The sequence below is a fragment of the Macrosteles quadrilineatus genome, unplaced genomic scaffold (assembly GCF_028750875.1).
Source record: "Macrosteles quadrilineatus isolate MER2022 unplaced genomic scaffold, UCM_ALF_1.0 Scaffold_4__1_contigs__length_99947679, whole genome shotgun sequence".
NCBI classification, from domain to species: Eukaryota; Metazoa; Arthropoda; class Insecta; order Hemiptera; family Cicadellidae; genus Macrosteles; species Macrosteles quadrilineatus.
This window is the reverse complement of record NW_026542597.1, coordinates 76,486,918-76,559,006: the sequence shown is the minus strand read 5'-3', so window position 1 is coordinate 76,559,006 and position 72,089 is coordinate 76,486,918. Positions and strand designations below refer to the sequence as shown.

The following is a 72,089-nucleotide window of genomic DNA, read 5'->3' as shown; positions in this document are numbered from 1 at the left end:
AAGTAAGATCGATCTGGCTTTGTTCTGTTTCCCTACACAAAACGAAATAAATTAAATTCATAACAGAAACAACAAAACAATGTTAAGTCGTTAAAGTTAAGACAAAATGACTCCGTTGGTAATGTTCTGAATAGATATACCGTTTTCATTTCAACAAAAAAGTTACGTAAGTTAAGATATTTTATTTTTATTTTGAAGAATTTTTAAACATGATTTAAAGTCCTAGTAAAGGGTTTGATAAATGTTTCTTAACGAAGTGGAAAGGCAAACCAAGCTGGTTAAAGCGGGAAATTAAATTAATTACTGAGAGATGTAAGACTTTAAGCCCAGAGCTTAGCGAAGTCAGAATTTTGATACGATAAAATGTCTACTGCAAAAGATTGTGTTACACAGTTTGTTGAAGTTAAATGATATTATTATCTTGCAAGTATAATATTATAACACTTACTTGGCTTTTTTAAATCGTTATATTGTAAAGATAGCTAGGTAAACTTGTATGTTTTTTAAGGTCAACTATTTATTAGATTTTCCTTAAATGTTAAAGAAAACTCAACAATGCAAGTGAAACCAACCCGTAAAGGTTTAGCAATTCACAATAAAATTTATATTTTTTTCCATCATCTACTCAAAATAACTTGTGAAAACAGCTGTTTTTGCTCTCACGTATGGTTGAAAAGAGGTTAAGACTTGCCTTCACCATCCTACTAATATTATAAATGAGAAAGTTTGGATGTATGGATGTATGGATGTATGTTTGTGACAAGTGAACGCGAAAAATACTGGTCGGATTGTGCTGAAATTTGGCATGATGATAGCTCACATTCCCGATTAACATATAGGCATATTCTTATTTCAAAAATCCTTTCGGGCTCCGCCCCAGTGGCTCTGGAGTTTCCCATGTTAACCTTATGAGAAATGAAATTATTGAATCTTAACAGCTGTTTCGATTAAACAAGTTGGTTCTGTTCTGTGATGTTCAATAGCATTAAAGTTACAAAAATTACCAACAGGGTGCAGCACTATTATTTCTTTTACATTTATGACAACAGCTAATTTGCAACCAAAAGGTGAGTGAGCGTAGCGAACGAACTTCAACCTGGAGGCGAGTTAGCGTAGCGAACGAGCTAACCTGAAGGCAAGTGAGCGCAGCGAACGAGCTCCAACCTAAAGGTGAGTGAGCGTAGCGAACGAGCTCCAACCTAAAGGTGAATGAGCGTAGCGAACAAACTTCAACCAGGACGTGATTGAGCCATGCGAACGAGATAATCTTGAAAATTAAGAAGTTTAACGGGGCAAAGCCCGCGGGTTACAGCTAGTCTATCTATATATATACACGCTAAGCCGATTTTTGTAAACAGAACTCCTCCCTCATTTTTGGATCGATTTTGAAGATTAAAGTGTCAAAAGAATGGCCCTGATCTGTAGTTTTGCAAAGTGTTATTATTTTTTTGAAATCTTTATTAGTTCGGGCTGGATCTTCCATCAAATTTGGGTTTTCTCCCATGAGATTAACATGGGGGAATCTAAATATTTAATTGGAAACTTTGTCTCCAGTAATTTAAGAGAACGACTGGGCCTAGAAACTTGGTAGAGGTGTCCAAAGATAGGTCTTGGTCTGTAGATGAGTTATCAAACGAAAAAGGAAATAAATTCCCTTAGGGCTCTGCCCCAGAAGCCTTTAAAAGATCCCTCCACAGATTTGTTTACATTTTGGCCATGTGGATAATAATTTTTAATGAAACAGCTGTTAATTTTAAATTGTATTTTAAACAACACACATTTATGAGAGTTACTGAATTGTCCAAAGGAAGTATTTGCAATGTCATTTTCTTGAACTCTTAGAGAGCCTTTGAATGCTATCAAAGAGGGTTGTGCATGTTTACTACCGCTACTCAGCAACAAAGACAATTAATTTTATCTTTAAAAAATATATTCTTAAAGTGCACTGAGCAGCAGCCTAAAAAAATACTATATTACAAAATGCTCAAACTCGCATTGTGACATTTATGAATCGGCTTAAATTTCTCCAACAGTTATTCATCTGCAGAAGAAGGTTCAGTGTGCTCTTATCGTGTCTAATAACATCCAAACACTAAAACCTTGCCTAAAATGGTACCTTATTTGACAAATTACTTGCAGTGGCCTATATTACGGACCGTGGCCCACTGGGTTGGTAACATTACTGAAAGTAACATATTTTGGCTGTAAGAGTAAATACTATTTAAGCAGCTTCTGTCATGACAGAAAGGTCATATTCCTTAAACTAGATCACATTATCCTTTATAAGATACGTTGATTAATAATGCATGTAAACGTCTATATTTACGTAACAGCCAATTTACAGTATGTTTTTCTCTTTGGAAATGCCACATTGCTTTTTCATTTGTATTATTTATTGCCAATGAAGCCACACGACCATATAAACGAGGAGGCTCTAACCGTCGATTTCGACGGGTTTCACCTAGTAACTTAAATTTATATTCTCTTACCTGAATTTAATAAAAATACAATAATGACTAGAATAAAATAAAATTCTTCTCAAAAATCATTTTAAGACGACAAAGTAATGTAACCAGCCACTTTTGTATGTGTTAAAATTCTTGATATAATTTTTAAGCCGCAATCTTTTATGTTTACCACTTTACTTAGTGAATTCAGAATAACATAAGTTTTTTTTTTCAATGTCTTTTACCAGGAAGATAAAAGCGTATTGTTGTGTTGAACAACAATAGTACTGAAGGTTTCGCCATACATAAAGTTTTAGAGCTACAGTCACAAAACTTATTGTTTTATTCAACCATGTAAAGAAATTGTAATTTAACTAATTACTTGCTGTCTGAGCCCTTTGTTGCCGGAAGCACCTCAAACCTCGGCCGGAAATGAAACCCTTGTATTGCCCACAGAAACCGCCCTTATTACATAGTTAAACGCTCCATAGTTTTATATGCAGACAGAAATTCAAAATCTAGCCAAAAAATATATAGCTTAGTCACACCAGTAGCCAACATTAAACTATCTTTGGTATGTTTAACGTGCAGCATAATCCATGTAGATCTGAATATGTGCTTAGCTAAAGAGGTGCCTATTGCATTAAGATTTTAAGAGACCTCTTGATGATTTTTAATGCTAAATACAAGTTTTCTGGACCATTTTCATAAAAGCCATATCTTTGTGGCTTAAGTTACAAAAATTAAAATTTCCATCATTTTCAAATTTAAAATTCGATCAACTGTTTTTCCTAATATTAGTCTCTACTAATTTAAAACACATACCAAGTTGCATTATGGACGTTTACAAACGTCCAATGATATGAATGTGTAGAAAATACAAAATGGTGGACAATTGGTTAACAACGAATTTTTCGAAAAGATTAATTCTTGGTTTTCTTTTTTTACCCGTAATTTCCCGGAGTTTGGATGTTTACTTACGGGACACACTTTATATAACCTTTACGTAAAACGTTTACGTTATCATCCCTTGTACAACGGTTATCTGTTTTGTTCATCTATCAATGGAGTTCCTTAATGATAATTATTTTTAGGAAAGGTTTTACTGAACTGTATAAAATATATTTTAAACTCTAAATTGCAACACAAAGCATTTTAAAACGAGTACAATATGAGGACTTATTGTCTTCTCGATTTTGGATTGAGTTGAATATCACATCATATTACTGTTTAACACAAAACTATTAATAAAATTGTTCTTATATCGAACACAAAGGACAGTTAAATTTGTAGCTGCTACTTTATACATTTACTTCATAAACTGTAATTAAATATACAGGGTGTCCCGGAACTCTCTACCAATATTTTAGGGCATTGCTCCTGGGTAAGAAACATAACTAAATATCATATTTAAACTGTCCGGAAGTCCTTAGTTACTCACACAGCTGCCATTTTGTTTTTTTCAGTTATTAATTTTTTTCTAAAGAATGGTTAAACATACGAAATGAAAACTTTGCACAAACATTTATGACAACTAAACAAAGCTACCAAAAAATTATCACGATTATTCAAATTCATAAAACAAAATGGCGGCCATTTAAAATATTCTTTCTTAAATAACTCAAAAACCATTGATTTTACAAAAATTTTAAATGGCCACCATTTTGTTTTATGAACTTGAAAAATCGTCATAAATTTTTTGTAGCTTTGTCTAGTTGTCATAAATGTTTGTGCAAAGTTTCCATTTCGTATGTTTAACCATTCTTTAGAAAACAATTAATAACTGAAAAAAACAAAATGGCAGCTGTGTGAGTAACTAAGGACTTCCGGACAATTTAAATCTGATATTTAGGTACGTTTCTTACCCAGGATCAATGCCCAAAAATATTGTTAGAGAGTTCCGGGACACCCTGTATAACACGAAGGGTTGAACGAGGTTGTATGAAGTGTAAAAAATCAGTACAGGCTTTACTTTTGTTCACTCGAAGGGAAACTTATTTCACAACAAAGAAGGCCACAAATTCACCCCTTTATTGTTTTGCCGATGAACTAGGTTAACGACTTTTGCATCGTGTGGCGAATAAATCTACTTGTGAAATGTTAACTGAAACTAGATGACAAAAATTGCGTAAGGTAACTATAAACGTGTGCATGAACTCAATTCAATGCAATGCTGCATTTTAATACTTTAGAATGGTTTAAAAACTTTATAATGTTGGGGTGAAGACGTGTTTATAAACTTAACCTGTAATCTGGTAGCATCTCGACTGTTAAAATCTCGAACTTAATTCCGTGTTAAATCAGAATCGTATCTCTTGAATTCTAGGAACTAATCTACTTGAATTGTATTCCTAAAATTCGACGTTTAAGCTTTCTATTGATGACAATTCTTTTTGAATAATCAATCAAGAAGAATTCCCGTGAAGAACAGAACTCGTAAAATAAGATTTGTTCAGACAACTCCACCGGGACAGGGAATGTTGGATTTTCACAGTTGGCTGCACTGGGTGATGACTTTTCTGTCGACTCCGATATAAATTATATTACACATTTCATTGATGAAATATGGTACAATAATAATGAAAACATTGGTATTTTTACACACCAGCCAAACAAATTGTTCAACTAAAGTGTGACTTGTTTTTTTATTAGCAGGTGTAGTTTGATTGTTAACTGCATTGTAATTTCACCTTCTCATGAATTATAAACCTTTATTGTCGATTTAAATAGAATAGGTCTTTGTTTTTGAGGAAAACTTGTTATGATCATTTACAAACATTTCTTGTATGGATGATTACTTTTTTCGTACACATATTTTTACTTATACCAAAGGTTTTCTCAGAACGAAATATTTGTATTTCAACAGTTTTACTTATATTGATAAAATAAAAGTAGAATGTCAAAATTTCACGAGTACAAAGGTTTCCATCAAACAATATATTCAAAGTTGCAGTCCGAACTTTCATATTTTCTCTTGTGAGTTATTGCGGCAATTTATAAAGATGTAACTCGTCCCTGGGAATGTCCGTACATTTGTACATTTTTAACCGCCTTCACACTTGCTCAATTGGCGTTTCCTAAAGTTTTCAAGATATACATTTAAAAGTATTATTTGGTTGTAATATATAACTATATTTGGAGTGTATTTTCCAATTGATATCTTGGGGGTAGGTATCATTAACAGTCATTGGTGATTTAAAACAATTTCACATTTAATTCCTCCAAAAGTTCTTTAAATTCTGTTAGACAATCCTAAATAGCCAGCATTTAGGATACAAAATGTTAACAGTTTAAATTTAACAGTTTCTACAAATATGTATATGGTATAGAAAAGTGAGCGTTAGCTTTAATTTCTCGATGGCTTGAGTTTATGAAAATTAGTTAAGTCCAGTTTCCAACAAATTATAAATTATTTAAGGTGGATTTTTAATATTCCCATACATCAATATCCGTCAACTAACTTGATACTTAATTATTATTGCAGTTATTCCAAACTAGACTTGCAATAGAAATTAAAAGCTTAAAACAATTATATTCCAAAGATCTTGCGTTCAAACCTCCAACGTTTATGCACCAAAGGACTATCTTTCAATTTGTAAATGATTTATTTAAAGCGTTTGTAAAGACAGGTAAATTTGAGTTAACAAGCTGTGTGCCCGTTCTACGTACAGGGATCTTGTAGTCAGTTGATACCTTCTTATAAATAAAAGGTAGATTCAGAACAGTAGTTGCATATTAAGTGTGAATTTATCCAGATATGCAGGCAAAACTATTATAGAAATACACAATGCCGGATATAAATACAAAATCGTATTAGACTATATTTTATTTCCAACGATTGAACTAAAAAAACAGCTTTATACAGTAGATCTATGAGGCCCTAAGGTAGGCCTGTAATTAAAAGCCACTTTCCACACTGAAGGAAGTTCAAATACTACCTCAACCTCACCATTGCACACTTACCGGTTGTCATTTACAAAGGTTAAATTAGATATTTGTATTTAGCTCCTTTATATTTACTAGTACAAATGTACTATTACTCTCGAGGTTAAGAGTTAACTAAATATATGATTTCAGGAGACTCAAATTACGGAACACAAATCATATCAAAGTAGATTACAAAGTTAAATTTGATTGTCCTCTAATCTTCTTTCGAAAGTAGCTTTAATAAAGCCTTGGCCACATGACATTATGACGGGTATTGTATTCAATATGTAAAATATTAAATTGACGTCGTCCTTTGCTGATAATGAATGGAGGAATAATCGGTCGTACATTAATTGCGCCCAAGATTTCTTAGAGGGTCCCAAAAAAGGTTCCTTAGTTGCGCCCAAGTCCAAGTTGTAGGGGTGAGTTGCTGGCAAAAGGAATGTCCCTGTTTACATGTCATCCTAACCTATCCTAACATAACATAACCTAATCTAACCTAACTCAACCTCTAACCTAACCTACTCAATTATACAGTCAAAGAGGGCCGCGACTTGGTGGATATTAATGAACGTATTGGGTGGCTCCTGGAGTAGTTGGCGCAATTCAGGAATACCCGACTACCTGACTCAGGTCAGTGGGCGCAATTGATGCCCACCCGAATAATCATCCCCACTCTGAGGTCCCATACTAATCAATGTCAGTGGAAAATGTTTTCCCTAAATCGTCAGTGTTAATCTTGCCAATAGTCTGCCCAGCCATGTAGGTCATCAAGCGTATGTAATAAAACATTTTTACAGAATAACCGAAAAAATATTATCTCTATCTTTGATTAGTATGGTAATGAAACACGTTATCAAATATGTTCCATCCATAAGTAGGAATATTTGAAAATTATTATAGCCTACATGAAACATTAAGAGGGTCATTGACTTTTATGAGAAATCATTTATATGGCAAACATCAAAATTAATCAGTCTTATAGAGGTATATAATTCTTCAATATTTTAAGTGTATATTTTTTCTGCGTCATTGGCAATCTTTTTTCTTAATGCAGACGTGTTTATTTGTATTGATAAATTCATTTCTCTTTAAATATTGGTAGTGTAATTACAATAGATCCAGTTTTTTAATTTTGCAAAATGTTTTATTAGAAACATTTGTTTATTTTTAATAATCTAACAGCATTGCTTTGCGATCTTTTCAAAAAATAATTTAATTATAATTATTTAAAGCTTCTTAATGGTTTTTTTTTAATCTTACGTGGGTGTAATGTGTAAAATTTGATTTAATGGTCTTGATAATGAAGCATAATTTTTTTATGTGATCTCTCGCAATGATTTATATATTCTACCGTATTTCAGTTTAATTTAAAACATGCAATTGATTGGTGTGTGATAATATCAATTTTGTATACAAAACAAACGAAACATATTTGTTTAAACATAAAGCAACACTTAAAAAATTAACTTAAAAAACTGTGTAATGAGGAGAAATTATACAACATATATTTACAAACCCGCGTTCAACCTAGGGAGAAAATTATATGAACCAATAAAAAGTTGTCCTTGAAAAAGGTTAATGACAATCAGTAAAGAATCTACTTTCATAACCTGCCACGATACCTGAGAAGGGGCTCATAACTGTCTCCACGTCAAGTCTGCCATGTTGATAACATTGTAATAAGTTTATCTCAGGTTTCATAACATATTGTGACGTAAGTGAGTGTATGTTGATATTATACTGTATACACAGACTGATTTGATTAATGATTTTTTTTATTACAAAATAACAGATGTTAATACTTTAATACTTTACAATGAAATGGCGACCATGCAAAGTAGGTATTTTAAGCCAAGTATGAATGGAGATGAGTGTAGGATGAGTGGCGCGATCTTGTACTCTTGTTAGTGACTAAGGCCGACTTATTCCTTAGACACAGCTGTTAATTAATAGACAGCTAATGGCAACTGAGGGACCTACAGTTTATAGTGGAATCCGAACCAAATTTTTGCCTAGGTACATACCAAGGCAAAAACGATGAATTGGTCTAATTTTCAGGATAGTACTGCGGATAGTCGTAGTACGTTACGTGCGGACGTTAATCCACACCAGGGAGTATCGCATCCAAAGTGCATGCCTATAAATATCCACAATTCGTAAAGATGGCCGTGTTGTGTTGTAGGTTTGTTATGTTTAGGATACGATTTTACAACAATCACAACTAATTATGGTGTTATGAATGTTCTTTGTCGTATGCTGTGTAAATGCTAGCTGGTTAAAATCCATGCAACTGACTGGATAGATGAATCGTTATAGTGCTTGGTAATCAAAAGGCTGCCGGTTCGATCCAGAGAAAAGTCAGTAGATGTTTTATAGTTCAAAACTAAATTCAGCAGCGACTGACCGATTGGGCTTTAAACGAAAGGCCCTAGTTAAAAACACAGCTGACCTTATTTAGTAACAAAAGATCACAGTAACAGATCATCTCACTCCCTTCTAACTTGCATTCATATTCAGATTTAAATACACAGCTAGGTTTGCACCGCGCTGCTCTAAAAATGGTAATGCTTTCTCAATGTTGTTCATATGTGTGAAATTTTAAATGTATTTTCGTCACTAATAGTATTGAATATATTTTCCAATGACTTGGTAGAATTAAGTGGAATTAGTTCGAAATGCAGCTTTTAGTACTTAGATAGGTTTTTCAGTTTCAACGGCAGTGGTATTAGGGAGATTGGAAAAGTAACGAAATCGAAATTTGCTAAAACGTTCGTGAATGCTGTGGATTGAACCCGTCACGTGTATAGCTACCCTAAAGCACCCAAATGTCTTGCTTATTGTGGAAACAGACTGATCCTCTGAATAGAGTCTCATCAGTATGTCCTCATGAGAATTATCCCACGTTTTTTTTTAGTTCAATTGTTCTATAAAGTGCCTTAATGTTTAAATCTTTTGCTCCCTCAAAGAACGTAGTTCATATAAAAGTTATCCTTTGTGCTCCTTGTGGGGATTCATCAAAAGAGTAATAATGTCCTGCGGCTGTGCTTTTGATGGTCGAGTGGACGTAATACAAAAATCATTCTCATATGGCCTCGTGAAAGAATTGTAAGTACAACGAAAACAAAATTTATGAAGTTGCCATATGTTGGTGGATTAGTTATAACTCCAAATATTAAAGATATTTAACATAAGTTTGTGAAATGAATGTAATCAGGTCAGCAATTAATTGTAGTATATGATAGCATGTCTATAGTCCGTTACTATAAAGAGAAAGTTGAAGTTACTATACCCCACAATATTTTTTCTTAATGTATATAATATGCTTTCAGGTAGCTGATTGACGTTTTGGCGAACCTCAGCAGTTGAGCTATTGTTTTATAGGTGGGATCAAGTAGAAGGAGATAGACTTATTTCCCTAAAACCGCCTAAATTTTGTGAATGGAGTATAGTAGCCTAATTCAATACGCTTTGGAAATTAATTTGTAGAACAACATCTAGTTTCAAATAATTGTGTAATGTTTAAATGGTATTCATCGATGTAAATACGATGATGATTTAAGCAAGCAAATGGTTGCTTTTTAAAGAACCCCTGAGGGAGATGACACGTTCATTGATATTATTTAAGATCGGGTAGACCTTAATATTTGACGGATTTTTTAAGATTTGAGTTTTTTTACTGGAATAGGCACCCGTCTTTTAAACCCTCGATTCAATAATATAGTACGCAAAAATTACCCCCACCACAGCAAACCTGCAGACTAAGCGAATTTCCATTTACTGGGCTTGCTTACTACTTAAATATTCCATTAAAATTGTCAGATTTAATTCCTATTTAAATAACATTAATTTTAATGAGTACTTAGTTTGCTGCTACAGGGAAGGTATTGAGGTGTTTTTTATTGAAATGTTGATAGCTTAGAATGAAATAAATAAACAAAATTGCCAAATTTGATTAAAACATACCCATGAACAAGCAAAGTACAACGGGGTTTTTTATTCCCCATAATAATAACATGCGAATTTTTTATTTACAATTTTTTGAATTATCTCCGTAACCGTTGGGCATACAACAACGCTTCAATATACAAAATTATTTCTTTTTGATCTACAAAATGGTTTGAAAAATAAATTGTAAAATGTTGTGTTTTAGTGTGAAAAAAGGGAAACCCTAATTTTATCCTATAACAACCCCCCATAAACCCCCGTTCCTATAGTCCGATCATGCTGGTTCGTGAATTCGTTCGAATAAACTTAGGTTTACACGTTTGCAGCAAATTTCATCAAAATCTGATAATTCTTGCTCGAGTTATCGTGCTAATGGACACATATATATAATTAATTTGTACTGAGGTTGTTTTTTTTTCTGGGAACTTCAAAAGTAAATCGGTCCCGAGTCTAGGTCTTACCATGAGACCTACGTTAATAGCTTATTCCCTATATTTGAAATTCGCTGATAGTATTCTAATATCAAACACCAAATTATGCCTTTGTAATTACACATTATGGAATGTGACGGATCCCCCCAATCATCATTATGTTCATTTGACACTATTCAGCTCAACGTTGACAAATGCAGCACAGTTCGGTTGATCCTTCAACTCCTGTGTTTCCCGTAATCCTTTGCCTGTGTAACTGGTTGTTTTGTGTTAAAAAAATCCAACACCATGCTAGAATTGTTTCGTGATTAACATTTAAGTTATACTTCTTCAGAATAAAACACTAGTTTTGTGATTTATGGTATGTGTAAAGTGATTTGCTACTGATAATACAAGTGTTAATTGGGATAATACTTCGATCAAAATAAAGTTAACTACAGAAGCAGTTACTTCACTAAGGGAATCAAAGGAAGGCATACCCAATTTAAATTATCAGCCTTTATGAATGGGATCCAGGAAAATAAGATGTAATATGTCCCTTAAGAAAAACATAATATTGTGGGGATCATTTAACAAAGATTTATAAATCAATTCATTCTTTTATCACATTTATTAATCTCAATAATTTGAAACCCCTCCCTTGAGAATGAATCAGGTTATAAGGTATACCGGGAAGGTTTAGCATGTTTATACCTAAAATATTCAATGTTACAACGTAAACAAACTGCTTCTTCTGATACGTTACAATTTACTACAAATGAGCAGGCAGCGCGGAACATTGAATCTGGTTTAGACATCTTATTTCTCTTTAGCTTGAGGGTGTGATGGACGAGAATTTTTTAGACGATTGACAATTCACTCACTAACCTCAGGAAGAGACGGATTTATTAAGTTATTCAGCACGTTTATTTCTTAAAGAAAGCTGAATATGTTCTTATCGAACCATAAAATAATTTTCACATCATAAAAATTAAAACCATTTTTTTACTATTTACTATGGGTAAAAACTTTTTCGGCAGCAAAGAAAAAATATACTGGAGAGTTTTGAGATTAGCAATCTGCCATTCAATATATTTTTGTAATTGTATAACATTTACTTATAAAAGCCCTTAATTTTATTTCCCCAGAAGTACAGTTGTAATAAAACAAAACTCGAATATACACTGTACTCTGAACAAGGAACTCTAAATTCAGAAATATTTTTGTTTTGCCAGCAAGTCTTCGCACTCAAGCTTATGAAAAAACTTTTGTTTCTGTCAACCTTGATTGATCTGTGTTTGAGACTTTTTCCGTCAAAACTTTCGTTTCTATTGTGTCACCCATTCTGTCTTTTAAGTTTGACCAATACGAAATTATAAAAAAATGTTATCTAACTAACTGCCGACAAAAATCATGTATAAGAATTTAAAAAGGTAATTTCTCATAAGGTGGACAATTTTAATATTATATCCAAAACTAGAAACTACTTTAGTTTTATTTACCGATAGCGAAATAAGCTTAAGCACTGCTTTTGTAATAAAAGAATGTCACCATAACTTATGATTTCCTTGGAAAAGGTAAAACAATTTGCGAAACAATTCCTTTTTCCTAAAAAATATTTACTTTTACATTAAACATTTTATAATTTTAAATTTAAATTTATTAACTTTCGTCTGAACTGTTTGCAACCGGAAGACTGCTAAACCGGAAATTAAACCTTGTTTAGTCCACCAACACCGCTCTTATTACTCCATGAAACGTCTAGTATATGTCCCTGTATACAGTATTGGTCTCACTCACTAAGGGAAATTTAAAAGTCAAACGTTACTTGGTTACATCATAAACCTTTTAGTAACTTAAATTGGTAAAAAAAAAACAATTTTGTTGTAACTTGGTTAATTTTTCTCCGTGTTAAGTTTGTTTTCATATTTTCCAGTTCTTGTTCACTTCTTTGTTCGACTGGTTAAGTTTGTGTGGTTAAGTTTCTTTAACGTGGCTGATTGTCCATCTATGTACATTGTACAACTCTCATTAGCATAGATCGTTGTAACCTACTTAGTTCAAACCAAACGCTTGTTTCTAAAAGGCAAGACTCTGTATTTTCAGTAATGTTATTAATCCAAAGTAAAATTTTGTTTAATATTATTGTCAATAGTTTTTATGTCGGTTAATTTGTCAATAACAGTTTTGTGTCTATTAGTTGACTTTTTTGCTACAAAGTCGTAGACAAAATGGTCGAATCTCACGAGTACAAAGCTTTCCGTCAAACAATTTGTACAAAATTATTGTCCGAGTTTCCATATTTCTCTTTTGAGTTATTGTCGCAATTTGGGAAGGAAGAAACTCGTTCTTGGAATGTCCGTACATTTGTACATCTCCAACCAACTTTACATTTGCTCAATTGGTGTTTCCTTCAACGCTCAAGGAATATATTTTCAAATATAGTACAATTCTATTCAAATTTTGTTTTGTGTTCCAATAATATGAACTAAATTCAAAACTTTTGCATAAAATTAATTTTCGTCATTAATATAATTTGTGTGAAAATAAGTTTGTGCAATGAAAAAAACTCTTAACACGAGTTGAAAATTAAAACTCACGTTAAGAATATACTAGCTGACCCGTGCGAAGCATTCGCGCTGAATCCTTCTCAAATTCCACTTATTGAGGTACACAACATACATTTAATTCTGTGTGGTAAGTGCATCATTAAGCATGGGTCCTTACTTAAGGAGTCTACATTTTAGATAGTTAACCTTTTCAAAATGTAATGTTAAGTTATTTACGTTTTTACATGTTTACAGGACCTATTTGAACACTATTGAAATAGTAATTTGGCCATAAACGATATTTTGATTTTACACAGACGTAGTTTTCACTGAAAAAGTGCACCCTTGACAAAGTCACAAAAACTGAATGTGTAAAAAACAGGTTCTGGTACTTGCAATACTTCATTCATTAGCGTCTGTCCATGTGCCTTATTTAAAGTCATTGCAAAGGTAACTTTTATGGGAAATTCCTTCATAGTCAGTTTGAAAGAATTGCGGACTATTGCGTAGTATGGCAGTTTGACCGGAATCAGCCAACTTTGCTTTGATAGTGTATGTGCTCAAGTGAGCTACAACCAATCTTGGATTATGCTTAGGTTTCTCAACAACATGATAATTGAGTTCTTTTTAGAATGGGTTTATGAGGTAACTAATTCCTAACGAAATTAATTAGGTAACGAAACTATAACGGCTTAATGGGTTCAAAACAACTCCAATGGATACAACAGAACGTTCTACGTCCCTTGGTAAAGAACAAGAACCTAATTAAAACTGATATTTTTTTAAACCGTTTCCTGTTGGTAACAAATTCGACAACACGTAACCATTCATTGAAACCTGTAGTAAAGAAAAGATAAGAGGTGTTATTGAATCCTTCAAATTTTGAAGATGGAATTCTTGAATATTCATAGCATGGTTGGGAGGTATGTCAAAATGAAGGCCATGTCGTGCATAAAGAAATATAAAAGCTAAAGAATCCATGCGGTACTTACCTTTGAGTTGTTCTTGTTTAGACTTCTATAAAGTGAATACACAGGTTTCATTTCCGGGGTTATTTATTCGTATAAAGCACAGACCACGCACAGACTAAGTTTTTTTTTAACATTCTGATTTGAGAAATAAATATTCGTTTGTTTTGATTAATTTAATTCGAATATGTTTCAGCTGATCCAATAATTCATTCGTAAATTTCATCAAAATCGGACAAAAATTACTCAAGTTTTCGCGTTCACGGACGTATATATACATATATAAATTTGAACGAATGGTGTTTTTGGCCTCTGGGGATATCAAAATGAAAAAGTAAATCGGTCCCGGGCCTAGGTCTTACCGTGCCACCTACAGTAATAGCCACTTCCCTACAGGGAAATTCGCTAAAAATAGTTAATCAAAATCACCGTACTCAAAAATAACCATCAAGAAACACACCCAAAAGATCATCAAATATTTCAACAGATAAATAAACGTTTTCTTTAAATGGACGACCAACTTATTCCTTTGCAAACGTCAGCAACACGGTGATATTGGAGAAAATGTCTCATTTTTATTCAACTGTCATCCGAACGTTGGGTGGGCACGACTATCTAGGTGTAAACAGGATGACTTTGCAAACTTACAAATGAGTGGTTCGTAGCAACCAAGCGAAGTACTTTAGTTTTATTTGACCCAAAGTCAATGAATACTTAGCTAAAGTAACTTTATCTTAGCATATTTCATAGCTACCAACTATTTCCTCGAGAGATTCTAAAAGTTCAAAACTTTTACGTCTGTATATAGGTAGCATAATGGTAAATCGATTTCAGCTAGGTTTTTGGACATCATAATAAGAGTAGTACAGTTTTACTTTGACCGTAAAACACTATAGACAAGAACATTGTATTGAATCTATACCTATAAAAGAGGAAGTATGAATGTAGGGCCTATATATGTATGTATGTACCCTATGGACTCCGAAACCGCTCGACAGATTGTAATGAAGTTTGGTATAAACTATTTGCCTAAGAAGTATGGAATTTTATTTCCATTCATTGCGAGTAATTGAAAGTCCTGCTACATTTTTCATCCTTATGAATCTGAAGACAATTTTAAAGTACCTATTGGTGTGTATGTACCGGTAGTATATCTAGACTTGAGTGTGTTACTACTTTAATTACATTTCATCGACTTAGCTATAAATTTATAAACTTCTGCTCACTATCCGGTGTTATAAGCAAAGAGAAAAGCTAACACAATATCATAGTAACTTAAATCATAAACAAGACAAGAGTATGCTGTCGACATCTACGCAAAAGTAATCTAACATTACAGTAAATTGCATTGCATTTCAACGAGCGTCACATTTTGCAATATAATTTTAAAACTAAAATCTGTATCCAAAGTCAATATTATTACATTTCATACTTTCCAAACCGAGTTACCATAGATTAAACATACTCGGTGTTACTCCGACCGCGGATGTTTAACCAACTGCAATCAAAACATTTACTCTATGGCATACACTAAAACGAACCAAACGAACTCAAAACATATGAGTTAAACAACAATATTAAACCACATCAAAATCTGAAAATTTACAAATTATATTCAACCTTAAAAATTCAACCTTCGTAATGCATTCGAACTACAACGAGATGAGACTTAATGGACAACTCTGCGACGGCGTTATCAAGACTTCAGATGGAGGAAGATTTTTAGTCCACAGAGTGGTGTTGGGCGCCTTCAGTCCGTACTTCAGGGCCTACTTCACCAACAGTCTGGGCCAAGAGGGTCGGGAGATAGGAGAAATGACTATAGACGACGAACCAAAGGACATCGTCGCCGCCATTGTGGAGTGCGCCTACACCGGGACATGCGCGGTGAACGTACACAACGCGCAAGCGCTCATGGTGGCCGCGGACAGGTTCTCGTGCGAATCTCTAGTCAAACATTGCGCAGAATTCATCGGGAAACAAATCAGCTTTGATAACTTTGCCAGCATGCTCAGATTTGCCAGGAACTACTTGTTTCGGGATCTTGAGGTGAGGGAATTAAACTAGGATTTAAAATAAGTCATCTTGTTGAGTGACTCAGATGAAGACACTAAAAAGATAAGACGTTATTATTTTAGAGTTCTTTTTCTTAATTCGTTTTGTAAGAGGTTAGTGTCAGTTTGGAGAAGGATTTTACTTACCATGTTACTTTCACAATCATCCAGTGTGATAGCATTTTGTCAAAAAGTAATATGCTTAATCCTAACTTTAGTATTGACTTAGTAAAGTAAAATATAAAAATCATCTATAACACACTTTATCTAGGATTATGGTAACCTACTTCTACTTGTTACCCTGAAAGTTTACGGAGCTCTTTTGTGTGCAGCGTAGATTATTCTATGAGTGCAGGAAATTATGGTCCTGGTAATGCTAATATTTACCAACTACCTGAACACCCAAATAGGAATATATACATTGAGGGATATTTATAAATACCCCCGGCACAGCACACCTACAGACTAAGCTATACATGAATATGAACGGATGGTGGTTTTAGCCTATGAGGACATCATAACTCCTTAGACTTCACTTAAAAAAGTAAAGCGGTCCTGGGTCTAGGTGTAAAAGAGACCTTCGGTAAAAGCTTATTTCTTCATGGGAAATTCATAGGTATTTTTAACATTGAAAACCATTCATGGTGAAATAATGCGATTTAACTTTTTTTACAGGTGAAGGTGTGGCAGTTTGGATGGGATCAGATGGAGGAGCTCATGAATTCTTCTGAGTTTCTCACCCTGACTGCTGACGAGCTTAGTGAGCTTCTCAGTGCAGACGAGCTCAACGTAAAACAGGAGGAGGTAAAAGTTTTGTTTTGTCAACTGAAAACCACACGTGGCAAAGTTACAATTAGATAGTTTTTTTTTTTTTTTTTTACTTAAAACTGAAATATTGGCCTGAAGATATCTAATATCAAGTTTGAGTTTTGAAGAGATTCTTAACACACACACAACACTTCAAAACTTTTTTCAATCAATCTTATAAGGCACCAAAACAAATACCGGTATTTTCAACCAAAAATTTGAAAACTTTGCAAAATGATACTTTCTCTAGAAGACATTATCACTTCTTTTACTCTTGAACACATTATTAAATTTCTGAAAAGAATTCATTGCTCTTATAGACTGGTTTTTAAAAACATTGATTGGGCATACTCTACAACATAAATACAATTTTGATTTAACTCTTCATTTTAGTAGATTACTTTGTTCTCAGGTAGTTTTTGAAGCAATCGATCGCTGGATTCGAAACGACCCAGAGTCAAGACGTCATAACCTTGCTCAACTCCTGAGATCCATCCGCTTTGCCCTTTTGTCTGGGGAATTCTACAATCAGCGAATCAAAAACTACCCTTACAACACCGAGGTAATGAGAAAGTACCATTGAAACTTTCACCAATTACTTGCTTTTCTGTAACAGAGTGAAAGTATCAATTAGTTGCTCTCATCTTTTACTACTTCTGAAAGCAACAGGAGATCCTGCAGAATCTTAAACATGAAATGGATTTACGCATGTAACCAAAAAATACCACAGTAAACTTGCAGACCAAGTAATAATAGTTGATTTATTGAGGACTAGCTGTTGTACCCGTGCTTTGCAACGGGAAGAAAACACATAATAGAAACATTTTAATCTTTACATCTGTTGCGTATAATAGTTACACATCCACCAAGGCTTTTAGAAACAAAATTCAACTTTCATGGCCTTAATAGAAACGTTTAAGTTATAATATATTTAATTTCATTAGATCAGCTGTCTTAAATTGTAAAATATGCAATTTGACAGTTTTTGTTTATTTTGAAATGTCAAAGCAAATGTAAACATTGTGAGTATTCTCATTGCAGCCATGGTGACCAATCAATATTTACTTTTAAAATCCTCACCTCAGAACTTTTAAAGCCAAAGGGGCAAAGCCCACAGGCAGTATTGAAGTGTGAATAGTCCTATAATGGTCCTTGGTATGGTAACTATATTTTTGTAAAATTTAAGCCAGGTTGTTTCAGTAGTTGTCGCACCTATTAGTAATACACATACAGACAGACACCATTAGATTTTTATATAATAGTATAGATTTAAGCCAGGTTGTTTCAGTAGTTGTCGCACCTATTAGTAATACACATACAGACAGACACCATTAGATTTTTATATAATAGTATAGATTCGTTCGAAAAGGTTCTAAACAAAAGAAAATTGAAACGGTGGGTATTATGATGAGCCGGCCTTATTCATGTGCAAGAGGTGCAGCATAGGGCTCCGCACCTCGTCTTGAATGAAAATTTAAAAAAAAATTTAAATCCTTTATCTATACGTCAATTTTGTCAGTTATGAAGTAAAAAGGGGGAAGTATCATAATATTATACATTGGGTTTTTATTATTTAGTTGTTGGATACCTATTACTTTTTTGGTAGTAGGTGGCCCCATTTTGAATGTTTACACCACCCAAGGCCATAGCTCTGCCAGTAATACATCATAGGTTCAGAGATTCCAGTACATTCTTAGGTTTGCTGCTATGAGGGTTGTAATAAACTTATTTTTCTCATTATATGGATAACATAAGATGTAAGACTTTATAGTATTTTATCACTGAAAAATAGGCATAGAATAAAATGTTTTCACAAAACAATAATTTATTCAATGAAAACATGTAGGCGTACAGAAATATTTTTGTTTTAATATCATTTTTCAAAACACCCGATTCACAGGAGAGTCTAGACTTGCTGCTGACGATTGACACTCTGTTCGACAGTGAAAACGACTCGTTTTACTTCTACTGCCATCACAGGCCGAGGATACCAAACGAGGTTGTCTTCACCATTGGCGGTTGGTCGGACGGATATCCTACAGATGCTATTGAAACGTATGACAAAAGGTTGGTAATTTGGCCCATGGAATGACTATTATGATTTCTACTATTACTACTATAAGTCTGCTAGTATTTTTACTATTTTTTTTATTTCAGTAGAGCCCTACAAATTTGTCAACCAGTGGATAGTTAGTTAGTTTAGAAAAGCTGATGACTCTGGAAAGTGAAAGTGTTGTTTATTAAAGATCAGTAATATTCCTCTCCTGCAAAAAGATATATCTGTACTAAAAATATTCCTTACACCGTGTTGATGATAAAAGGAATCGTCAACAATTTGTAATCAGGAAGACAAATTTTTGTATTGATTTTCAGGTGGTCAGTTAATTGCACTAACCTTAAACTATTGCACAGCAGGGCAAAAAAATTTTCCATTGATTGTCCTTTCCCACTCAGATGGTCAAAGCTACTGGTGGTTATGGAAATACTTTCAAGCTCGAAAGGACACACCCTTTTGTCAAAAAACCTTGACCGTTTTACTACAAAATGATGTTTGTTTTGACGATTGTGGTGATACCTAAGTAAGAAATGTTAGCACTAAAATTATTCTCAGCTGGTAGGAAGAAGCTGTCATGATGGCTGCTGAGCTGATCTCAAGAGAAAGCACATTTTAGCAGCGGAGACAGCAGTTGAAAAATTTAACAAATTAGGAAACAGGGTAAACTGAACGCTATAATTCAGTCCAATATTTTTCAGATCAGACAGTTGGTACTTGTCGCACATGAAGGACCAGAAGATCAGGGCGTACCACGGTGTGGTCGTGTTGGACAAACTGATCTACATCATCGGGGGGTTCAACGGTTCCGAGTACTTCAGCACGATGCACTGCTACGACCCGGTCACATACAAGTGGACTGAGAAGGCATGCATGCACGATGTACGCTGTTACATAAGCGTGGCTACTCTTGGTAAGCTGTGGACGAGTTTATAAGGGTGCGCTCTACCTCAGCTCGGGCTTCAGGAGCTATGTTGCGCCATTGAACAGTGCCGTGAGAAGTGCTTGCAAACGTTTAAGTTCTGTCAAATTACTCAGTTGACTTATACATTTTTTTTCATCTGAAGAAGGTTCCTTACTCCTTGGATTCCAATTTATGACTCTATCGTTTCAATTTTCTTCTGAAAATTCATTTGTATGTGTATTATGCTTTAGAAAAAGCTTATTTTATAAGTATTTACCATTCACTTCCCACTTAAAATTCTACTATTATCAAAAAATTCAAACGATACAAGCCTACAAAAATAAGTAATGAATAAATTAACATAAATATATTTTCAATCGACTAAGAACTGAGACGACAATGACGGAGATCCTAAATTCTTACATTAGCAAGCGGCGCTAAAACTGGATGATGATTTTTTTAAATATTAGACCGGTGCCAATGAGGATAGGGACACAGCTGGGTGTATTTGAACACAAATATGAGCAAATTTTGTTTACATGATTGACAAAGACGCATTTTGTAACCTTGAAACTGACAAAGGACAGAGGTTTTAGCCAGGACCATTTATTGCCCAATGATCAAAGACAGGGGTTTAGTTGTCATATACACAGAATAATATGCGCCGATAACAGGCAAAAGCTATTTACTTTTATATAGACGGCGTGTGTGGTTAGTTCACAAATTAAGTGTTGATGTCGCTTATTTTTACAGTACAAATAAATATTTAAAAGTGGTTGTACTGGTTGTGACTAAGATTCATCTAAATCTTTTTATACTAAGTGGTAGAAAATAAGCTACGCAAAGCTACGACTCTTATGACAACTTATAATTATAAATTAGTGGTTATAATGGTTATAAAAAAACATTGTAGACATTTTTCCTAGGCTTACCATAGTCGCATGTACAGGTGGTGAGATCTACGCCATCGGAGGGTACAACGGCCGCACTAGGCTAAACACTGCGGAGAAATACAACCCATTGATCAATCAGTGGACCATGATAGCACCCCTGAACAAGATCAGATCCGATGCCAGCGCCGCTTCTCTGTTCGGGAAGGTGAGGAACATTCCTTCTGGTGACTTTTAGTCTACTAGGATTCAACATCACTTATGTTGTTTATAAATTAATTGATTTAAGTGTGTTGTCGATAACAAAGACGCAATTGTCATTTGACTCTGTTTATTGCATTTGTATGTCTAACTCCAGTGGCATCCTTTGAAACTTTAAGTCAATCCTGTCAGTACTCAGGCAAAGATTAGTGTCGAGTCACTTTACATCACTGTATTAGCTATCCACGATGGGAAGGCATCGAGAAATATTTTAACCTGAATGTAAATGAAGGTGTTTGAAATCGGCAAGATGCATTGATAAACTTTATTACTGACTAAAACTGAGTTCTTTAGTCTGGACCACTTTCTTTTTTCACCAAGGACAGCTGATTTCAAACTCACACCATTTTAAAATCCATTGTCTGTTCTCGGGGATCGAACCAGCTAACCTTCTGATTACTACTCAGCTATATTCACAGCCACCTGCATATTACTCATGCAATTATAGAGTTTAATTTATAGCCTCAGAAACAAGTCACAGCTTGTTTATTTTATTCTGTTTGATACGTATAGATAATATTGCTATTACTATACCACTTCAGTTTTCTAGTTTTACAATTCAACTGAGTTATTTTGAAAAGTGTTCTGTCTTTTTTTACTAACTTCTGATGGCTTTGACTTTCTCGGATCCATAAAAAATTCCATCTCGAAGGGTCCAAAATGAAGGAAGTATATTGTACTGTAAAGATCTCAAACGCAATGCAATTAAAAAATTTCAAATGTCTCTTCTTAAACACATTTAAAGTTCTATATTGAATAAAGTAACTATGTTGCCAAGATTACCTACGTTAGTTTCCTTGGTCCCAGATTTACGTGGCTGGAGGGTTTGATGGAGGCGAGGTGATGCGCTCAGCGGAAGTCTACACTCCGGAAAGCGACAGCTGGCTCTTCGTAGACTACATGACAGTGCCTCGGTCAGGTGTTAATCTCATCTCTCACGGAAGCTATATCTACGCTCTCGGGGGATACGATGGAGTTAACAGACTTTACTCATGTGTGTTCAGATACAATCATTGTTTAATGATTTAAGTTTTATCTTCATATTAAGTTTTATTAAATAATATTTTACACTAGCAAAACCTTTGACTATTGATGGGAGTATACTTCAGCTATCAGAGTGTACAATAAAGTTAAACGTATTGCATTATATAATTATCCAGAACTCTGTTCTCTCAAAGATTAAATAATAGTTCTTGAACAATTTAAAGAAGGAATACATAAACAAGGTATTCCTTTAAAACAATAATTTAAAGACGTTGAATTTCTTAGCGATATTTTATTACAGAATACCCAATCTAGTTTAAATTCAAGAACAATCATCAGTGGCCATCAAATCAAAGAAATTATATTTTAATTATTTTCAACTGATAAAAAAAGATAGTTATAAATACTGCTCTAAAAAGAATTAAACTCCCCAAAAACCTCTTGAGCTAAGTATCCATGAACCTCAATAAGATTAACAATTATTATAGAGAAAGTATAAAATATATTTTCTTAAGATAAAGTACTTTTAAAAGCTTACGATTGAATAAAAATCGATAATTTTAATTTTATTGCACCTGACAGGTGAACGTTACAACCCGGTCTACAACAGATGGGACCAGATAGCAGACATGCAGAATCCGAGAAGTAACCTGTCCAGTGTCATAGTGGACAATTCAATTCTTGTCATCGGTGGCTTTGATGGTAATTATAATTAGAATTTTAAAATATACTTATGATTTTTGTTGATTTGATGGGAATTGTTTACACGAATAGTTTTAAAAAAGATTTTTTTTTTCAGATGAGTTTCTAAAGCGCTGTAATTGTTCTAATTGGTTTGAAATTTGCTTACAAAAATTTTGTTATTTGGTCAATCGCCCTAAATATCCTTTAAAATTCTGAAAGGCAGTTTATGCACTGATAACTGTGAACACCCAAAACACCCTAAGCCAAAAAGGACGATGAGATGGTTGAGGATGGCGGCATTATAAGTACAAATAGATGAGATGGGGAAGAGCAGAAATCTTGGGGCAGAATCTCATTTCAGTTGAGCTATTCATCTATATCTATAAAAGAGGAACTATGTATGTATATATATATACATATATGTATATATATATATATGCATATATATATATATGTGTGTGTGTGTGTATATACGTTATGGACTCCGAAACCGCTCGACAGATTGTAATGAAACTTTCAGGCATTATTAAGCATTTTTCAAGGATGGTTCGAGTGAAGTTTGGTGCAGATCCGTCAAAAGGGCTCTGCCCCAGAGGGTTTTAAGTGGGCCAATGTCAGAATTTTTTATCTACAATGTTTACAAATAAATATAATTTAAAAGCGAACGATTTCCAACCTGAAGGTGAGTGAGCGTAGCGAATGAACTTCAACCAGGACGTGATTGAGCCATGCGAATACTTATGAAGTTAAGCGGGGCAAAGCCCGCGGGTACAGCTAGTAGTTTATGGATGGTGATTGTCTTTTCCTAAAATGTAGACTGGAATCTTGAGAACAACACTTCACAAATACCAATGATATGAAAGAAATTAATTTTGTGAAAATTTTTTATAGGAAGGAAAATCCAACTGGGTGGGAAAGGTAATTAAGACATATAATGAGCAAGAATCTACTTAACAGAGATACATTGCCTCATATTCAGGAGTAGAGGTAAAAATGCCAACTATCTAAAGCAACAGCACTCCTGGATACAAGCAAACTATCGACCATAGTACCATAGTTGTTGTTGTTGGTAATGTTGTTGTGGCAACCAAAAATTGTACGTTTTACTCTCAATGTCTTTGCATGGATTTTTGTTGGGTTCTTCAAAATTAACTAACATATTAGGAGCAGAAATCTTGCAATTACCAAACAACAAATGAGACTCGTGACAAAAATGCTCATACCCAAATAATTCTAAAATAAAAAGGGTTAATAAATCGTTAGGCCAGGCGCAAACAGGCGATTTTGAGTCACGCAACAGTTGCCCGACTAAAATGTTCAACATTGTTTTAAATTGGAGTGCGCACACGAAGAAAACAGTCTGGTGACAGTCGCGCAACTGTTGCAACCGATGTTCCCGGACCCAATTTGCCAGCGACTGCTCTGCGACTGAATTGTTGCGGGACTATCGCTCCAGGTTTGGTATCCATTGAAACGAGTGTAGTTGCGCACACATGCAACTAAATAGTCGCTGTGTCGCTCAGTCTCACCCCAGTAGTTCAACTACTCGTGGCCAGAACTGTCACTAGTGTTTGCTCACTTGTTGTGTGTGTGAAGTTTTTAGAAAATTACAAGTATGAGTTTGCGTGATGAGGATGTCGATCAATTAATTGATGAAGTTGAGAAGAGGTTGATACGAAGTGTCTCACAAGTCTTCTTGAATATTTGAAAAACTTCTCTGGGTGTTCTCTTAAGTCATTGTACAAAATGGAACTGTCCTTTCACAAGTCGCTCACTATATATGGGATGAACCCAGTATCTTCTCTTTTTCTTTCGCGCGCGAAACTTCAGCAACAAAGCACATACTATGGCTGTATCATTGAAATCCATTCGGAACGATGTAACGAATGTGTTTCCAACACGTCTCAAGACTAGATTCACGACTAAAAAGTTGCCTGTGTGCGCACTCCAGCTCAACTGTCGCTAGACTTCAGAGTCTCCGAGTGAGTCGCGCAACAGTCCCCCGATTAGTCGGGCAACTGTTGCGCGACTCAAAATCGCCTGTGTGCGCCTGGCCTTAATAAGCAAAACTTGTCCCAGCTCGTACCAAATAAGTTCTGTTCTAGGTACCTCCACAGTGGCTTGTACGGAGTTTTACAACCAGGAGGAAGACAAGTGGTTTGAAAGCGCGTCTATGAACATCAACAAATCGGCGCTAGCAGCGTGCGTGGTCCGAGGTCTGCCCAACGCAAAGAGCTACACATTCCTGGGTATCGGAGTCGACCCTGCAGTGGAGTCAGCCGGTGGTGAGTGGATTGTGTAAGCACCCACCATTGTTTCTGTTATATTTTCACATTCTAGTTAGAATTATAAGGAAGAAATACAAACGTATACAAAATTGGTTGCGTTTTAGCACAGATTCCAAATGAAGGATGTAGTTAAGTCCTGCAAACTTGCACCCAATGATACAACCTGGTTTTCTTTGCGAATCGGAAAAAGATTTGATTAAGATTATGTTAGATTACCTTAGACTAATCTTTGACACACCAGGTGTGTATTTTGAGACGAAGATGAGTGTTTGAATGATTTGATAGCTTTGTTACCAAGATCAGCTGTTTATTCAGCCAGGAGTCCAATGGCCACTTTGGTCGGTTTCGCAGAAGCCTACACTGGTGTTAATTAAGACTTTAATCTGATAACAAACTAGACCTAAGCTGCTGTATAAGAATTTTGTCTGACTCCTAGTGGGCACATCCCTTCAGAGGTAAAATAGTATATTTCGTACCTAGGGCCCAAAATGAGGTTTTGCCGGCTAGATTAGTTTTTAAGTTCGAGACAAAGTCGAGAACTTAAAACGATCGAGAGCTGCAAAACCATTTCCGTCCGTGGTACGAATGCTATTTTTCACCACACTATACCCTATTACCACTATTCACCACAATAATAATGCACACTGATAGCATTGACTTTATATCTCTACACTCTACACATTGACTTTATATCTGTGTAGAGATATAAAGTCAATGCTGATAGTCAACACAACCTTAACTTTAAGGTTATGTGAAGAAATAATTTGAGGAATCAGCAAAAAAAATTATAAATAGTTGCTAGGCAGCGGTGACAATAAAACAAATGTATTGCAAAGCTATGGATACTGATTATGTATTTAATATGCAATCATGTTTTAAGAAAGTAAGCGGGCAGCTGATTTTGCGCCCTAGGGATGTAAAAACCTGCTCGGTCTCCAAATAACGATGACAGCTGGCATGGCCAGCAAAACGTAACTTTCAGCCACCAATTAATGTATATAAACCGCTAAAAACATCATAGTGTGGTGAAAAAACATATATGGTATTACACCGTTCGGGGTTTTTCCAATCACACTGTATATATCCAAAAAGGTATACATTCATGAAATTGTAGGTACTTGTAGTATTCGTAAATTTATTTTGTTCTCTTCTTTAATAAACTTAATTTATACCTAACTCATTTATAAAAAATTATAAATGCACTAATCTCTAATTTTACCTCCAACATTTAACAGACAATGAATTGTAATAATCCGTGTTTTATTTGTTCCAGGATCAAAATGTGACTAAGGAGCTGCTTTTCCCAAAAAAAGACTAAAAATTCCTCCCAATATACATCATTGTTTGTGATATATTTAATTTAAATTCCATAGCAAATAAGTACTTCTGTAAGTGCTGTAGACAAAAACATCATTTTCCCCAAATGTTATAGTAGTTCAAAATTATTCTTATTAGTAGACATCAGTAGAAATTATGTATACTGTTAATATAATTAATATAAGAAATTTAAAATCTGTAAAAAATAGAATTTCTACACTTGTATACTAGTAATATTTTAATGAAATATATGCAATTGTTTACCATTTTTGTTTTCCTTCTAACTAGATTTTCATTTGAAATACAGTTGGAATTATGTAGCCTACAAAAAATGTGAAATGTGTTGGGTCCAAAACATGATATTAATGGTTTTGTGTATGTTTATAATTTTTTTTTTTTTTCAAGCAGAAAAGAATGGCTCATACAAATGTTTGACTAACCAACGCCAAGCACAGCATTAACTCTCTATGATTTTGCAACTTTGAATCTTCATTATTCTGAAATTCAATATACTAACTGGGACACCTAGCGGTTTTTGTAATATCTACTAAAAGATCTTCAATTTGGTCCACAAATAGTAAATAAAATGAAAAGATGATTAAATCTTTACCCTATCCCATTAATATAATTTTTATTGGAAATACAGGCGACTTTAAGAATGTAAAATGCATAACAGAATTATAAAAATTGTTTTTTATTATCTGTTATAAAAAATCTATATAAAGGATATAAAACATTTTGTAGCTTACACAAATATTAATGACACTAAAAATAAACTATCTTAGTGATTTTCAACAATAAATAATAGACTTTTTAACTTAACAGCAAACAAAATAAGAGAAAAAGTACTCTTGCAAACCTAATTCATGCAAATTTACAAAAAATCTGCGAGAAGCACTTACAGTGTGAAACTATTTACTGGAACTTGAAATAAATTGTAATACTACAAAAAAATAGGTTTACAATATTCTCAAAGATAATCATTAAAGGCAAGTTGTATCTACACTGTTGCATTGTTAGTTAATTTATTGACCAACGCACTTCTACAATTTATCCACGCAGTCTCTATCACATCAATATTAATAATATACACAAAGTATCAACGTTTATGATTTCACGTTTATTTTTAAGATAAATCTATGTTTGGCTACGGCCACACGGGCGTTTTTTCACGCAAGAACGCAGCGTGAAAAAACGTGAGAAATATGGGCAGCATTAAATGTAATGAGGTATGCCACACGGAGTGTGTTTTCACGCAGATTTGGCGCGTCTTCAAAATCGACCGCTGCGGGCCCGCAGAAGAATGGACTGTGGTGCATTTTTGAAGCTTGTTTTCACGCTCTGTCCCTGGCCACACGGGCGGGAGCAACACGCAGCTTTGATCAAGTCGTCCTGGCAAGTTAAAATAAATATAAATGTATCTAATTTTGTCCAGGATAGCGTAAAATATTTTTGGGTTTAGTCAATTACACAGTAGACCTACACGTTTTATCTTAAACATAGGTCGACCTTACTGGACCACTTAATAATTTGTTACTAAAAGGAAAGGCATTTAGTTGGACTAAAAAATGTAAAGAGGCATTTATGTAGTAGAATATTCAAAGATCTGATGAAAGTCTTGTCATAAAAATATTTATATTATTTTTTTTTTATAAATGTCAAAATCAAATAATTGTAGTGTTGTTTTCGTATCGAAATTAATATAGGGTGAACGGTACAGTTGTTGGCAGGGGTACAGTAGTTGTCACCTTTTTACTATATTCCTTATAATAAGAGAACTACTTACTCTATGGAGGAAACAGATAATTCTCGCCATTGCCAAAAGGGTGCAGCACGAGTTCTCTTAGTGGATGACAGCAAGCATCTTCCCCCCACGTGCTGGGAATAATTCTCGAGAAGGTAGGTAGTAGTTTACAGTTCCTTTTATGCATTTGTTTAGAAACATGATGTTTAAAATTCCTTTAAACAACGGCAAAAATCAAAGACATTTTACATTCCACTGATTTTTTTTAACATTAAACTTTATTGGTTCATTTTAGGTTATGTTTTGTAACATAACCTTAAAAACTTTGATCTTAAGGGGGGGTGCCAATAACTAAACCAAATAAGTAATGATGTTATAGTAGTTGGCACTCGTGTGCCAATAACTGTACCTCTCTGAAAACCATGTGTTTTAGTTGTTGGCATGGTTAATATTTTAATTTAAATATATTATAAAATAATGAATAATTTTAAAATAATGATTAATGCTGCATATGTTACTTTTTCAGCTGTCAAAATTGTAATTTTGAAATACCCGTTTAATTTGTTATGTATGTTTTATAGCTATTTAGAATTATTATGTCCAACATTCTAAATCTTTCTAAGAAACCTTCTTTATAAAATATATAGTTACACAAATTTTATGTAATTTAGACCAATTATTTCACAATTTAAGACCCAGAAAAGTCTTTAGTGAGTAATTTTATTTCAGGTTTGTGGCCAACACCTCCAAAATGGCCCACTTCCAGGGGGTGCCAATAACTGTAACATAAAACTTCACTGTTTCAATTGTTGGCATAAAGATGCCAACGACTGAAACATGCTTTGGTAAGGTGATTTCAATTGTTGGCATATTAAATATTTTTGATTTTGGGAATTAAAAAGTCCCATTTAGGTCCACTATAAATTTTAGATAGCCGAGTGATTGGTTTGGTTTTCTTTTGTTTAAGAAAAAATAGTTTGGGACCAATCAAAATGCCAGCGAAAAAATATAACGAGGCAGATCTAGATGCTGCAGTTAGCGAAGTAAGAAGAGGAGCCTTATCAAAAAAAGCAGCCTCGATTAAATATAAAGTACCTCGATCCACTATTCAGTTTCGTTTGAGTAACAAATTTGTAAAGAAAGAAAAAGGACCTGATACAATTTTAAGTAAAGAAGAAGAAGGGGTTTTAGTTAAGTGGATAAATGAATGCTGCAGGAAAGGATTCCCTAGAAGAAAAGAGGACATTTTGATTAGTGTTAAGGAATTCTTGGATATTAACAAAAGAAAAACAATATTCAATAACAACTACCCTGGCAGAGGATGGTATCGAGCTTTTTTAAGACGTCATCCAGAAATAGTACCAAGAAAGCCTGAAGCTGTGACTAACGCCAGTTCTTGTGTTAGTGAATCAAACATAAGAAATTGGTTCGCCGAAATAGAAAGTGTTCTAAAAGAAGAGGGTTGTTTTGAAGTACTGAAGGATCCTGAACGTGTATTCAATGGGGACGAAACAAATTTTGTGTTGTGTCCAAAAAATTCAACAGTTCTAGCTCCTAAGGGTACAGAAAACGTTTATGAAATAGAACAAGGTAAATCCAAGTCCGCTGTGACTGTTATGTTTACTTTTTCTGCATCAGGGAAGGTAGTGCCTCCAATGATCATATATCCATACAAGAGGATTCCTACAGATATTGTTCGATCTGTCCCAAATCACTGGGGGATCGGCCATAGTGATAGTGGCTGGATGAAGGCCGAGGTATTCTTCGAATACATAGGAAATGTATTCAACCACTATTTGATTAAGGAAAAGGTAAAGTTACCTGTAATTTTATTTGTGGATGGACATAAAACCCATCTCACTTATCAATTGAGCCAGCTCTGTACAGAACTGAAAATTGTAGTGGTTGCCCTATATCCAAATGCGACGAGGATTCTTCAACCAGCTGATGTTGCTGCTTTTAGGCCTATCAAATATCATTGGAAGCAGGGTGTCATGGAGTGGCGCAGAACTCACCCGAATGATGCCATAACCAAATTAAATGTTGCTCCAATCTTGAAAGATGTCATACCCACTGTGAAACCCAAGACACTTGAAAATGGATTTAAAGCCTGTGGCCTGTGTCCATGGGATGTAAACAAGATCGATTTTTCTAAATGCTTGGGTAAAGATTCTGCTGTCCTGGGAACTACTGACTGTGACGATGATCTTGATTCTCCAACTATGACCAAGAGCTCATTTGAACTAATAATAGGAGACCAGATGTTGACTGAGTTCAAGAACATCGAGCGTGTAGTCCAAAATGAGCAGAAACCTAATGAGTTTTACCTTCTTTACAGACTATGGGAGGAATTTGAGAGAGGTAGGCCTAAAGCACATTCCATGAAGAATAGGCCTAAGTGTACTGAAAAGTCTACCCAGACAGAAGATATTTCTGAAATATCTATGCCTGCAGATTATAATATACAGTTGGAACATAACTATTCAACTCCAACAAAGGAGTTATTGGATCGGCCAAGCAAAAGTGTTGTTACGCCAGTAGCTCAAGGTGAGTCTACTCCTTTAACCCAAAGTAGTGCAAACACTTCAGTACTATCTGACGTTTTGACATGGCCAGAAACCCCTAAACGTAAAGGAACTAAAGTAATTGAAAGGGTGCCCTTTGTAGTAACTTCCAAGAAATGGAAGGAGCTTTTTACAGAGAAGGAAAAAAAGAAGAAACAAGAAGATTTAGCCAAAGCTGAGCGAAAGAGAAAAAGAGAAGAAGCAAGGAAGAAAACAGAAGAAAACAAAATGTCAAAAAAATTGAAGAAAGAAAATCAAATGGTTAAAACGAGCAAACAAAAAAATGCTATTGCCATAAAGAAACCTAGGCCTAATGTTGGTTTCAGTGTTGGAAGTGAAAAAACAGATGAGTCTAATAGTGCAAAAAAAGAAAGGCAAAAAGTGTTAACTATGAAGGACATTAAATTGTTAAAGAATAAAAATTATAAATCGGAAATGTTAAAGAAGTTTGAAGAACAATGCAGTTCTGAACATGATGACAAAAAACAAGCCAGTCCTGCACTTGTTGATAAAGTTACCCCTACATCCAGCTTGGGAAAGAAAAGTGTTAAAACACATGTTTCTGGACTCTGTTACTCTTGCGGGCGTGGTTTTAAAGCTAATGACGAAGCTGCAGAGTGTGATTTGTGTGACAAGGTTTACCATGTGACATGTGTTGTCAGTGAAAGTGGTCTAATTGACAAAAATGACCCTGTGTTTATCTGTCAGCCTTGTTTGAAATTTGGTGATGACATTTTAAACGATTTAGGCTCGAATTTTTAATTTTTTTAGGTGGGATTTAGCCTACACTGAAACTGAACTTTCTTGTTTTATATACAAGCGGTTTATATACAAACGAACAAGAACAGTATTTTATTCCTGTTTGACAAACGAACAAGAACAGTATTTTATTCCTGTTTTTTCGATACTTTTTTTGATATTTTATGACATACAAATACATTTTTATGACTATTTGTTATGTATTTTCATTCACTTCTTACTTATTTCCTTTCAGGTAATTTTAGAAATTAGTCATAATGCTAGAAATACACAAATAACTAGGAATATACATAAAAATATTCAGTGCCAACTACTGTGCCCCTAGGGTGCCAATGACTATGAAATGTGTGCCAACAACTGTGCCCTATGTACATTTTTTTTAAATTTGTTATAAAAAATAGATGTAACACAAGAAAAGAAAATACAATAATTCCTATAGAATTTTAAACCTTCAAACAATGTATTCAACAACTTAAATCACCAAAATTCTGATTCCACTGTAAACGGTTAAACTTTAAACAGAAAATTTGTCTTAAGGTGCCAACAACTGTACCATTCACCCTATTATATTCATTTTTTTATTCTAGGCCTAAATGTAAATAATTAAATAAAAGGTTAACAAAATAAAATAATTTTAGTATTGTTTTCGTATTGAAATCAATAAACCATTCATATTTCTTGTTCAGTAGTCAGAAACAAGGTTACTATTCCGGCCATGAGGAAGATATATAACATAATTACGTGAATTCGTCAATCAACTGCGGGTTACCACTGCATTTTGCCGCTCCTGGACTTCAACCGGCGTAAGAATAAGCTACATTTTACTGCGTGAAAAAAACGCACGTGTGGCATACAACAGCGGGAATTCAAGCAGCGTGAAAATAAGCTACATTTTACTGCGTGAAAAACGCCCATGTGGCCGTAGCCTTAGGCAAAACGTATTATTTTAACAAATACTAAGGACTCTATATTAAAGCTATTTCGATGGCTCTTATTGATACCATAACAAATTAAAAAATATATCAAAACAAGGTTCCATAACTAGTTATAAACGTCCTTGAATCGGACAGCACCAACTAGTTTATAAAAACATTTATACAAAATTTCAAACTCTTATATAAAACCATTATTATAAATAAACATAAACAAGAGAATAAAATTATAGTGTTGAGCCTTATACTATGGACGGACTATTAACAGGTACCTGGTACCGGTACATATACTAAATGCAAAATATTTTCTTTTGTGGAATATTTGTACAGTTAACTTTTTCGTAAAGGAGTATAAGAAGGATGTTTTTTACATCAACAGTTTTCTCCCGTGTTCATCCATGCTGCAATAATGGCTGATTTTAAACTCTCAATTTAATAATTTGTGTAGTAGGCTACATAATTTTGCCAAATGGTTGAAACCACATGCATAACATAAGCCTTAGTTTTTATTTTTTATTTTTATTTATTTATTTTTTTAGCAGCTATTCAGCTGCTACTTTCATACTTTTTTCAGAATCGGATGGCCTTGTTACTATTTAACGATTACTAATATTGACTTCAATGGTCTAGTGGTAGAGCACAGGGCCTAGGCCTGAGGTCCTAGGTTCAAATCCTGCCAATCACCAATGAATTTTATCCATATGATAATGCCGCAACCCACTAGAACTAGCCTGAAGTAACGTGTAAAACAATTCCGAGCTAGAACTAGCGTCCTAGAATGTGACGGTGGGACATAAAAAAAAATGTAAAAAGTACAATTCAACGTTGACTTTTAGTTAGATAGCATCATTAATTCATAGCCCAATGACAAATTACATCTGGGTGCAAAATAAAATTTGCTCGGGTTTGAACCTACAACCTCTAGATTTGAGGGCAAGCACTATTACCACTCAACTTCGTAGACAAGTTGAGAGGACGTCATTTAACACATCGGTGATGGGTTTTGATATCCATCTGGCTTATTAGTCAGCTAGAAAACTTGGGTTAACCTTAGTTAAAGTGGTTGATTATTCTTTAAAACTTGGGTATTCTCAACCGGAAGCACTCAAAGCTAGTCTGCAGGCAATTTCTACCATATTCTGTGGCGAGGAGTCTTGGAAACAGATGTAAACTTCTCGGGGCTGAGGCATGAAAAACAACCGCCTGAAAACCAATCACCAAATTAGATACGGTAGAATAGGTTTTTGCCCTCATTAGAACACAAAAGACTTAAGTAAAAATGTTGCGCTTAGAGTTGGTTAGATAGTAAAAACATCATTTATTGTTTTTGTAAGCCAAACCCGTGGTTGACAGAGGAGGGGAGTTGAAATTAATCAGCTGTTGAGAGAAATAAAAATAAATATCTTTATCAATCCTAGTTGTTCTGCCCGTGCCTCGCCACGGGGAGAGAACGCAGACAAGATATGGCGGTTCTTCACTACCTTGTCCAATGCAAACTGCTGGATTATCAGGCGTGAATAAGACAAAAACCATTCAAAGTGTTTATGAAACGATTTTATTTTTTTTTAAGTGTTTAGTCACATGATAATCAGATGGGAAGTTAGTTGTGCATAAGGACTTTTAGGAGACAGACAAACATCTATGAATATATTAATTATGTATGTAAGCCGATTCTTTGCGTCAAAATTTTGGGTGACTGGGACGTCATAGAATGACGGGAGAGGGCTCAAATTATAGGTCTCAATCCCTTGACGGCGGGAAAAATAGTGAAATTCCCTAAATTTTAACACGAAATTAGATATAACGTTAAATGTTCTCCATAAGAATAGCATTAGAAGCTATTTACTGCTGATTTTTGTTTACTTCAATACAGCTGATCGTGATTTATCATTAGCCAGTAGGCAATATTAGATTTGGATTACTCATTTGCCAGTCAAATCTGCAATGTAATGTATACTATATAAAATCAGGGATAACGTTACCTATAATAATTAAGACTTCTTAGTTACTCTTAGAAAGTTGAAAACAATTTATTGTTTTACTGCAATTTGCAAACTTGTGTATTTTTAAGTAAATTAGTAAAGCGTATGATAAGTAGTAGAATCATAGGAGATGGCTCAAATCAAAGGAATTAAACTTAGAATGGCTGAATAATAATGACGTTTTCGTCTAATTTGAAGGTTATTTTTGTGTTGAGGGAATGTTTAACGTGAAATAACCACATTGACTAAATATTAAACGATTCAAAATTAAATTGAAAACTCCTACTTTGTTTTGATTTCAAAACATATGTTAAGGATTTATTGTACACTTTTTATGTAAATTTAACTAACATTTATATTTTAGTGTATAGTAGTGTTTAATCAATATTGTATCAAGTGGAATAACCTCAACGGCCACTGTAAGAGAACAATTTGTGAATAAAGATGAAATAGGTTCGTAGATGTATTTGTTCATTAAGTAAGTACTGTACTATGACAAGTTCCAATGAGCGGAAAAATAATTTTGTTTGGAGGAGATTTTAACCTTTTTTGCTTCAAGCAAAAAATGTTAAAATAATATAGCCTAAGCCTAGAATGCACGGTAGTAGGGAGCATCCATATCTAACAGTAAAACCTAGAGTTAGTTAGTTTCCGTTTCTTAAAACTAACCAAAAATATGCATGTCGAAGATGCTGATGAAAAGTAATTTCGTGATTGGTTTCGATAACTGGGTAAAATGGAACCTAACAAACCCCCAACCAGTCGGTAAATAACCAGTCGGTTAGGTTGGACCCTAACCGGTCGCAAAATAGTTAGTAATCAGGCATTGGTTAGGTCCTTTTTTGATAGAATATGTAAAGTCAACCGCACATTTAGGAGGAATACCACCACATAAACTTACTCTAGGCTAATAGTAGTTTTTTAGATGTTGATCAGAAACAAATGTAGGGTTAAGTTTGGTCAATGGGATGCCTCTACTTTATACTAATTTTTGTTAAACCTTTACAAAAGGAGCATAAACTTAGAAATAATAACTGGGTCGGGGTGTTAATTTAGCGGTTGAAAAAAATTTCAACAAAGCAAGACAAACAACAAACTGATTTTTTACGCAAAAGATATGTTGTACTGGGATATCTATGCATAAACATAGATAATTTGATTCTGAGTTTGTTTAAAATATTACGACAATTTGTTTAACATTTGAGCTTTTTGGGGGCCACTAGTTCCATTTTAAATATTACAGACGACAAAATTACAGCGATGTTGAAAAAAAATTATGCTTACCCTACAATCCAATAAGTGAGTGGTTTTGACTTCTTTCCAGAGTCAGTTTTGGCGGGAGGACACTCAAACAGCATTGCATGTTCTTTGTTAGCAATCAATGTTTTATTGATCAAGCACTCCGATACTTCTTGAACTTTCAGCTTCTGTAAAAAAAGGGGGTTGTTAATGAACCAATAATCATTCAATAAATCAACAAAACTTGAATGGAGGTTCTGAGATACAATAAAATAAAATAAGTCATTGAGGTTTAGAGAAAAATGTGTTATTAGGTTATTTTGATGGAAACATTTTGTTATAGAGGTTAATTTAGCATTGGTTATGTCGTTTTCAAGGGGTTTAAAAAAATGTACTTATGAAAGCTGGGCCGTGTAAACAAGGTAGTAAAAATTTTGATGTTTTATAGGTTCTTTCATCAACCTCTTCAAATTTAAGACGACAAGCCAGAAATTTTGTTCATGAAACTAACTTAACATGAACTAATTGATTAAATGACATTCAATAGCCATTTTTAGACAATGCAATAAATTAACCCCAATTGTTAATTTTCCAAAAAGTTAAGACATTCACCTTAAACCGCACAGTATTCTGTAGCAGCTCGTGTATAAGGGGAGCCAGGGTGCGGAAGTTGTGAAGAATGTGCCTCAGTTGCCCAGACGCTGTGAGCGTAGGGTTGCTGAGAATCACCCCCTCAGCACAGTCCAGATGTACGTAGCAGAACAATGGGTTCTGATCTCCAGCGGTCAATCTGTACAGCACAGAAAGGGAGAATTATAAACAAAGCAGTGGTAACAAAAACAGAGTTTGGGCCGTTTCCTTGAGAAAAAATGTTAATGGCATTCAAACTTGTACACAAAAATTACAGTAAACCCGTACGGCATGTTTGACCCACATTTTAAGACAAAGATAATTGAATTATGCATGTCGAATGAATGGAGATGACAGCTTTGTTTCTGAATAAAAGATTGGTTCTTTGGCCAGGGTCATTTATTCAAAGCCTAGTAAAATTATCACAGACAGCTGGGTCCATTTTCATTTTCGAACAATAAATAGCTAATTTTTTTAGGATTTAACATTAAACCTTCTGTCTACTAGGCGAGCACTATCACCATTCAACTATCCAACTACCTATAGTCCTCTTAAAACTCTCTTTGGACATTGTCATTTGCCAAACGCACTCCCAAAGACTTATTCAGTGCTAAAAAACACACTTCGAGCAATGCTATATTAATGAATATGCCAGATATTAAGAAAACACAGGTTTCTATAGCCTACTGTCTTCAAAACTCACATGCAAATTGGAGGTGTTGAAAGAAAATCAGCTAATAAGGTATTTAAAAAACTGTACGAATTCCTCTAATATAAATTTAAGAGAGTTGAAAGCTTAAGAGCAGTTTCAGATTAAAGTTTTGATAAAAGAACAGGAAAAATAATTACTACCCTCACATAATGTCAGTAATAATTTGATGAGGCAAGGATAAACATGATAACATTTTGAATATCATCCCTCGGTTTTGTTGTTGTTTTTTATTCTTGAAAACAATCCTGCATGATGGTTTTCCAAACTATACCTCACTTTTCTAATTGAAAAAATATCAAGTATAACATTGATTTACCTCATGGGTAAGGAGTATTCAACATCAGACAGTAGATTCCTTCCAATTTCCGAGAGATCAAACAATCTACTCCCGGCTCCACTCTGGAAAACAATTCTTTTTAGTAAAAATAATAACGAGATTTTCATAATGAAAACACCAACAATTGATAGAGCAACATGCCCTTGTTCATATTCTTGTAGTGATCCCCAAATTATTGACAAAAATATTTATAAACTGATAAAAGTACAAAAACACATTTTAAATAGTGATTGAACATATTTTAAGGAGACGACCTATTTAGGAATTTGTTTCAGCACAGCAGTTTTTTGAAGGTTTTTGAGAAAGTGATTAATTTTTTAGGTAGGCTTTAGCCCGGTTTGTTTTTAGTTTTTACATTTCTTCAGGCTAGGCCTAGACAGTTGAAGCATGATCACTTTGATAAAATCAATTGGTGATTGGTGAAATTTGAACCCGGGACCTCAGGGACCAAAGTCCCACATTCTAACACTACACCAGCTTGCTTCTATTGAAGTGAATTTTTTTTTGTCCTAGGAAAAATATGGTTTGAAAACTAAATTTTCCAAGCTATTTAATTATCTAAACTTAAGAAAAAAAAAAATAAATTCCAAGTACAAAGTATAAATAAACTCGCAAGTATTTACATTTAGCGACGTCCATTCGTCAAGGTCGTCGGAGAAATCAGAGTCGGAGAGGATGGAGTCAGTGGCTCGTTCTCTCTCAGCCCTTCGTCCAAGTATTGGAGCAGCTTCGTCACTTACTACACTTGACGCGGCCTGACTTGTCGAGTCTTCTGATGTCTCGTACATGTCACGACCTGCCCAATACGGATGAATTTGTAACAAAGAAGAAAATAAAAAAATCCTGCATATTGCTTTGGATCAAACAAGCAAACTAAACAATCTTTAAAATGTTATAAATCATGAATAAAGTATTTCCAATTCTGAACCTTCATAGGCAAGCTCTATATCCACTCACCCACTCCTAGAAGACAATGATCACTGAATTAAATCATAGATAGATCATAGATCACTGGATCAACTGATGAATAAAGCCTTTTTTTTTAAATGGCTTTAGGCCCTGGTTTTAAAGGATTTTGTGGTGGATCGGTTTTAACAGAAGGCCAAAGAAGGTATGCAGAAGGCAGGAATGTTTTACCTTACTGAAGAAAGTAGATGAAAATTTGCAAATAAACATATAGAATTTTCCGGGCTAGTGTTTATGCATTAATTTGTGAATTTTCACCTACTTTCGTCAGTAAGTAATCCTTAAAAATCATCTAAATTTAGTTTTGCTAGATACTCAATTTGCATCAACAACAAAAATACACAATGAAAATGTTGGGCTTTAAGTACAATTATATTTTGTCATCCTGTTGCTAATATTTTGAAGATCTCATTTGCGCATGGAAGAAAATAGTTTGTTGTCCCTGAATGAATGAATAGTTTAGATTAGATAAAGTGTTATTTTTATGACTTCTTACCTGTACTAAGGCTATCATCTGGACTAATTCTGTGCTTCAGGATGGAAGTCACTTCTTGTGGTTTTTTAGAGGTGCTTGGACCTTAAACATAAAACCTCTAGATAACACAGTTATTGTATAAAACATGTACATTAGAAATTAAGATATTATTGCCAAATAAATGGTAATTTAATAAAATAGGTAATATTGTTTAAGTTTAAAGTTTGCAGTGTTACTCGGAACAGTAATACAGAAATCTGATATACTGTGAAAAATTTTTTTTTAAATACAGTAGAATGGTAACACAACCGATTGTCAAATCTAGGTCTTCGGGTGATGATTGCATTGTTGAAAGAGTGAAACTAGAGGCCAACGTTTTGGATAGAAGATGTATAGCTGCTATGCATATCGAACGTCGGCCTCTAGTCTCTCTTTCAACGACACGGTCATCACCCGAATACCTAAATTTGACAATCTGCCATAACCGTTGTAGCGTATCATCTAGAATAACACAACCGGTTTAAGCTTACTTGGTGTAGATTTTGGTGAGAACTCTGCAGTAGTACTTACTTACTTACTTGGATACTTGGAGAATTCCCACTGGTATCGCATCAGCGACGTGGTCGTCAGGTTTTTTTACTTTTCTTGCTTTTAATTAATATAAAATTGATTCATTTCCTCTTCAGGGATGCACATGGCCTAGACATATATTTCATCAACACTGTAGTAGGCCGCTTGACTTAAAAATGTTTTTAGCAGGTTTTTGAATTTGTTGATAGAAGGCTCTTGTGTGATGTACTGAGGCAATTTGTTGTAAATCTTTATACTATTGAAGTAAGGGCTCTTGCTTGCAAGGGTGGAATTTACTTGTGGTACATGAGGATTTGTTGCTCTTCTTGTATTGTAATTGTGGACCATGCTGTTAGTTACAAAAATATTAGGATTCTTCTTAACGAGCAATGCAGATTCCAATATAAAGAGAGACGGAAGTGTGAGTATGTTCAGTTCTTGGAACAGAGGTTTACAGTGTGTCCGTCTATGGACTCCACATATTCTTCTAATTGCACGTTTTTGAAGGATGAAGATACGTTTTGCCTCACTACAACTACCCCAAAATACCAAACCATATGAAACTATGCTATGAAAGCAGCCATAGTAAACCTTAAGGAGAATCTCGATGTCAACCAGCTTTTGTAGTCTAAACAGCAGGTAGGTGACAGATGACAGTCTGGGCGCTATTGCATCGACATGCGTTCCCCAATTTAGGTTCTCCGTAATGTGTAGACCCAAGTATTTGGTTTCACTACAGGTTTCAAGAGGTACCCCGTCCAAGGTCAATATCGGAGGTGGTTCAGGCTTCTTCCTGTTATAAAACTCCATTAATTTGGTTTTACCAGAATTTAGGACCAGATGATTTTTGCTACACCAAGTTGACATTTCAAGTAAGCCAGTTTGGGTGTTTTCAATTGTGATATTTCGATTTGGGCTTGGGACTAGGTGACAGGCGTCATCAGCAAAAAGCCATAAATTTCCAGAAGATATGGAGCCAGGCAAGTCATTCACGTATAACAGGAATAGGATGGGCCCAAGGTTTGATCCCTGGGGGACACCGATGTTCAGAGCTGGTGAAGGAGACGATTTATATGTCCGGAGGATGTTGTCAGGGCCTCTGTGCTTCAAGGATACAATCATGTGTCGATCTTTAAGATAGGATGAAATCCATCGCAGTGGGTTTCCAGAAATGCCAAGTATTCGCAGCTTATCCAGAAGGATCCCATGGTCAAGAAGATCAAAAGCCTTTGTCATGTCGTAAAAGAGACATAGTAAGCTGTCAGAAATGTCAAGGTGGTTATATACTTCCTTTAATAGGGCGAAAATGGCATCACAGGTAGACATGTTTTTTCTGAACCCAAATTGGTTTTTTGACAAGATGTTATTTGTTTCAATAAAACTTAGCAGTCTTTTAAGAAAAATAATCTCAAAGATTTTACCAAAACAGGGCTGGACAGAAATAGGCCGGTAGTTACTTGCGTTAAGAGGATCATTCTTCTTAAATACAGGGACAACTTTTGAAGTTTTCAACGAATCAGGAAAGCAACCAGTTTCAAACGACTTGTTAATAGCGCAGGCCAATGCTTCAAAGATGTTTTCATTGCAAAGTTTGAGAAGGCTGCATGGGACTTCATCAATGCCAGAACTTTTTTTAGATCCTATTAATAAGACTACTTCACGAACCTCGGAGGCAGAAGTAAGAGACAGTACAAAGCGACTCGCTTCGAGATCAGTGGGTAACACAGGGGCTACATTATCTTTAGCCAATGTACATATTTCCTGTATTTGTATTTGTTGAATTTTCACCAGAAGTGTTGAGTGAGGGTTTGGTTTGTGAATCTGGACACATGGTTGGAAGCCGGCAGTGATTTTGGATCCTAAACCAGAATAAAATATTAACAAGACAAATAAAAACAGGAAATGTGCTCCAGAAGACTGAAATTAGTCAGTAAAAAGCAATCAAAACACAAATCATGTTTTTAAAACACTGTCATCCTTCAAATTAACTGTAAATGGCATGACATTTTGTGAGCGTTGTAGTAAATTAATTAACTTTGTATCTAACCAACAAATGGTTTAAGCGCAAGGCTGAGAGTAATACTAAAAAAAACTTTTCAGCAAAAAAAATTACGTTTGCTCTCCAACGGGTTTTATTAGAAAACTTAATGAACTTCTTCTGCGCAATCCACTGCTTAGACAAATTTTAGCTCAAACATCAATGACAAATGGGTAAAGTTTTAAACGTCAAACAATTTCAACTTGAGTCAAGATTGAACCAGCAAACGTCTTTCCACAGAAGGATTATGGATTCTAACTCACAATAAGATTAATTGTAGACGGACAATTTTACCTATTAACATACCATTTGTCAGCCAGGGATAAAACTTGGATCTCTCGAACATGATGTAAAGTTGCCTGAGCTTGTTTAACATATACCGGCTCTGGCCCGGGATTTCCTTCAATCCTGAAAGATAAGAGCAGAAAACATATTTACTATTCTTGATGAAAAATGTATATTAACTAAAATAGCAGCGTTTATTAGCATTTTGCCTCCAATCTTAAATGTTCTGGAAGAAAATCTGAACGGAAAAACAGCAATTAAAGAAGAAACTGTATCGGAAGTGATGGATAATTTTGAGAAAAATTTCTGATGTGAATCTTTAAGGAGGTACATCTTCTAAAATAGTTTTTCTTGTTTTTTTGTTTATTTTTTGTAATTAGATCCTTAGAAGCATCCATTATCATAAGGTAATAAAAATTGGTAAAAATTATTGGCGTTAAATTTATTTTAAAACTTTTGTGACATCTAGTACTTACTTTACCGTGCAGCCTCCAGATTCCAACAGTAAGGCTAACAGACAGTCTTCCTACAAACCAAAAAATATTTATTAATTTTTAAAACTCTTTTTTCTTGTAAAATCTTAACTTTAACTATTCCAGTTCCAGATACAGTGATATCAGTCATCAAATTAACTTCTAAAGAATTGGTGTAAATACTTGCATTTATGGGATGAAATGTGTTGCTAAATTGCAACAGGTTTCGACTCAAATAGGAGTCATCGTCGGGCTAGTACAGATGTCTTCTTGCTTCATTCGAAGCAATTTTTAAGGTTAAAAATGAAGGGTAATTCTTATAGAAGAGTTATAGACATAACTCCCACCCAATTACTTCGTGTCCCATGCCATTGCAGTATTACCCCTTGTTTTTAACCCAAAATTTCAAATGAAGCGAGAACACACCTGTACAGGCCCGGCAATGACTCCTATGTGAATCGGAACCGGTTGCAATTTAGCAACACATTTGATCTCATAAATGAAGATATTTACACCAATTCTTTAGTATTTAAATGCAATCAGGAGGCTAAAATTCTATTGCCAAATTAACACACTATTTCATACAGCTTTATCCGTGGGAGTATACCCCAACATAAAAAACCACAGCCAAAGTATATGGCGTGTGCTGCAACCTGTAAGTCAAGTTTATAACTACAACACTTGGGCTTTGGGCTATATTGTTAATTTTGTATATTGTTTTGCCTAATTTTAAAAATCAGTAGAAATCGGTGGAAACAGGATGGGTAGGCCTAGATTATTATTATGTGAGCTGCACCTTGGAATCAAAAAACTTTACTACTTATACTCAACCTAATTATGTGCGAGTTCACAAAAATCATGTTTAAAAGAATTCAAACTTAAGTGTTCAAAAGTTCAAATAATGAAGGATTATTACAAGAATGGGCATGGTGAAATCAATAATTAATCTATTACTGTAGGTTCAAAGGAATGAATTCTTGTCTATTTAAAGTTTTTTTTTTTTTTTGTTTTTTTTGCTTTGTTTGAGACAAGATTACAATCATTCTTTCTCTACATACCTGACCAACCACCAGCAGGAACCAGCGACCCTGTGGCAGGAAGTACGTGAGGGTGACAGCCGGCTGCCCTCTGTTGCATGAAGCCGGGAAAACTTCTCTCCACATAACAAGGTTACGAACACTTTCCGATCGCGAAAGTAACAAAAGTCCGTTGTGACGACACCAAGCATTCACATCCACTAGGTCTTCTCTATTGAAATGAGAGGCTAGAAGATATCCCTGCAAATTCAAAATGTTTAGATACCGTAATATTAACGATTCACATTTTTTGTTTAGAGTAATCAAATCATATAAGTCGATGTAACTAACCTTATAAAACAGACAGGAGCCGATGATTGAGTAAAGCCTCTGGCAGTCGTCTTCATCGTTCTGGAAAAATAGAATCATTACATGTTTACTACAAGAACAAACACATGTAGCAATGTGTAGTTGAAAATCCATGTAATGATGGTCTTTTTCAATTCATTAAAATCTATTAACAAAAAACTATTATCAGAAACATTTGTCCTACTGTTGCAAAATAAAATCTATCTAACCCAAAATTTACTTACCAATCTATTTATGGTCATACAGTAAACCTTCATGAATCCTCCTAACTAATCCAGGTTCCTAGTCATCAGCATTAATGAAATATGGATGAAAATTAAAAATCTTAAATGATGAAGTGCTTTCTAGGATAGCTTGTACTTCATCATTACTAAGTGATGGGTGGAACTAGCTCAAGCCAACATGATTGCTTCAAATAGTCTAGTCACCCACTAAGAATAATGTCTGTAAGCACATTTTTAATTTAGCTGCATTAAATTATTAAACACTACTGTGAAATTGCTGTCGGGATTAGGCATAGCTGATTTTATTTGGTCTGAATTTATTATGGTTTAGTTTCCTACAGTAACTTATATTTTTAATTTAACAGTTGTGTACCTAAGGTATGTTAATGCTAAGTTTTTCCCATGGTTCAACATAAACGTATCACATATTTTTTCTTTCAAAATAAACATATTGGATTATTTTTCACAATTTTTTTATTAGGTAACTAAGTCTAAACCATACTTACATATCCTCCAAAATCATTGGACTCAAGTTCACTTAGGGCATCATCAATTTGAACCTGTCCACAAAATTCAACTTCAATTAATGTTACAAATAAAATGTAAACAGTACAAGTGAAAAAGTATTTAATTGCCCCAAAACATTACAACTTAAATTTATTGAATTCGTTGATTTTCAGCATAAAAAATATCTGTTGATGTATAGGATAAGTAAGCAAAATTTGTAACTATTATCGGTATTGACTTTTGTACAGCAATAATGTTGTTTTTATACTTAATTTTAAAGGCTAGTATTTTAACCGAGTAATTAAATACTCAAAACAAATAAAAATTTAAATGCCACTACACTCACCCATTTCTAAAAACGTTTAGATTATGCTTCATAGCTAATAATCCTCTACAGCTTTTCTCAACCCAAATACACAAGCAGCAAAAAATTTATACCTGAGCGTCTCTTGGCAAGGCTATGAAATGAGCCGCTGGCAAGAAATCGAGAAACCTTTGAATATTTATCAAGGAAGAGCTGAGAAACTGGGCTTGCAACAGGGAGAAAACTCTGTCTAGGGCTGCATGGTGTTCTTTGAGAGAAAAACATCTGTAAACATAGAGCAAGAACAATCTATGATAACATGTGTAAAGTTAAACATGAAGTTTAAATATTACAATTACTCCCATTCAATGTTTCATTGGCCAAATAGTTTTATGGACGGATTTTATTCTTCCGCCAGACTACTTTTCACATCATTCGAAGATGTACGAGTAACGCTTAAATTTTATCAACTGTTTTATCTCTTATATTTGATTTATGTTCTACATAATGTATGCTTTAGGCTGACAAAGTGTCAAAGACCATGTGTTTCACTTAGAGAGAGGTTCAATGCTCTCCTATGTTCCTATGTTTCAGATATCCCTCAACAAAACTCTTAAAATTAAGTGAAGTTAAAAAACATTTAAAATAAATCTATACATTAGTAAATTTCCCAAGCAAGTAGGCATCACATGTGACTTAGCATGTTTCACAAATTAAACGTACGCAAAAGTAAACTTACCTCGATAAAGATTGATAAGTAAACTTTAAACATCGGACAATGTCGGTGTTCAACAAAATAGCTTCCTTTAATGAGCACCTGTTGAGAACAAACATTCAATATAGCTTTTGATGACAGAATTTACATCTTAAGCCAAATAACCTACAACTAAATTATTTACAGAAATTCTAGAAACATTCACTGGTAAAGAAATATAAAATAGTGCTCTCTCCTAACTAAAAATTAAAAATGTTTTCCATTAGGACACAGCAGTAACAATATTTTGAATTATTTTACATTTTATCAAATATCAGTTTCAATTTACAACTGTAATCCATGGTACAAATTTTTAACTAGAAAATAGGTTTATCAACAAAGCATGGAAATTGTTACTCGTCACTATCCTTATTTTGATTTGTAATTATTTTTTTTTCCTGGCAGTACTCTACATCAAGAATTTACAAAATTAGAAACAATCAATCTACAACTTTCACTACCGGTACCAATTGTCTTATAAAATAAATGAAGGTTGGAGACGGGCAATGTGTAACTAACGAGTAGTGATCTTTGAGTTTCAAGCAGATTGAATCTCAAAACTCGCCAATTGAATCTTAAACTGAAACCTTTTTGTTTTACAGATTTGGTTTTGACATATCACAAATAACCAGTGGTTTAATTTGCATACTAATGAATTGATTTATTGATTGTTGATTTGAATAATAGTTTATAAATAAGATCAGGAAATGAAGATTATTATAGATAAAATGTAAGGATAGGCGGATGGATTTGTACATATTGTGATAATTAAAATAACTAAAAATGTACTGATAGACAGGTTAATGGAAAGGTGTGCTGAAGAACTAATAGTTTTGTGGATTATTGATAAAAATGTTATTTCACCTTGAGTCTGGAATGGCTAGCAACAACAACTCCTTGTTCTCCGCAGTGTAAATGACATGAGCCAGCTGACCTTTGTGAACTATTGTGGTGCTGAAAAGTCAAAAATCAATAATTTATTTTCACATTACACAGAACAAGCAAAGCTGGAAACAGGTAAAATAGTCAAACATTTAAAATAAATAGGAACTAAAATAAAAAAATGATAAGATAGCCATGGTAGAGGTAGATATGTGAATACACAATTAAAAAATGTATAACTTTACATTTGATCAAAAATCAGTTTTGTTGCTTCTTGAATTAACTGTTCAAAAATTTCAACTGACTAGAGACAATCAGGCAGTTTATTATACATTTTCCCTAGATAAGAGGAAGAGTTTCAAGTTTGGAGAGCCTGCTATTGAAGTCTTCTGGAGTCGTAGCAAAATTCTGATCATCATCCCCTCAGTCACGTAGACATCATCATCGTATCCCAAAATCGCGACAAAATCATGAACATATCCCTTGAGCATGTGACATTATTATCCTCTGCTGCAATCACTGCTAAATTCTGATCATGTCCCACAGTCGTGTAGACATAGTCATCGTTTCCCGCAGTTGTGTAGACATCTTCATTTTCTCCTGCAGTCGCGGCACAATTGAGTATTCTCCGCGGTAACATGGTTGTAAAGCTAAAATTGTATATTGCTTTGCTACATACAAATTACATAGTGGTTGTGAATTAACAAATAAGGTCCCTATTTTGTTTCAAACTCCTGGTCCTAAGGTGGCTTGAACGAGATGAATTAATTTTATAATTTTAAGACACATAATAAACCAACCTAGTGACAGGTGACGGAATGAGTTGTCCAGCCATATGTGCTATGGTAAGGAACACTCCTCGAGCAGCTGCTAATGTGTTTTGGCGGGGGTAGCAGTACACCACCCCCTGGACTAGTCTCCGTTACCCCCTCCTGTGTTGCATACACCACCCAGAAAGGCAGTTCCTCCCCCGCCCTCTCCACCGTACCCGACACTATCTGCTTCACCAGCGGCGACTGCTCGACGGTGACCTAAAAGCAAATTTTTTAAGAGGAAAAATTACTGATTTCTGCTAAATACGCTAACTTGTTAACCAAGCCAAACTGATAAGACAGCTTATCGTAAACTATAGCATTTTATAAGTCGTAATAAGTTTGGTTGTATGTGATTATAAAACTATAATCGATTAAATAATATAATCAAACTTTCATGTCAATTTTATTAATTATATAAGTATCGCATCTTATATCTTTTTACAATAATAATGACGATGTCAATTACAATAATGTAGGGCCTATTGTTTAAAGACTGAATAAATGACTATTCAATGACTATACCTTATCTGGCTGTGAGACGGGTACTTGAGTGATATCGCATTCAGCGACTCTTTGTAACTGCAGTGTCACCTAAAAAAAGTATCATCAGTTTTATTTCTGTGAATTTTGTTATTAAAATAGTTCAAAATACCCCCACCGCAGCAAACCTGCAGACTAAGCTAATTCCCATTTGCCTGATTGGATTTACAATGAAATATCTCCTAAAAAAATATCATATCTATTCCCTATCTAAATCGCATTAGCTTAACAAGTAACTTAGGTTTGCTGCAACAGGGAGGGTAAAAAGTGTGTTTTTTTATGTTAATAGGCCTAGTTTATTATAAAATAAATGCATTTTCCAAATCCATAAACAGTCAAACTACAACAGTTCATTTATTCTCCATTACAATTTTTGTTGTATTTTCTCTGTAAGCATTAGGCGAATGATAACACTTTAACATACTAAATTATTTGTGTTTTTTTAAGCTCTACAAAATGGTTGTAAAAGAAAATGCAAAATTTTATGTTTTACAGGTAAAAAGTGGAAAACCCCCATTTTTAACCCGTAAAACCCCCCATGAAGAACAACTTTCCTATAGCCCGATCATGCTGGTTCGCGTACTCGTTCGAATAAATGTAGGTTTACATGTTTATACCAAATTGAATCAAAATCGGATAATTTTTGCTTAAATTATCGTGCTAACGGACACATATATATATGAATTTGAACGGATTGTGTTTTTGTCCTCTAAGGGACCTCAAAACAAAAAATTAAATTGGTCCTGAATAAGAATAAGAATAAGAATAAGAATAAGAATATCTTTATTGTCATTAAATACAAACAAAAGTACAATAGACAACGTCAAAATAAATACAAACTTTCTATGGATTAGGTCAATTGTGTTGAAAGAAAATAAGTTACAACAGGAATTGAAAAGGGAAAAAACAATGAACTATACATTAGGTATTTGGTATTCTAAAAATTCTTTTACTGAAAAAAAACTTCTGTCAAGAAGCCAAACAGCCAATTTATTTTTAAATTTATTAAAGCTAAGCTCTTGAAACGATACAGGTAGCTTATTAAAGATCTGTATTTGGAGGAATTTGTGGCTATTAGTTGATTTTGATAATCTTACTATCGGAATATCTAGGTGGTTACTTGTTCTAGTATTATAACTGTGAAATTCATTACGTTTTGGGAATGATGAAAGATTTTCTTTAACAAATAGCAAATTTTGAAAAATAAATATACACGGTAGAGTCATTATTCTGTGTTTGCTAAAAAAAGGTTTGCTGGTCGTTCTGCGTGGTATTTCAAAAATTATTCTCAGTGCTTTTTTCTGCCATGAGAAAACCTTTCTGGCTCCAGCGCTATTACCCCACAGAATGTTTCCATACAGAAGATGAGAGTGGAAGAAACTATAATAAGCAGTAATGAGCATACTATCCGAGACGCAACTCTTAAGTCTTCTCAACAAAAAGCAGACTCGGGAGATCTTAGACACAACATGCGTAGTGTGGCGTTGCCATGTAAGCTTTGCATCCAAATGTATGCCTAAAAGTTTCACTGTTGACGGGATATTTAAACCTTCAAAGTGTTTTAGCGAAAAGCAAATCCGCTCAGTTTTATCATGATTTAAGGTAAGAGAGTTTGCATTAAACCAATTAGAAGATAAAGTAATTGCGTTGTTGACTGTGGCTTCAGACTCAGTAAAACTACAACTTGAGGAAAATAAAGTGGTATCATCGGCATATAAGAGTGATTGGCAAGATAGGTTACTAGGTAAGTCGTTAATCATTAAGAGAAACAGAATAGGCCCCAACACTGACCCTTGAGGGACTCCCGCTAGAATTTCCTCAAACTCAGATGAGTCCTGCCCAACAACCACTTGTTGGAATCTGCCACATAGATAAGTATTGAAGAAATTTAGCTCATTTTTTTGGACTCCATAAAATTTTAATTTATGCAAAATAATTTGGTGTGACGTACTATCGAAAGCTTTACTGAGATCCATTAAAGCTACGTTAAGATATTTGTTGTCTTCAAAAGATTTTAATACCTCAGAAATTAATTTGTCAACTGCCTGTATTGTTGAAAAACCAGGTCTGAAACCGAATTGAGCTGGGCTCAGAATTTCGTGCTTATCAAGATGACTGTAGAGTTGAGATTTCACATGATGTTCAATTATCTTTGAAAAGATTGGAATTATAGAAATTGGTCTAAAATTATCAATAACTGTTCTGTCTCCCTTTTTATGAATTGGGTGTGTTTTGGAAAATTTTAGGCTATGGGGAAATGTACCTGAAAAAATAGACAAGTTTATGAGATAGACTAATGGTTCTAAAATGAAAGGGATGATTTCCTTTACGACATTATTTGACAAACCAAATATATCTTCGGATCGGGAGGTTTTTAATAATCTTACAATTGATAGCAATGACCGGTTATCTATTGGCTGAAGGTGGAACTCTTTGGTCACCGGCTTTACTTTTTGAAGAAAGTTGACAAAGTCACTATTGCAATTGGATGAATTAACTTTTTCGGCCACCCTTCTACCGATCTTAATGAAGTGATCATTAAACTCTTGAGCTGAAATTGGGGACTCGAGCTTCTGTGTTTTGTTAATGTTGGATTCAAATTTTATGAGCCGCCAAGCGGCAGCGCATTTATTTGGCACATTACTGACAAAACTATCGTTGTATTTGATTTTAGCCTTAATGATAGCTGACCTGTATTGTTTCTTAAAATTAAGATAAAGTGCTTTCAACTTATCGTTTCTATACTTGGGTATTTTTAACAAGTCATTTAATAAAATTACAGTGTTTCTCTGTTCTTTCAGACTGCTATCAAACCACGGCTTTGAGACTCTTTGACTTCCCGGTACACATTTTTTTGTTATTCTAGGGCAATAAAAGTTATACAATAAAAGGAGTTTATCCAGAAATAATTTAAACGCTAGGTTGACATCAGGAGTACAAAACAATTCATCCCATTCAGTATTGGCCAAAGAGCTTGCAAACAAATTGATCTGTTTTAGATTTCTATAGGAAATTTCATCTAACTTGCATTTTAGGGGATTTTGTAATATTAATTCAAACCAAATAATTGAGTGATCGGAAATAGTATGGGGCCAAATTCCTTGTTTAAATTGAGATTTATGACAATTAGTGGCTATGTTATCCAGACAACTCAGGTTTCTGGTAGGCTCCCTATTTATACAGTACAAATTGAATGACTTAAGGATATTGAGAAACATATTACTGGTAACATTCTCTTTAAGTATATCAATGTTGAAGTCACCCCCCAAAATCAATCGATAATTAGTTTTTTTCTTACACACATAATCAAGTAAGGCATCTAGTAAACTTAAGAAGCTATTAACATCGGAACTCGGATTTCTGTACAATGATATAACTACCACCTTATAATCTATAAGCTCAATACAAACTGCTTCCATTAATCCTACTTGTGTTAGGTGAGATACATCGATTTTGTTACATTTGAGATGTTTGAGAATAAAAATTGCTGAGCCTCCGTGTGGATCATTATTTCTACAATAAGCATCGGCCAGCTTAAACCCTTGGGGTGTATAAAACATTATCTCTTCATTATAACACCAGTGCTCGTTAACTAATACCACACTACACGCAAACTCATCCAACAATAAACCAAGCTCATCTACTTTGTTTCTGATGGACTGTAAATTGGTATGCATAAATCTCAAACATTTATTACCTTTATTTATTTTATCGTCAGTTTTTTTATAATTTACTTTGGTTTTTGTGCTGCTCTTTAAACCATCACAGTTTTCCGGAAATAGCTTTGTATTTTTAGTTTTTACGTTGTTTTTGTAGTTTAAGTTAGAAGATCTTAAGTTGTTCTGAGGAGCAAAACTACTTTTTTTGTCATTGTGCTTTAGTTTAAAGTTGGCGTGAGTGGGCTGAGCAGTGAATTACTTAATCTATGATTATGATTATTTCCAGACGCCACACCGTGCACACACATATCTGACAGAGAGCCATTTACATTCTTGGACACTGATGCGGTCGTAGGCACTTCACTGGCACTTATCTTCTGAAGATACGCTGGGTCTCGGTGACGGTCCACAGGCACAGCTTCCCTAGAGTTTCCATGTGATGCTGCATTTGAAGGTAGGACTGTCGACTGTGGCGAATTCTGGCTAGTGCTCATCCCTGCTCTTGGTGTGGATCCACTGCTTAATTCGGACGAAGATAATATGGGAGAAAGATCAACATCTTGACTATGGGGTTTGTAAGCAACTTTCTTCTGAATCAAACTATTCATCTGGCTTACAAAGTCGAGAAATTCCAGTCCATTTCTTAACGAACGCGTAGAACGCTCTTCATATGTTATGATCTTGATTGTAGCTGATGTAGACTCTTGGAATTGTATCAAATTCGTTATGAAAGTGTGTAGAGGTATATTGTCACGGACACATCCAAGTGGTGGACAAATCAGCCGCTTCAATTTCCTCTTCTGAAAATCTTCTACGAGCTGTAGGAAAGCCGTATTGTAGTCATTCACCGTAGGTTTTCCGTTGTACCTTGCTTTGGTCAATAGGCCATATACAACTGATCCATCTTCGGTTTGACAGGTAAGGTGAGAGTTGGTGCGATGCGAGACTAAGGGTTTGCCAAACGATTTTTTAAAGACCACCGCAACGCCAGCACTCATCCGTCGGGGCTCATCAAAATCTGAGGATATGCAGTGTACAAAGGCTGTAAATTTGTCGCTTCTAAACTTCTTTATGGCATTCTCCATTCTTCCATTTACAACCTTAATATTAGCAGATCGAGAGTTAGAGGTTTTATTGTCAACGACGTCCAGCTGCTGTTGTGACAGACGGGTCAAAGCACTTGTTGCAATACTTTTTTCTTTTCCCAAATTTGTATCACTTTTAATTAGATATTTCATCCATGTACAAATCTTTCCACACACTATGTGTTTTCCATGATGATTTAAATGTGACCCGTTCCTTGTAAAATGTTTAGCGTGCAAGGCGTGTGAGAAAAATAGATAAGGTACATTAATCTGTAATGATAACGTGGCAAGTAGCTTGTTGCAATCGGATATTTGATCAGTTTGGCATTTTGTTAGATTGGGAAGGTAAGGTAGCTCAGTAAGGATGATAGTCGCCTGAGTTGAAGATTTGATACCACGGAGGCGGTCCATCACCTGTGCGTAGTGCGCGGGGCTGGTGTTGTTGGTGCCACCAACTATAACCACATAGTCTCCAGCCGCTACAAACCGACGCTGGATTTGATCTTCTAGTCGATCAAGCACAAAGCACATATTCGCTCCGGGGTAGCAGCTCGCTGTTACATCAGTATCCTTGCCCACCATATTTTGCAGTTTGTCTGCCATATCCCTTGCGTGACTATCTCCTATTATGAAAATTTTATTATTATTTGAAATCTCTGGCGTATTATTGGCCAAAGTGGAATTCAAGTCCGGTGTTCTAATTTTACTGTAAATGTCATCAACGCAGAAGTCCCTCATGAAAAAATCCTTATCGAACAGGGGCAAGTTGTTAGCCACAAGGGAGCATACTAGTTCGGCGTTATGCACTGCATATGCGCCACACTCAACTCCGCCGCTCTGCTGTCGACACGGGACATTCACAAGACGAACCTCGTTACTTATGTTGCTGCCATTAACGACATCGCCATCTCCGTTGGACATAAAGTTGCTCAGTTTTACAGCCAAGCGCTTCGCTTCAGAGGTGTTTATACCGCCCGCAGAGTCCCAGTGGTAGGAGATATCCTGGTTGTTCTGACTTTCTTGCTTATTAGTAACCAAGAGAGACCAATGATCCCCTCCTTCCTCTGCTTCATTTTGCCTTCCATTTACAACACAGGCAACAAAGTCATATTCATTCAGTTTAAGGCCGTTGCATGTTTCTCTCAAGACTTCCAAATCATCCTGGGTTTTAATTAGGTGGCTTACCGCAGGTGGTAGCAGTAACAGATTGTCCGGTATCAGGTGTAGAGTCTTGAGTGCTGTGTTAATATCAGTGTCCGTCATTTTATACCAATGTTTGTCTTGCATATTTTTTCTTCCTATTCACCTTTCATTTGTTTCAAGTCGTTTTAACACCTTAGGTTTACTTGTTTTGGTCTTTTTTAATGGGATTTTAATCGTAGTTGGCCGCACCTGTTTGTTCTCTGCCGAATTCTTTTCAAGGGGACGGCGTAAAGGTGTCGGTGTATTTTCTATAGTAATTAGTTTTGAATTGTCACGAGTTTTCCTTATGTCATCTTCTTCAAGTCGAGTTAATATATAGTCGTATTCATCTTGTTTATCCCTCAACCTGAGTTCGAATTCCTTTAGTTTTTTATACAAACAGTCTCTATCCTCGTTCAATCTATTAATATTTGTCATTAACTGGTCAGTGTTTTCTTGTGTAGCTTTACACAGTGAACATTTTGTGTTTGAAGAGTGGTGAATTGTATTATTGTTAACTTCACTAATGGCTTTACGTCCAGGTGTCTCGGGTATTAGCTCAACCGTAACTGTTTGTGTACTGGCGTGCGTAACCCTGTCCTCATTCCGACGTAGCTTCTCTTCTAAGCTGCATTTGATTTTCCGTAGTGTTATCACCTCAGCTTTATAATTACTTAATTCATTTTCTAGAAGGTCTTCGTTGCTGATTGACGTTTCCAGAGCTAGTTTTCTCTTCTCCTTCTCTTCAAGATATTGTTTTTCCAAATGTTTGAAGTCTTCTGTTAAGTTTTGTATGTTGCTAACAAGGTCGTGGTTTTGATTTAAGCAAGTGTCATATTTATTTAAGAGTATCACTAAATTTGGTAAAATTTCAGCAATAGCTTCCTCTTCATATTTCTCTGCCAGTATTCTTAACTGAGCATGAAGATCTATGGCGATATCTATAACTTCTTCATTGATAATATTCGTTTTTAAGCCATTTAACAGTTCTTTTGTCCCTTCATTTAAAAAACGCATCCCGTTTCTTGTTTTCATTTTATTTATTTTATATTATTTGGTTTTAGTTTAGTACATTGTTTTGGATAGCGCCTTCCATAATTGGAACACCTTCACGCAGTACTCAACTATCAAGCGGGAAGTATCACTAATATTGCGGGCGTAGCAAACTTGCGGAATCGCTCCTAGATAGGTTATGTTCTCAAGGATAGGGGTGGTTGCGCGTATCCTGTATAGGTGGCGTCTGGCCTCTGTACAGTGGCGCTTCGGTTATCAAATGTTGACGTGGAAGTTGGGTCCAGGTCTTACCATGAGTACTACAGTAATAGCTTATTCCCTATATGGGAAATGCAGTAAAACAAAGATATTTTTATTTACTATTAAAGCAGATTTAAAACCAGTACAAAATTTAATTTGATATTTTTAATAAAAATGTGGAGTGAAAATGGTGACATTCCAACTGGTAGTACTGCACTCTATCCACTAATTTTCCCCAAATAATGTGTGGCTTAAAACATTTCCATTTTTGTATGTAATTCTGATGGTTTCAATTCTTTTTCAGTTGTGACGAGCATCAATAATAGTGATTCATAAAAGAAATTCTACTGTAGGGTCAAATATTTTGAAGCCAACAACCAAACCTAATTGTCTGATAATAATACGTACAACATCAACATCAGCTATAATGATATAATAGTGAACTTAATCTTAAGATGTTGCTGAAAAGGGACCGCGTCTCGTTGTCCCTCCGTCTAGTTGTACCTACGTCTACTTGTACCTCGAGGCCTAGGGACAACTAGTCGTAGGTACAACTAGACGTAGGTACAAGTAGACGGTGGCACACCCGACTAGTTGTACCTGCAGATTTTTAGGAGGTACAACTAGACGTAGGTACAACTAGTCGTAGGTACAACTAGTCGTAGGTACAACTAGACGTAGGTACAACTAGTCGTAGGTACAACTAGACGTAGGTACAAGTAGACGGTGGCACACCCGACTAGTTGTACCTGCAGATTTTTAGGAGGTACAACTAGACGTAGGTACAACTAGACGGAGGGACAACGAGACGCGGTCCCTTTTCAGCAACATCTTAAGATTAAGTTCACTATTATATCATTATAGCTGATGTTGATGTTGTATGTATTATTATCAGACAATTAGGTTTGGTTGTTGGCTTCAAAATATTTGACCCTACAGTAGAATTTCTTTTATGAATCACTATTATTGATGCTCGTCACAACTGAAAAAGAATTGAAACCATCAGAATTACATACAAAAATGGAAATGTTTTAAGCCACACATTATTTGGGGAAAATTAGTGGATAGAGTGCAGTACTACCAGTTGGAATGTCACCATTTTCACTCCACATTTTTATTAACTAGGTGGCGTTCGCAGAGGCATCCACAAAATTGAGCGGAGTCATCAAGGGTTCATATTATATTGTTTTTGTCTTACTGCAGTAAAAACAGTATTTTTTTATGCATGCACTGCGGGTCTAAAGTAGCATTTTTAATATTTAGGGAGTAAAAATCGTTTTTAGCCTCTATGGAGTAAAAATCAGCTGTTGTCAACTCAGTTGTAAATTTCGATTGTAAACGATTGCATGTATCGAAAATATGTATCGATTTGTGCTTCGTAATCATTTTAACATATTACAGTCTACAGTCTCTTCCCGTAGCATTTTAGCATTGCAGATACATTAATCCATTCCCAAACTCAACACTGCTCACCTTTACTACTTCCTTCACCACACCCTACGTCGTGGACCTGTTTCCCTCTCTTCCCATAGCATTTTAGGATTGCAGATACATTACTTTAATTGCCAAAGACAGTTCCCACACTCTGCGCTGTTAGCCTTACTACTTCCTTCACCATTTACTACGTCATTGGCCTGTTTCCTTCCTTTCTCATAGCATTTAAGTATTACAAATTCATTTATCCATCTGCTCAAACGGTTCCCCCACTCTGCACTGCCAGCCTTTACTACTTCCTTCACCACTTACGTCGTGGACCTGTATTCATCGCTTTCCATAGCATTTTAGTATTTTAGATACGTTAATCTAATTGCAACAAACATCCCCACTGTCCGTACTGCTAGACTTTACTACTTCTTTCACAATTTCCTATGTCTTGGGCATGCTTCCATCCCTTCTCATAGCATTTCAGCATTGCAGATACATTAAAACTGCTACAAACGGTTTCCAGTTCCCAAACTCCACACTGCTCACCTTACTACTTCTTTCACCTGTTCCTACGTCGCGGATCTGTTTCCCTCTCTTCCCATAGCATTTTAAGATTGCAGATACCTGAATCTAATTGTCATAAACAGATCCCACACTCCGAACAGCTCGCCTTTACTACTTCCTTCGCCACTTCCCACATCGCGGACCTGTTTCCCTCCCTTTCCGTAGCATTTTAGGAATGTTGTGACCTTAATCTAATCGTCATAAACAGTTTCCATACTCCAGACTGTTCACCTTTACTACTTCCTTAACCTCTTCATACGTCACGAACCTCAAGCTAGTGTCGTCATTTGATTATAGTACCTGGGGACCGAGCTTTGCTCGGGGAAAATCATTAGTTCACTCTGAAAGCACCGTAGTATTGGAGATACATAAATCCACACATCTACATCCTACACAATATCCTACGTCATGGATCTGTTTCCCTCCATTCCATTGCATTTAAAGATTGCAGATACCTTAATCTAATCGTCATAAACAGTTCCCACACTCCGGACTACTCGCCTTGACTACTTCCTTCACCACTTCCTACGTCGCGGACCTGTTTTCCTCCCTTCCCATAGCATTTTAGGATTGCAAATACCTTAATGTAATCGTCATAAACAGTTCCCACACTCCGGACAGCTCACCTTGACTACTTCCTTCATCACTTCCTACGTTGCGGACCTGTTTTCCTCCCTTCCCGTAGCATTTTAGGTTTGCTGATACCATAATCTAATTGTCATAAACATTTCAAACACTCCGGACAACTCGCCTAGACTACTTCCTTCACCACTTCCTACGTCGCGGACCTGTTTCCCTCCCTTCCCATAGCATTTTAGGATTGCCCATACCCTTATCTAATCGCCATAAACAGTTCCCTGACTCCTGACAGCTCGCCTTGACTACTTCCTTCATCACTTCCTACGTCGCGGACCTGTTTCCCTCCCTTCCTATTGCACTTAAAGATTGCAGATACCTTATTCTAATCGTCATAAACAGTTCCCGCACTCCGGACTACTCGCCTTGACTACTTCCTTCACCACTTCCTACGTCGCGGACCTGTTTTCCTCCCTTCCCATAGCATTTTAGGATTGCAGATACCCTAATCTTATCGTCATAAACAGTCCCCACACTCCGGACTGCTCGCATTTACTACTTCCTTCATCACTTCCTACGTCACGGACCTGTTTCCCTCTATTCCCATAGCATTTTATGATTGCCTATACTACTTCCTGCACTACTTCCTACGTCACGGACCTGTTTCCTTCCCTTCCCATAGCATTTTAGGATTGCAGATACCTTAATGTATTCGTCATAAACAGATCCTAGACTTCGCACTGCTACCCTTGACTACAATGTATCGAGTAATCTTAAGTATAATCTTTGCTCAATATTAACAAGTGATGTTTTTCCTTTTGTACTGTATTTGTAATTTCCTAGTATACTGTGGGTAGTTGGCTTATTATGAGCACATGCTAAAACTTCAAATCTTTTGTTTACTTTTTACTTGTTATTTAATTCAGCCAACATGGTTACCTAGCAACCCATAAGACTAATGTTAAAAAATGTGATTTTCAGTTTCATTTTTCTACGGATTCCTGAGAGACTTTTTTAACGCCATATAGATGTTGGCACTCACCGATATGGTCTTTATCACCATGCAAAATTTGAAAACCATTGATTCAGCCGTCTAGGAGGAGTTTGCGTATTACGAAATGCATAAAAGTCGACGTATAAGAGCTTCGCTCGCTTCGCTCGCTCCGCTCAAAAATATCAAATTAAATTTTGTACTGGTTTTAAATCTGCTTTAATAGTAAATAAAAATATCTTTGTTTTACTGCATTTCCCATATAGGGAATAAGCTATTACTGTAGTACTCATGGTAAGACCTGGACCCAGGACCAATTTAATTTTTTGTTTTGAGGTCCCTTAGAGGACAAAAACACAATCCGTTCAAATTCATATATATATGTGTCCGTTAGCACGATAATTTAAGCAAAAATTATCCGATTTTGATTCAATTTGGTATAAACATGTAAACCTACATTTATTCGAACGAGTACGCGAACCAGCATGATCGGGCTATAGGAAAGTTGTTCTTCATGGGGGGTTTTACGGGTTAAAAATGGGGGTTTTCCACTTTTTACCTGTAAAACATAAAATTTTGCATTTTCTTTTACAACCATTTTGTAGAGCTTAAAAAAACACAAATAATTTAGTATGTTAAAGTGTGTTGTGAACTTTATTGAATATGTTTTCACTTCATTGATTTTCCTTTTGATCTGACTGTTATATTTTTTCTAATCTACTGTGTTTTGGTTTACCACATGTTAAATATTTTGTATTGAATTAATTTAATTGTTAAAAAGGTTGAGTTAAGACTTTGGTATAAATAAAGAAGCCTACTAATCTGTTTGTGAAATAATTATTTTATAATTTCTGGTAATTATTTCAAGATTCAAAACATTTTGGCGACCGTGACAGGACCTTTTCTTTAATTTAAGACATCTGGGTTATTTAATAGTTTATACCAATATGGAAGGCCTAGAAATTATGAAAAAGAAAAGAACTCAGATTAGAAGGCTATTCACCAAAGTTTATAATGAACTGGAAGAAGCATTTAATAATGAAGACCTGTCAATGAATGATAAAGAAACTCAAATAAAAGTAAACTTTTCTCAAATTGAAGATAAAATAACAGCATTAATGGCAATGGATGGAAAAATCTCTGATGAAATGCTGATGAAAGATGCTTCTGATGCTGATCTGGACAATGAACTGGACACACAAGAAGAATACAAGAAGAAATGGTACCTGATGAAGGCTAAGTATGAAATGTTTCTTAAAACACCTACCAACAATGGTGAGTCAAACATTTACAGACCAAACCGTAACTTTCATTTGCCTAAATTGCAATTACCTTCATTTGATGGGGATGTTAGGAATTGGATTGGGTTTTGGGGTCAGTACAAAAAGATTCATGAAGATAGTGAAATTAAACCTGAAGACAAATTTCAATATTTAATTCAATCCTTGAAACCTGGTTCATCAGCTAGGGAATTAATAGATTCTTTTCCTCCTTCTGGTGAAAATTACATCAAGGCTATTGAACAATTGAAATCCAGGTTTGCACGTGATGAACTTTTGATTGAAGTTTATGTAAGAGAATTACTAAATTTAGTTTTGAAACAAGCCAACAAACAAAGTATCATGCCACTTTCAACCCTTTCTGATAAACTTGAGACCCAACTTCGTGCCCTAGAAACACTCAGGGTCACATCAGATAAGTATGCTGCCATGCTATACCCACTGGTTGAATCTGCTCTACCAACTGATACTCTCAGAGCATGGGAGCGGTACAGAACAACGAATAAAATAGGCTTAGGTGAATTTAAAGGTAACGAGTCATCTAATTCAAATTATTTACAGCTGTTGTTGAATTTTGTACGTTCCGAGGTCGAAAGCGAAGAACGTTTAGCTCTTGCTCGGAACAGCTTTGCAGTCGACAGAGACATTACACCAAGTGACCAGCCACAGAAGAGATCTTACCGTCACCAACGTCCTGGTATGAAAAGTGAGTTTGAGAAAGGACTTCCTTTACCTACAGCATCTACAATAATTGCTACAGACAGCTCTTCAGTGGTGAGTAAGCCTACATGCTTATTTTGTAATAAAAGAAATCACAACACTCAAGACTGTTCTGGGTTACAAAAGCTCAATTTGAAAGAAAAGAGAGAGTTTGTGACAAAAAAGGGAGCTTGTTTCTCATGTCTAAAGTTAGGTCACAGCAGTAATAAATGTAAAGTTTTTGTATCCTGTGCTATCTGTAAAAGGAAACACTACTGCTTAATGTGTCCTAGTTTAGAGAAAATGATGCACAGTAATACTCATGATTATGACAAATCAAATGTCATTGAAAGTGTTCAAATTAATGACAAATCTGAGTCCTTGATTGCAAATCAGAATAAGGAAACCTTATTACAAACTCTTCTAGTAAAAGTAATAGGACCTGACCAGCAATCTTTACTAGTAAGAGCATTGTTGGATTCTGGATCTCAAAGGTCTTATATCTCAAAGGACTGTGTAGAGAAACTTAAATTAATAGAATCTGGTGAGGAATCAATAGTTCATGGTTTGTTTGGAGGTATTAAAACTAAAGAGACTCCACATAATCTTTACCAAGTAGAGTTGCGTGACACAAAGGGTAAATTTGGCATTTCAGTTAATGTGCTTGATCAAGACAAGATTTGCAATTACATACCCAGATTAGATACAAAAAGGTATTTTCCTATTTTAAAGAAGAAGAATATATACCTTTCAGATATTGGACAAGATGCAGCAGAAGAAATACAGTTACTATTAGGAGCTGATATCTTGGGCCAACTGCTCACAGGTAAAATTGAACAGCTAGATCAAACTCTGGTTGCTGTTCAGACTGTGTTAGGATGGACAGTAATGGGCCAATGTGGAAAAAGTAACCAGTCACTTATTAGCATTAGTTGCTTTGCTAAAATGGACATTTCAGATCTATGGAGTTTAGATGTTTTGGGCATCACTGATCCATCAGGTAGTAAAACAAAGGAGGCGAATGCATCAGATGTTTTGGAGCATTTTAACAAAACTATTGTAGTAAAAAGTGAAAATAGGTACGAGGTGACTCTTCCATGGATTGAAGGCCATCCGGAGCTTATGGACAACAAAGTTACAGCCAAGAAGCGACTACATGCAGTGACCAAGAAGTTGATTAAGTTAGAAAAGTTCAATGAGTATGATCAGGTATTTTCAGAGTGGTTAAATTCAAACAATATTGAAAGGGTTGTTGAGTCCTCTGTAACTGATAGACCTATACACTACTTACCTCATCACGCTGTGGTCAAAGAATCCAGTTTGACTACTAAGGTTCGACCAGTCATTGATGCTTCTGCAGTCGATAGTAGAGGGAACTCTCTTAACTCTTGTTTGGAAAAGGGACCTTATTTAATAGAACTAATTCCAGCTCTTCTAATGAAGTTTAGAAAACACCCAATAGGGGTTATTTCAGATATTAAGAAAGCTTTCTTGCAAGGAAGTTTAACAGAAAGTGACAAAGAAGCTTTAAGATTTTTGTGGTGGAAACGACTTATTGGAGTGGTAAAGGAAATTTTACGACAAAACTTGGGAAATTCTTCAGTCACGCAGGAAGAACTCTCAACAATTTTGTGTGATTGTGAAGCAACTGTAAATTCAAGACCTTTGACTTATCTTTCGAATGATGATGACTGTTTACAACCATTAACTCCAGCCTTATTCTTACAACCAACATCAACAGCTGAATTACCAGATTTGGATGAAATTGAGTGTCTAAGTTTGAATAAAAGAGTGCGTTATATAAACAAATTAAGAAGATCACTAAGAGACAGGTTTAAGAAAGAATATTTGGCTACACTCGTTCACAATGGAAAAAACAAGAAAAGTAGAAGACCCATTATTGGAGAAGTTGTATTGATAGGAGATGATAACACAAAACGAATAAGATGGCCTTTGGGGTTGGTACAAGATGTATATCCAGGAAGAGATGGATTCTCCAGAGTCGCAAGACTAAAAACTGGAAATGGTATTTTGACAAGACCACTACAAAGACTTTTTCCATTAGAAATCACAGCTTGTGAAAAAGAGTGTATGAAAGAAAATAAACCACTTGAAGAAGAAGAAGTAGTTGAAAACGAAGTCTTTGATTTCGCTAAGAAGAAAACCAGATGTGGAAGAGAAGTAAAAGTGCCCCAGCGATTTTACTGATTTAAAATTGCACATAATTGTTTAGCAATTTTAAATGGGGGGAGGATGTTGTGAACTTTATTGAATATGTTTTCACTTCATTGATTTTCCTTTTGATCTGACTGTTATATTTTTTCTAATCTACTGTGTTTTGGTTTACCACATGTTAAATATTTTGTATTGAATTAATTTAATTGTTAAAAAGGTTGAGTTAAGACTTTGGTATAAATAAAGAAGCCTACTAATCTGTTTGTGAAATAATTATTTTATAATTTCTGGTAATTATTTCAAGATTCAAAACAAAGTGTTATCATTCGCCTAATGCTTACAGAGAAAATACAACAAAAATTGTAATGGAGAATAAATGAACTGTTGTAGTTTGACTGTTTATGGATTTGGAAAATGCATTTATTTTATAATAAACTAGGCCTATTAACATAAAAAAACACACTTTTTACCCTCCCTGTTGCAGCAAACCTAAGTTACTTGTTAAGCTAATGCGATTTAGATAGGGAATAGATATGATATTTTTTTAGGAGATATTTCATTGTAAATCCAATCAGGCAAATGGGAATTAGCTTAGTCTGCAGGTTTGCTGCGGTGGGGGTATTTTGAACTATTTTAATAACAAAATTCACAGAAATAAAACTGATGATACTTTTTTTAGGTGACACTGCAGTTACAAAGAGTCGCTGAATGCGATATCACTCAAGTACCCGTCTCACAGCCAGATAAGGTATAGTCATTGAATAGTCATTTGTTCAGTCTTTAAACAATAGGCCCTACATTATTGTAATTGACATCGTCATTATTATTGTAAAAAGATATAAGATGCGATACTTATATAATTAATAAAATTGACATGAAAGTTTGATTATATTATTTAATCGATTATAGTTTTATAATCACATACAACCAAACTTATTACGACTTATAAAATGCTATAGTTTACGATAAGCTGTCTTATCAGTTTGGCTTGGTTAACAAGTTAGCGTATTTAGCAGAAATCAGTAATTTTTCCTCTTAAAAAATTTGCTTTTAGGTCACCGTCGAGCAGTCGCCGCTGGTGAAGCAGATAGTGTCGGGTACGGTGGAGAGGGCGGGGGAGGAACTGCCTTTCTGGGTGGTGTATGCAACACAGGAGGGGGTAACGGAGACTAGTCCAGGGGGTGGTGTACTGCTACCCCCGCCAAAACACATTAGCAGCTGCTCGAGGAGTGTTCCTTACCATAGCACATATGGCTGGACAACTCATTCCGTCACCTGTCACTAGGTTGGTTTATTATGTGTCTTAAAATTATAAAATTAATTCATCTCGTTCAAGCCACCTTAGGACCAGGAGTTTGAAACAAAATAGGGACCTTATTTGTTAATTCACAACCACTATGTAATTTGTATGTAGCAAAGCAATATACAATTTTAGCTTTACAACCATGTTACCGCGGAGAATACTCAATTGTGCCGCGACTGCAGGAGAAAATGAAGATGTCTACACAACTGCGGGAAACGATGACTATGTCTACACGACTGTGGGACATGATCAGAATTTAGCAGTGATTGCAGCAGAGGATAATAATGTCACATGCTCAAGGGATATGTTCATGATTTTGTCGCGATTTTGGGATACGATGATGATGTCTACGTGACTGAGGGGATGATGATCAGAATTTTGCTACGACTCCAGAAGACTTCAATAGCAGGCTCTCCAAACTTGAAACTCTTCCTCTTATCTAGGGAAAATGTATAATAAACTGCCTGATTGTCTCTAGTCAGTTGAAATTTTTGAACAGTTAATTCAAGAAGCAACAAAACTGATTTTTGATCAAATGTAAAGTTATACATTTTTTAATTGTGTATTCACATATCTACCTCTACCATGGCTATCTTATCATTTTTTTATTTTAGTTCCTATTTATTTTAAATGTTTGACTATTTTACCTGTTTCCAGCTTTGCTTGTTCTGTGTAATGTGAAAATAAATTATTGATTTTTGACTTTTCAGCACCACAATAGTTCACAAAGGTCAGCTGGCTCATGTCATTTACACTGCGGAGAACAAGGAGTTGTTGTTGCTAGCCATTCCAGACTCAAGGTGAAATAACATTTTTATCAATAATCCACAAAACTATTAGTTCTTCAGCACACCTTTCCATTAACCTGTCTATCAGTACATTTTTAGTTATTTTAATTATCACAATATGTACAAATCCATCCGCCTATCCTTACATTTTATCTATAATAATCTTCATTTCCTGATCTTATTTATAAACTATTATTCAAATCAACAATCAATAAATCAATTCATTAGTATGCAAATTAAACCACTGGTTATTTGTGATATGTCAAAACCAAATCTGTAAAACAAAAAGGTTTCAGTTTAAGATTCAATTGGCGAGTTTTGAGATTCAATCTGCTTGAAACTCAAAGATCACTACTCGTTAGTTACACATTGCCCGTCTCCAACCTTCATTTATTTTATAAGACAATTGGTACCGGTAGTGAAAGTTGTAGATTGATTGTTTCTAATTTTGTAAATTCTTGATGTAGAGTACTGCCAGGAAAAAAAAAATAATTACAAATCAAAATAAGGATAGTGACGAGTAACAATTTCCATGCTTTGTTGATAAACCTATTTTCTAGTTAAAAATTTGTACCATGGATTACAGTTGTAAATTGAAACTGATATTTGATAAAATGTAAAATAATTCAAAATATTGTTACTGCTGTGTCCTAATGGAAAACATTTTTAATTTTTAGTTAGGAGAGAGCACTATTTTATATTTCTTTACCAGTGAATGTTTCTAGAATTTCTGTAAATAATTTAGTTGTAGGTTATTTGGCTTAAGATGTAAATTCTGTCATCAAAAGCTATATTGAATGTTTGTTCTCAACAGGTGCTCATTAAAGGAAGCTATTTTGTTGAACACCGACATTGTCCGATGTTTAAAGTTTACTTATCAATCTTTATCGAGGTAAGTTTACTTTTGCGTACGTTTAATTTGTGAAACATGCTAAGTCACATGTGATGCCTACTTGCTTGGGAAATTTACTAATGTATAGATTTATTTTAAATGTTTTTTAACTTCACTTAATTTTAAGAGTTTTGTTGAGGGATATCTGAAACATAGGAACATAGGAGAGCATTGAACCTCTCTCTAAGTGAAACACATGGTCTTTGACACTTTGTCAGCCTAAAGCATACATTATGTAGAACATAAATCAAATATAAGAGATAAAACAGTTGATAAAATTTAAGCGTTACTCGTACATCTTCGAATGATGTGAAAAGTAGTCTGGCGGAAGAATAAAATCCGTCCATAAAACTATTTGGCCAATGAAACATTGAATGGGAGTAATTGTAATATTTAAACTTCATGTTTAACTTTACACATGTTATCATAGATTGTTCTTGCTCTATGTTTACAGATGTTTTTCTCTCAAAGAACACCATGCAGCCCTAGACAGAGTTTTCTCCCTGTTGCAAGCCCAGTTTCTCAGCTCTTCCTTGATAAATATTCAAAGGTTTCTCGATTTCTTGCCAGCGGCTCATTTCATAGCCTTGCCAAGAGACGCTCAGGTATAAATTTTTTGCTGCTTGTGTATTTGGGTTGAGAAAAGCTGTAGAGGATTATTAGCTATGAAGCATAATCTAAACGTTTTTAGAAATGGGTGAGTGTAGTGGCATTTAAATTTTTATTTGTTTTGAGTATTTAATTACTCGGTTAAAATACTAGCCTTTAAAATTAAGTATAAAAACAACATTATTGCTGTACAAAAGTCAATACCGATAATAGTTACAAATTTTGCTTACTTATCCTATACATCAACAGATATTTTTTATGCTGAAAATCAACGAATTCAATAAATTTAAGTTGTAATGTTTTGGGGCAATTAAATACTTTTTCACTTGTACTGTTTACATTTTATTTGTAACATTAATTGAAGTTGAATTTTGTGGACAGGTTCAAATTGATGATGCCCTAAGTGAACTTGAGTCCAATGATTTTGGAGGATATGTAAGTATGGTTTAGACTTAGTTACCTAATAAAAAAATTGTGAAAAATAATCCAATATGTTTATTTTGAAAGAAAAAATATGTGATACGTTTATGTTGAACCATGGGAAAAACTTAGCATTAACATACCTTAGGTACACAACTGTTAAATTAAAAATATAAGTTACTGTAGGAAACTAAACCATAATAAATTCAGACCAAATAAAATCAGCTATGCCTAATCCCGACAGCAATTTCACAGTAGTGTTTAATAATTTAATGCAGCTAAATTAAAAATGTGCTTACAGACATTATTCTTAGTGGGTGACTATTTGAAGCAATCATGTTGGCTTGAGCTAGTTCCACCCATCACTTAGTAATGATGAAGTACAAGCTATCCTAGAAAGCACTTCATCATTTAAGATTTTTAATTTTCATCCATATTTCATTAATGCTGATGACTAGGAACCTGAATTAGTTAGGAGGATTCATGAAGGTTTACTGTATGACCATAAATAGATTGGTAAGTAAATTTTGGGTTAGATAGATTTTATTTTGCAACAGTAGGACAAATGTTTCTGATAATAGTTTTTTGTTAATAGATTTTAATGAATTGAAAAAGACCATCATTACATGGATTTTCAACTACACATTGCTACATGTGTTTGTTCTTGTAGTAAACATGTAATGATTCTATTTTTCCAGAACGATGAAGACGACTGCCAGAGGCTTTACTCAATCATCGGCTCCTGTCTGTTTTATAAGGTTAGTTACATCGACTTATATGATTTGATTACTCTAAACAAAAAATGTGAATCGTTAATATTACGGTATCTAAACATTTTGAATTTGCAGGGATATCTTCTAGCCTCTCATTTCAATAGAGAAGACCTAGTGGATGTGAATGCTTGGTGTCGTCACAACGGACTTTTGTTACTTTCGCGATCGGAAAGTGTTCGTAACCTTGTTATGTGGAGAGAAGTTTTCCCGGCTTCATGCAACAGAGGGCAGCCGGCTGTCACCCTCACGTACTTCCTGCCACAGGGTCGCTGGTTCCTGCTGGTGGTTGGTCAGGTATGTAGAGAAAGAATGATTGTAATCTTGTCTCAAACAAAGCAAAAAAAACAAAAAAAAAAAAACTTTAAATAGACAAGAATTCATTCCTTTGAACCTACAGTAATAGATTAATTATTGATTTCACCATGCCCATTCTTGTAATAATCCTTCATTATTTGAACTTTTGAACACTTAAGTTTGAATTCTTTTAAACATGATTTTTGTGAACTCGCACATAATTAGGTTGAGTATAAGTAGTAAAGTTTTTTGATTCCAAGGTGCAGCTCACATAATAATAATCTAGGCCTACCCATCCTGTTTCCACCGATTTCTACTGATTTTTAAAATTAGGCAAAACAATATACAAAATTAACAATATAGCCCAAAGCCCAAGTGTTGTAGTTATAAACTTGACTTACAGGTTGCAGCACACGCCATATACTTTGGCTGTGGTTTTTTATGTTGGGGTATACTCCCACGGATAAAGCTGTATGAAATAGTGTGTTTATTTGGCAATAGAATTTTAGCCTCCTGATTGCATTTAAATACTAAAGAATTGGTATAAATATCTTCATTTATGAGATCAAATGTGTTGCTAAATTGCAACCGGTTCCGATTCACATAGGAGTCATTGCCGGGCCTGTACAGGTGTGTTCTCGCTTCATTTGAAATTTTGGGTTAAAAACAAGGGGTAATACTGCAATGGCATGGGACACGAAGTAATTGGGTGGGAGTTATGTCTATAACTCTTCTATAAGAATTACCCTTCATTTTTAACCTTAAAAATTGCTTCGAATGAAGCAAGAAGACATCTGTACTAGCCCGACGATGACTCCTATTTGAGTCGAAACCTGTTGCAATTTAGCAACACATTTCATCCCATAAATGCAAGTATTTACACCAATTCTTTAGAAGTTAATTTGATGACTGATATCACTGTATCTGGAACTGGAATAGTTAAAGTTAAGATTTTACAAGAAAAAAGAGTTTTAAAAATTAATAAATATTTTTTGGTTTGTAGGAAGACTGTCTGTTAGCCTTACTGTTGGAATCTGGAGGCTGCACGGTAAAGTAAGTACTAGATGTCACAAAAGTTTTAAAATAAATTTAACGCCAATAATTTTTACCAATTTTTATTACCTTATGATAATGGATGCTTCTAAGGATCTAATTACAAAAAATAAACAAAAAAACAAGAAAAACTATTTTAGAAGATGTACCTCCTTAAAGATTCACATCAGAAATTTTTCTCAAAATTATCCATCACTTCCGATACAGTTTCTTCTTTAATTGCTGTTTTTCCGTTCAGATTTTCTTCCAGAACATTTAAGATTGGAGGCAAAATGCTAATAAACGCTGCTATTTTAGTTAATATACATTTTTCATCAAGAATAGTAAATATGTTTTCTGCTCTTATCTTTCAGGATTGAAGGAAATCCCGGGCCAGAGCCGGTATATGTTAAACAAGCTCAGGCAACTTTACATCATGTTCGAGAGATCCAAGTTTTATCCCTGGCTGACAAATGGTATGTTAATAGGTAAAATTGTCCGTCTACAATTAATCTTATTGTGAGTTAGAATCCATAATCCTTCTGTGGAAAGACGTTTGCTGGTTCAATCTTGACTCAAGTTGAAATTGTTTGACGTTTAAAACTTTACCCATTTGTCATTGATGTTTGAGCTAAAATTTTTCTAAGCAGTGGATTGCGCAGAAGAAGTTCATTAAGTTTTCTAATAAAACCCGTTGGAGAGCAAACGTAATTTTTTTTGCTGAAAAGTTTTTTTTAGTATTACTCTCAGCCTTGCGCTTAAACCATTTGTTGGTTAGATACAAAGTTAATTAATTTACTACAACGCTCACAAAATGTCATGCCATTTACAGTTAATTTGAAGGATGACAGTGTTTTAAAAACATGATTTGTGTTTTGATTGCTTTTTACTGACTAATTTCAGTCTTCTGGAGCACATTTCCTGTTTTTATTTGTCTTGTTAATATTTTATTCTGGTTTAGGATCCAAAATCACTGCCGGCTTCCAACCATGTGTCCAGATTCACAAACCAAACCCTCACTCAACACTTCTGGTGAAAATTCAACAAATACTACTGCAGAGTTCTCACCAAAATCTACACCAAGTAAGCTTAAACCGGTTGTGTTATTCTAGATGATACGCTACAACGGTTATGGCAGATTGTCAAATTTAGGTATTCGGGTGATGACCGTGTCGTTGAAAGAGAGACTAGAGGCCGACGTTCGATATGCATAGCAGCTATACATCTTCTATCCAAAACGTTGGCCTCTAGTTTCACTCTTTCAACAATGCAATCATCACCCGAAGACCTAGATTTGACAATCGGTTGTGTTACCATTCTACTGTATTTAAAAAAAAAATTTTCACAGTATATCAGATTTCTGTATTACTGTTCCGAGTAACACTGCAAACTTTAAACTTAAACAATATTACCTATTTTATTAAATTACCATTTATTTGGCAATAATATCTTAATTTCTAATGTACATGTTTTATACAATAACTGTGTTATCTAGAGGTTTTATGTTTAAGGTCCAAGCACCTCTAAAAAACCACAAGAAGTGACTTCCATCCTGAAGCACAGAATTAGTCCAGATGATAGCCTTAGTACAGGTAAGAAGTCATAAAAATAACACTTTATCTAATCTAAACTATTCATTCATTCAGGGACAACAAACTATTTTCTTCCATGCGCAAATGAGATCTTCAAAATATTAGCAACAGGATGACAAAATCTTACTTAATACGCAAGCAGATTTTTTGTGACAATTACTCCTCCGAAACTACTGAACCGATTGACATGTTTTTGGTGTCATTGGAAAGAGCCTAACGTGAAGTTGTGCAGGAAACTTTTTTTTTAGGGAAATAATTAGAGAGTGAGGCCCTTTAAAGTTTCGTATTTCTCCATAAGATTAACATGGGAAACAAACATTGTTATGAAACTCCAGCTGTTGTCAGAAATTAAAAGTGAGAAGAAGAACATATGTTCATTGTAAACAGTCAATAAGTTTGCTAATTTAGGCCCGGTTTCCCCAAAATGGTGTAAACTACGTTTATAATAAACTAGTTTATTTTTAAACTCCGTTTAAAATGTGTGTTCGGTTTCTCCGACATTTTACTGGCTTCGTTTAAGATAAACGGCAATTCGAGCGGTTGGCAATCCTGAATGTGTATTTGTAAAGAATCTTCGGTGGGCTTTGGGCTAGTGTTTCTTACAACGCTCGCTACGCTACGCTACAACTCGGTAGAGCAGACGAGCAAAGTGCGAATGCAGCTATAGAATAACATATCACTGTTTTTAAGGTTATGTTATCATTTTATTATATAAGTTGTTGTCAAATTCAGATTCATTCCATTTATTGAAATGGTCAATTCTGTCCCTTATTTTAGTAGGCCCTCTTGTTCTAGGTACTAAAGTATCATAATCTTCATCTTCTACTTCTTCGGAAATGTCTATTAACTCTTCCGTTTGAGGGGGTAAATAAGTTACTGCAATTAATTAATAGTAGCCTTACTTGAAATAAAATCAAATATACTAAAAAAAGAGCTTAATAAAAACAATAAATTAAAATACAAATAAAACTTAACTTAAAGCTATCCCTAAACCAAGCCTATTTTCGTCCAAATTAATTTGTAGTTGCTTCAATTATTATTGTTTTACCACCTACTTTTTGTTTTGATTTGAGGTTATTTTACTGTTGTAATTTACTAATTTGAACTCAGTTTATTTTATCCCCAGTAGTTAAACCGAGTCGAGAGGTGGTTTAGTTTGAACTTAGATTAATACCTAGTTTAAATTTGGGGAAACACAAATCAAAGTTAAACTAAGTTTAAATCGCCGTTTAACTTAAAACTAAGTTTAAATGAGTTGGGGAAACCGGGCCTTAACAGTTGGCTACAAACATATACTGACTTGGTTGAAATGAAATTTTTACTATTTGAATTTGTGTTGGCGTAAATATTATTGGAAAAAAGCGAGAGAGCCTGGATAAATTGATATACTAAAAAGAAAACTGGATTAACACTGTGCTGCATTTCTTAGTAATCATTGAAAGAGCCGATTTGCAAACTATGGAAACACTGGAAAGGCATAGAACACCACCAAGGAGAATAAATAGAAATAATGTTTTTTTTTAAATTTATAATCGTTATTATGGACAATTTAATAGAAATTCAAAATAGACTAAATCTGGCAAACAGATGTTTCTACACTTGCAACAGACTGATGTCCTCCAAGTTACTGTCAAAAAACACCAAAGTTAGAATTTATAAGACAATAATAAGCCCAGTATTATTATACGGAGCTGAAACATGGAAACCAAATAAAAAAGAAGAAAAGAAGTTAATCACATTCGAAAATAAGATTTTAAGAAAAATCTATGGACCAATTTATGAAGGTGGTGAATGGAGGAAGAGACACGAGAGAACTCTACAGAGATCCAGATGTGGTGTGTGAATTTAAGTGTAGAAGAGTTAGATGGGCTGGACATGTTTTACGAAG

At 34.8% G+C, this 72,089-nt stretch overlaps 4 protein-coding genes and 1 long non-coding RNA gene across 5 annotated transcripts in view; 4 read left to right on the top strand and 1 right to left on the bottom strand.

The window, feature by feature from the left end:
• Positions 1-15,818: 15,818 nt before the first annotated feature.
• LOC128993071 (kelch-like protein 10) lies at positions 15,819-16,316 on the top strand. Its single transcript, XM_054416826.1, has one exon. The coding sequence runs from the start codon at positions 15,891-15,893 to the stop codon at positions 16,314-16,316; it is 426 nt and encodes a 141-aa protein (XP_054272801.1). The 5' UTR covers positions 15,819-15,890.
• A 348-nt stretch (positions 16,317-16,664) lies between these two features.
• LOC128993070 (kelch-like protein 10) lies at positions 16,665-26,740 on the top strand. The gene is made up of 10 exons (XM_054416825.1): positions 16,665-16,673; positions 16,979-17,107; positions 17,523-17,672; positions 19,011-19,177; positions 19,865-20,076; positions 21,017-21,165; positions 22,026-22,212; positions 22,785-22,904; positions 24,992-25,171; positions 26,448-26,740. The coding sequence occupies exons 1-10, from the start codon at positions 16,665-16,667 to the stop codon at positions 26,462-26,464; spliced, it is 1,320 nt and encodes a 439-aa protein (XP_054272800.1). The 3' UTR covers positions 26,465-26,740.
• A 6,458-nt stretch (positions 26,741-33,198) lies between these two features.
• On the bottom strand, positions 33,199-47,088 carry LOC128993069 (protein inturned-like). The gene is made up of 17 exons (XM_054416824.1): positions 47,054-47,088; positions 46,236-46,325; positions 45,357-45,434; positions 44,752-44,902; positions 44,313-44,366; positions 43,565-43,624; positions 43,256-43,474; positions 42,201-42,250; positions 41,746-41,847; positions 41,156-41,260; positions 39,956-40,659; positions 38,853-38,933; positions 38,014-38,186; positions 37,370-37,452; positions 36,324-36,501; positions 35,757-35,899; positions 33,199-33,693 (listed from the first exon to the last, which is right to left on the bottom strand). The coding sequence occupies exons 1-17, from the start codon at positions 47,086-47,088 to the stop codon at positions 33,582-33,584; spliced, it is 2,418 nt and encodes an 805-aa protein (XP_054272799.1). The 3' UTR covers positions 33,199-33,581.
• Positions 47,089-65,401: 18,313 nt separating this feature from the next.
• Positions 65,402-66,517, top strand: LOC128991739 (uncharacterized). The gene is made up of 3 exons (XR_008490679.1): positions 65,402-65,481; positions 65,936-66,086; positions 66,472-66,517. It is a non-coding gene; the product is annotated as an uncharacterized LOC128991739 (long non-coding RNA).
• A 673-nt stretch (positions 66,518-67,190) lies between these two features.
• Positions 67,191-72,089, top strand: part of LOC128993067 (protein inturned-like) — an 8,782-nt gene continuing 3,883 nt past the window's right edge. Inside the window, exons 1-6 of the mRNA XM_054416823.1 lie at positions 67,191-67,268; positions 67,359-67,577; positions 68,581-68,630; positions 68,984-69,085; positions 69,571-69,692; positions 70,121-70,201. Of these exons, the coding sequence (XP_054272798.1) occupies positions 67,191-67,268; positions 67,359-67,577; positions 68,581-68,630; positions 68,984-69,085; positions 69,571-69,692; positions 70,121-70,201 (652 nt within the window). The remainder of the gene's footprint in view (positions 67,269-67,358; positions 67,578-68,580; positions 68,631-68,983; positions 69,086-69,570; positions 69,693-70,120; positions 70,202-72,089) is intronic.

Excerpts from the sequence above, each read along its gene's own strand:
- LOC128993069 (XM_054416824.1), bottom strand. The coding sequence starts at position 47,088 with ATGGCTGGACAACTCATTCCGTCACCTGTCACTAG. Across the intron at positions 44,903-45,356 it reads ACTTATCAATCTTTATCGAG|ATGTTTTTCTCTCAAAGAAC; the intron begins GTAAGTTTACTT and ends CTATGTTTACAG. Across the intron at positions 43,475-43,564 it reads GCTCCTGTCTGTTTTATAAG|GGATATCTTCTAGCCTCTCA; the intron begins GTTAGTTACATC and ends TTGAATTTGCAG.
- LOC128993071 (XM_054416826.1), top strand. The coding sequence starts at position 15,891 with ATGCATTCGAACTACAACGAGATGAGACTTAATGGACAACTCTGCGAC.
- LOC128993070 (XM_054416825.1), top strand. Across the intron at positions 17,108-17,522 it reads TCAACGTAAAACAGGAGGAG|GTAGTTTTTGAAGCAATCGA; the intron begins GTAAAAGTTTTG and ends CTTTGTTCTCAG. Across the intron at positions 21,166-22,025 it reads CCGCTTCTCTGTTCGGGAAG|ATTTACGTGGCTGGAGGGTT; the intron begins GTGAGGAACATT and ends CCTTGGTCCCAG.